A 72,089-nucleotide genomic window follows, 5' to 3' on the forward strand; every position below is an offset into this window, starting at 1 on the left:
GACACTGATTGTCCAGCAGGGCAAGGCTCTTTATTCACCCCTCACCAACCAAGCAACTAAGCAGCTCACCCTACTATTCAGGCATGACCAAAGGGCAACTTCAGGTTCACTCTCCAGTCCAGCTGGTGAATCTGGGTATCCTGAGGCAATGTTACAACTGTCTCATGTACACTGACAACCCTCACCTCCTACCACAAAACACTAACATATGTGAGAGATGCAGTTATACAGCCAAACTGGAAGCTAAGCTGTCTCCACCCAAGACTGGAACAGACAGTCATGAGGAGAAGGTTAACACTTGCACCACACCTACACCCACACACAGACCTACTACAACAGCACTTGAAAAAAAATACACATAAATACACAAAATCATACTCAGAGGCTCTAAATAAAAACCTGCAAAAGCATCAGAGACCTACAAAGCAGACACCCAAACAACCTGCACTTCCTGCCACAAACCAGACAACACATAAAACACAAAATCAGTGTGCCGCACAATCACAGCCCTTAAGGCGAAATAACATACCTAACACACTAGTAATAAGTGACTCTATAGCCAGGCACACTGATGTCCCACTCACTAGGCTGGACAAACAGAAAGTTACTGTTAGCTGCCTGTTGGGAGCCAGAATCCGCCACATAACACAAGCACTCAGGTCACTCCAGAACAAGTACAAATATGACTCTGTCATTGTTCATGTTGGTGTGAATGACCTGAGACATACCTCCCTGGACTACATGAAAAGAGACATGGAAGAGCTCTCTGATCATGCAGCCCAGGCTGGTATGACCCTGACCCTGAGTAGCATCCTGCCCTCACCAAGAATGATACCGCAGTATAAAGAAAAAAATTATCAATTTCAATAATTGGCTAAGCTTCTGGTGTCATTCAAAGGGGATCCAGTGTCTGTCAGCCTGGGACAACATGCTCAACAAGCTGCATTGCTTTGCAAGAGATGGCTTGCACCTGTCACCCCTAGTCTTTCAAATACTGGCCAAGGATCTTGCTGCCCCCATAGTGCCTTTTTTAGGCAAGGCTCAAAAGTCAAACCCACCTCCGTAAACAGCACAATTAACAAAAAACTGAGGGTTATGCTAATCAATGCCAGGAGTTTAAATCTCAAAATGCATGCACTTGAAGCACTCCTCAGTATGGAGGAAGTCGACATCTGTGCAGTAACTGAAACCTGGTTCAAGGCTACAGAGAGCACCACAGCACTACCAGGCTACAACTCATACCACACTTTTCAGCCAGAGAACACAGACCAAATCACAAAAGGAGGGGGTGTATCCATATTCATCAAGGATACCTACACCTCCAGGTTAGTGGCGCAGCACGATACCTCTGAGATCATCCATGTGCAACTAACATCGGGCCAATCTGAAATGCAAATTGTGGGCTGCTACAGATCACCCTCCATGACCCAGGACCACCAATCCACCTTTCTGGAGACACTGGAAAATATGAAGGTCCTGCCGAACAACCTGATATTGGGCAATTTCAATTACCCTACCCTTCACTGGGAAAACTACTCGAGTACAAATTTCCAGTCCCAGCGCTTCGTGGAATTCATCAACTCAAATGCACTGGATCAGCTAGTAAACTCCCCTACCAGAGGTGAAAACATATTGGACCTGGTCATCACCAACATGGACGACAGGTGTTCCACACCGGAGATCAGCCCATCACTGGTTAGATCAGACCATAAACTAATCACTCTGGATGTCCACACCCCACCACCAGCCCCAACTAAGGAAACCACAGTAAAAAACTTTTATAACACAAACTTCACCTTACTTAAGACAGAGGTGGTAAGTTTCACAGCCCCCACGCTAAGGGATAATGCTGCCCAAGATGCAGAAACCTTTGCAAATGCACTCAATACACACCTACGAGGATGCATGGATCATGCCATCCCTAGCAAAACCAAGATTCACTCCTCTAAGAGAAGGAAACCAGTTTGGTGGACCCCTGCAATAAACAGGCTATACAATAGAAGAAGGAAACTAGTTCAGAAAAAAAGCAAATCCCAAGAAGGAAAGACATCCCTGGTCAGTATCAGTAAGAAACTAAGGTCCCTCATGAAATCATCCAAGGCTAACTTTGAAAGAAAAATAGCCAAGGATTCAAAAGCTAACCACAAAGCCTTCTTTAGCTATGTTAAGAATCTAAGTGGCAATTCGCAGATATGCACTGAACTAGTGCAAAATAGAACAAAATATACTGAACCTACTGATATTGCCAACATCCTGGCAGATAGATTCAGTGCAAACTTCACCCCTCACTCACCTCCAAAAGGGCCCACAACAATACCGGAAAAGTGTAGTGTCCCAAAAGTCACAGACGCACAGGTGAAAACAGCCCTTTCAAAAGCCAAAAACACAGCATCAATGGGACCAGATGGTGTCCCAGGCTGCGTCTTGCACGAACTACAGAACAAACTAACCCCCTACCTAAACACACTGTTCAACCTCAGCCTCTCCACAGGCTACATGCCCATAGAATGGCGCACAGCAATGGTTATTCCTCTCCATAAAGGAGGGGCCACAACTGACCCTGGTAACTATCACCCCATAAGCCTGACTAGCCTGGTCTGCAAGGCTATGGAGCGCATCATCATGGAACTCATTAACAAAGACATTGGGAACCTCCAAACACTTGAACCGACCCAGTTTGGCATTGTTAAGGGCAGATCATGCCTACTAAACCTGGTTGACTTCTTCAAGACAGTCACCAAGGCCATAGATGAGGGAAAGGTGGTTCACACAGCCTACCTTGACCTCGCCAAGGCTTTTGACACCATTCCCCACTTGGGTATTACAGAAAAACTCACCAGCCTGAACATAAACCCCTACATCACGAGATGGGTTGCCAACTGGCTTACAGACAGAACTTACACTGTAAGAATAGTGGGCTCCAGGTCCGACTCTAAACCAGTCACAAGTGATGTCCCACAAGGCTCGGTCCTGGGACCCCTACTGTTCGGCATATACTTCTCAGAAGTACAGGCAAACACAGGAGGACTATGGCTAACCAAGTTCGCCAATGACTGCAAACTGGGATCCATAATTGACTCTCCGGCTGACACGGACATCCTCTAAAAGGGCCTTACTGAGACAGACACCTGGTGTCAAAGTCATGGCCTCAAGCTAAATGCCAAAAAATGCATAGTCATCCCATTTGGGAAAAACAAAACACCCATGAATTACCACATAGGTAGCAGCCCCCTTAATGCAGAAGAGGTAATAAGAGATCTGGGGACCCAGGTAGATAGTAATCTCTCCTTGGACAATCATATTGCCAAAGTAGTTAGGAAATCCTTCTATGTGGCCAATCTAATTACTAAAGGGTTTGCATCTAGAAATAAAGAGGTTATAGTGCCCCTCTACTCATCACTCATTAGACCCATCATAGAGTACAATGCCCCATTTGGGTTGTACCTCACAAGACACTTCCAACAGCTGGAAAGACCACAAAAGTACCTCACCAAGAGGACTACTGGCCTCAAACATATGTCCTATGCAGCCCGACTGAAAAAACTCCGGCTGTACTCAGTGGCATTATGCTTACTCAGAGGTGATCCCTGCCTGACTTACAAAGCCATGTCCAACTCAGAATTCATGGATATGCTCCACCTAAAGAAATCCAAGTCACTGCGAGCCACATGCTCTAGTGAGCTAAACCTCACCACAACAATAAATAGAACATGCTGGAGGGATAGAATCCTGTCGCAGAGACTCCCCATGCTTTGGAACAAAATTCCAAATTATATCAGGCAGAGCCCCTCACTAACACTCTTCAAGAGAAACCTTGATGAGTGGATGGGTAACAGAAAATACACCCCTGGGATCACTTCATTGGCTCTGCTTGACGGAGGATCAGTTAATTAATCAATGGTGCAGCGAAAGCCAACACACTCTGGCTAGGCTTATAAATGCCCTCGGGCAGATAGCCTAGTACCTACCTATGAACCTATGTCATGCATGGGCATAGCCAGCAATTCATTAGGTACACTTTGAGAGAGTTTTTGAACAGAGTAGTTGATGGAGCAGAGGTCAGAGTAGGAGGAAGGTTGTTCCAGATTTTGGCTGTACTGTGGGAGAGCAGAGCTTTCCCTACAGAGTTATTGGCTTTGGTGATACAGAGGAGCGATTTTTCAGAAGAGCGGAGGGCGCAACTTGACATGTACTGGGTTAGAAGTTGGTTTAGGGATGGAGTTTTGTTGGGATGATTTATTATATTGTAGGTGAGAATTAATTGGTGGTATTTGATTAGTTGTGGGAGTTCTAGACATTTAATTTCCTGTAATGCCTGACAGTGATGGGTTTTGTAGCTGGAGTTACTAGTAAATTTGGCAATTTTATTATAACACGATTCGAGTCATACAAGGTCTTGTTTTCTTGTATGGGTAAGGATTGAAGCGGCGTACATAAGGTTGGACAGCAGGTCTGTTTGTTGCTGGCATTTCCTCACTGATATGTGCCTGTATCATCAGATTCCCTTCCCCATTTTAGCTTTGGCCTGTATGTTGCACATATACATGGCATACATTTACCTTCTTCTACATTATCATCATTGTCATGTAATTGCACTGTAACAGTGGTATCTTGTGCCAACATGTTGGGCGTCTTGCACATACAAGGCTTTGACATATGGATCACATTTCACCTATGTTTGAGTTGTGTACACTTATTTCAGCAGCCACATGCCTGCTTTGCCATGCTGTTGCTGTTTGGCAATATGCTTGGTTATCTGCCTTTTACATTCAGGGTTGGAGGTTGTAGTCTATCACCTGCTTGTCTTTTCCTGAATTTCCATGACTCTATTTGCTCATCTGTGCTGTTGCAAATTTATACTTACACTGCTTAATCACTGGATCCAATATCCAATGCTAAACATATGACCTTGCTGGGATTTTACACACACCTTGTGCTTACATACAGCTGGAGCCTGTAAGTAGTACTCCGGTGTAGTATTTATAGCCATTTTGTGGTAGGACTCCCTCTGTAACAAGAAAAATAAATTTATAACCTTGCCGTGGTTTTACAATTACCCATGCGCTTATTAACAACAGTAACGTGTTTGGCATTCTGGCATAGCTTTCAGTATCTATTCTAGTCGCTGGATAGCTACCCTGTTAATAGTAAGTTGTAATAATCTACCTATTGGTATTCAGTTTTTCTGTTTTGTGCCTAGTATCTTGAAGGAATTTTCCCTGATGCTATATAAGAGCAAAATGTTTTTTTTCTTTGTTCCCTGAACTCTGGCTATAGTTGTATATGCACTAACTGCTGAATTAGAGCTAAACGTTTTTACTGCTCATAGAACTATGGGCACAATGTTTTAGACTATATTTGTTACATGTTTAGTTAGAAAACTTAATACTAGCTTATGTTATTTTCTTTTAAATTACTAGTTCCATTGTTTACATTTAGCTGCTCTATTCTAGTTTATAGACTGTTATGAAATACAAAACTTTTGAATGCTGTAGTGCTAATGCCTAGTTTCAGATGTTACTATACCTGTTGCTGATATTGTTATGTTGTGAACAAGCTCATGTGTTTCTGTCTGAATTTTACTGTTTAACTTATTTCTCTCCTGTTACAGACCTAATTTCCTTTATAACTTTCTTCTCCCTTTTATTCTTCAGTTGAGCATACTTCTATTGCCTAATTCCTCTACCTTCGGCTGTGTCTTACTGGACTCCAAGACGAACTTTGGCCACTGACCTACCTCTGCTTGTCCAGCTCCTCACCTGGGTAACCAAAGTACCCCCCTGGATCGAAAGCCAAGCTAAACTAAGATTGCATGTCAAATAATAATTATTATATCTTCCCCCAAATGCACTTGTTAGTGTTGTGATACTTGCTAGGTGTCCTTTTTTAACTGCCATAGCAGCCAGAAGCCATACTCCCCCCCTCTGCTTGCCTTTCTTATACTCCATTCACTCTCTTTCTAGTCATCCCAGCCTTCTCAGAATTTCTGTTTTCCTCTAGCCTTTCCCTTCAAACTTACTTTTTCTTTTGTCTACTCCCACTCATCTACTGTAGTCTCCACTCTGTATAATTACAGGTTTGACTACTAGATGGCTGTCCTTACCCACTTTAAATTTCACTCTCTTCTCTACTTTCCTCTCATCATTTACTATTCTACTCCAATTCACTCCTACTGCTCTACCTTCCACTTACTATAGTCTTATAACCCTAGTATCTAGCCCTCTTCCTCTTCTTCTCTAGCCCTATACAAGCCCTTACTCTCCCTCTGCCTTTTAATTTTTCCTTGCCTTCTCTCACTACCATTACTTTTTTTCTTACCTTCCCTTGGTCTTCCTTCTTCTCTACTGATTGTTTTTCTCCCTGCTAGTACCTTCCTGGGACTGCCCCGCTCCGTTCACCCTATGGGCTCACTCTGATCCTTTCCCTACCCCAATTCCCACCCATCCCCAGAGGTCCTAACCATATACCACTATTACCACTCCCCCTCCCATTATCAATCTATCTCTTTATTCCTTAAATTACCAACCACACCCACTAATTTACAACTCTTTAATTAAACCATGTACCTTCCTTTGCCTACTCCCTCTCATCCCTACACCTCATCATTTACTAATTCTTTCCTATAACACTGTCTCTTCCACACTTTCTTGTCCTTCTACCACACCCCCTACATCTCATCCTCTACTAAAATGTTATTTATAAAACTCTCTCTTACAACCAGTTTTATTCTCATAATTAGACACTTACTCCCCACTCTACCTCTTATAACAGTCTCTCCTTTTACTTACAACACTCCCTCCAACAACCTACCCTCACCACTTATCTATACATCCCTATGGCCCCAACACACAAATCTATGCTCACAAACATCCTACTCTTGACTACAACTCTTACTTCCCTTACTATACCATACACTCTAACCTTCTTCAAACATTCTTCTCTTCCTGAACAACTCCACCACTACCACCAAACTCTACCATCTTCTTTCTTCAATCCTCTCAGCCACAGTAATGTAACCTCCACCTCTAGCTATATATTACCAAAATATCATAGAGCTACCCATCTTACTTACTCCCTTATGAAAAAAGCCTCAAACAATTATGACAAATTCCTTAAATTTGTAGAATATCTTCATCTACACCTTCTATTAGATGGTGATATTCACACAAACCTTTGTCCTATTATTGATAATGCCAATAACCTACAAAACCAAACAGTGCCTATCACTACCTTATCTAAATCTCCTAACTCCCTCCTCATAGCTCACCTTAACATTCGTAGCATAAACAACAAAATAACCCACCTACATGCACTCTTAGATGTTCACTCATTTGACATTCTCTGTATTACAGAGACATGGCTAAAGCCCTCAACCCTGGACCAGGAGATTACCCCTCCTGGTTACAACATCCTGAGATGTGACCGTAAAACCAAAAAAGGTGGAGATATAGCAATTCTGTACAAATCTAAACTCCAAGTATCACCCTTCAATATACTCCTACCTCCAGACACCAATTCAGAAACCCTTACTGCCAAACTTCAAATCAACAACTCCAAATCAGTCTATCTAATTTGTGCATATATCCCCCCTGGAAATAATACAAATACTCTTGAAAACATACTTAGTTACCTCTCTACCCATCTACCTCAGGAGATCATAGTATTAGGTGACTTTAATATAGACTGGGTTACCTGCAGTTCCCCTAATCCAACTAACTACATAAATCTCTATGGATTCTCACAAATTATAACCACTCCAACTAGAATCCATAAGCCAAGCAGTAAAGCAACCATCCTAGACTGGATACTTATCAACAACCACCTTGATACCTATAAATCAGGAACCCTTCCTGACGATATCAGTGATCACATGCTAGCCTACATTATAAAACAAAGAGTTCATATCCCAACTAGTAACAACTTTAAAACCTCATGCTCCAAAAAGTTTTTTAATCCAGACAGCTTCCGAAATGAACTGAAAGCATGTGACTGGTCACCAATGTCTCATCTTCAACTTGATGAAGCAGTGACCTTTTTAACACTAAATTTCTTCAAATCCTAGACTTCCACGCCCCCTATTGCTCTTCACATATTAAAACCAAAATTGCCCCCTGGCTCACAAAACAAACTATGCAAAACATCCTCCTTAGAAATAAAATCTGGGCAAAATGGAGAGCCTCCAAATGTCCATCAGATCACCTTTACTTTAAACAGTTAAGAAATGCCACCAAGAAAGCTATTCTTAGATACAAAAAGGAGTATTTCATTCATCTCCAACAAACCCATCCACAAAATCCACAAAAAGTCTTGACAAGTATAAACAAACTTCTTCAGCCAGGACACTCTTCAACTCCTGCCCCAGCAGGATTCAACCATAATAACTCCAACCAGATTCCTGACACCTTTAATACCTACTTTACTGAAGCCATTCAAACCCTAGCCAATACTCTGCCACCTATGACCACTTGCCCATTAAATTCCACTAGGACTCCTTCTCCCACCTTTCAACTACAACCTGTACCTACATCCCTAATCTGTAATCTCCTTCAAAAACTAAAACCTTGCACCCCATCTGCTGACTGTCTGCCAGCTGAATACCTGCAAATTGCTGCAAAAGCCATAGCCTACCCCATCTCCATCCTTATCAATAGAACTATTTTAGAAAGCAAAATTCCTACCATATGGAAAGTATCCCACATCATCCCATTACATAAAGGTGGGTCATCAACTGAACTCACCAACTTTTGGCCTATTGCCTTACTCTCTCCAATAGCTAAGATAATGGAAAAATGCATTCACAGACAACTACTTGACCACCTCCTCCAAAATAACCTACTTGCCAACTGCCAACATGGCTTCAGGCCATTCCATAGCACAACCACTGCCCTGTTGTCCTTTTCTGACTTCATAAACAAAAATCGTAACAATAACACTTTCTCCTCTGCACTATTTATTGACCTTTCAAAAGCCTTTGATATGGTAAACCACAATATACTTATAGACATACTAAAAGCCCAATCACTTGACCCACAAGCATTACAATGGTTTAAGTCCTACCTGGAAAACAGACAGCAAGCAGTACTTTGGGATAACAATCTTTCTACATCCCTCCCAGTGAATATTGGAGTACCCCAAGGCTCCATATTAGGACCCCTACTCTTTTCCTTATTTATTAACGATCTTCATACCCAAATTCTTCAAGCCACCTGCATACAATATGCAGATGACTCTACTTTAATTTGTTCAGCCAAGACTATAGCCTCTCTCCAATCCTTCAATCAAACTGTATTCAACAGTGTTGAAAATTGGTTTACACAACACTGCCTCCTCCTGAACCCCAAAAAAACAAAATTACTGCTCTTTGTTCCAACTCTAAAATCACCTCAACTGTACTTCACAATTACCTCAAACAATGGTACTAACATAACCCGACACAACAACCTGTCTACTAGGAGTAACAATTGATAACAACCTTAGGCTATGATGACCACATTAGTTCTACAATAAAGTCTGTTAACAAAAAACTAGGCAACCTTTACAGAATCAAACCCTTCCTCACCCCATCAGCCAGAATGACTATTGCTCAGACCCATCTAATCTCTACCCTGTTCTATGCTTCTGCAATATACACCAATCTATCTAAGAACAACCTTACCAAACTTTCCACCAGTTATAATAATATAGCCAGATTTGCCACTGGTACCCCATTTAGAACTCATCACTGTCTCAACCTTAAACAACTGGGATGGCTAGAACTGCAAAATAAACTACTCTGTCAGCAACTAGTTATCACCCAAAAGATCCTTTATCACCCTAACAATACCCCTATCCTCACTAATCTGATCACACCATACAAAAATCTTGAAACACTATGCTCAGCAAACAAGCTCCTTGTTGCCACTACTAAGTCAAAAAACAAAGCTGGGGACTCACTTTTCTCCAACACAGTAGGTAAAAACTGGAGCCAGCTTCCTACTGAACTATCCACCCTTGCTTCTACTTTCCAATTTAAAAAACATCTTAAAGAACATCTTAAATCTCACTGACTTTGTCCATGCTCTAACCCTGACTAACATCTTATTTCCCCTTCTTGCTCTCTCTACACTTCTCTTCCATACTATTTCTTTGATGCTTACTTTGTAATCTAAAAAAAAAAATTATATATATTATTGTCTTTGTTTATCTCTCTGTTATTGATATTAACGTCAACCTACTAAATGACTTATTACTATTTTTGTTCTTGCCAACACAGACAATGTACTGTAACTTGACTATTTACTAAATACTGTATTCTATGTCACTGCTAGTGCTTGGAGATTTTCTCCCCGGGCCTCTACTGAAAACGGACATATATCCAGTTAGACTAGCCCGGTCAACAAATGTAAAATCAAAATAAAATAAATAAATAAATAAATAAATAAATCACTGTGTATTACAACCCCCTTTATTTTTGTATAACACACATCTACCACTGATCATATACATTAAGGTATGTCTGCCAGACAATTTGCAACATCTCAACATAGATTTGTACATAAATACATATGTCGTTCTGCATTACTTTATGGCTTGGGTGCATCCCTGCCTTGTTTGCCCATTTTTCTTCATCCATGTTATATAGTCTGAATGTGTGCTGTCTGTGTGCCTTATGTCTCCTTTATTTTTATTTTTAGCCTTTGTTGGTAAAGTATTGTGATATTTGTTATATGTTTATACCTGCTGTTTTGACATCCTCCTCCTCTTTTCTTGTCTTTTCCATTCCTTCTATTCTCCAGAAAAAAAGGACTATACTGACCAAAAAGAAAAAAAAATGCCCTCTGACTCTCCCTCAGACCTTCCTATTTCAGCATATCTCTTATGTGTGCTTCTTCTTCACCCTCACCACAAATCTGCTTATCACCCTATTTCCTTTATATCACCCTATTTCCTTGAGTGAGTGTGTTACTTGTTTTCCCTAGACATGCCCTACATCCATTGTTAGCTATTGTTAGTCATGACAAAATGGCCACAATTGCCCTTGACCTTAATTCATTTTTTCATTAGAAATTTTGTGGATTCTGCCCAATTGCCCAAATTGTGATGAATATATTTATATACATCTATCTACAAATTATGGTGATATCCATAATTGCTTGTGGATATTTGTCACTTTCTAGACAGATTGAGGCACTTTTCTATTCCTTTAGTAATTTTCAGTAAATTGTAATGAGTTTGTATAATTTCTGTTGATGTACATTGGTAATATACATATACATCTCAGTTTATGAAAAAAAAAAAAAACCTTCCAGATAAACACATTTGATGAGGCTGCTTGAGAATATGTAGATATTGCTGGTTACATCTGCTTTATACTGGTTCTCCCTAAACTAAGGCATATTTGCATATTACTTGGTTATCGGCAACTTCTACATGGAACTCAACAAACTGCACCAGATTCTGCAAACTTTATGGAATCTGACACAAAGCGCACTTGCTAGGTTAAAAATTCAGATGCAATTTCCTCCAAAAAATATTTTATGAAGTTACAGTGTAATGTTGAAGTATTTGAAGTAATTGCTCATTAAATTCAGGCTGTATGGTTCATGCAGGTACTAAATCACATAATCGAAATAAATCTGGCATAAAAAGCTTTCAGAATTATCTGAAAAAGTTCATTAATCTTAATGAGTTCAAGACACACTATCTGAACTAAAGTGTAATATAACAAAGTTTAAATACCAAAATGTTTACAGGAAATGATACATTCCTGAATGATCTGTATAACAAATTCTATTAACCTACTTTAGATACCTTGGTCAATTTTTCAGCCTTCATTTTGTAAAAAGTGGTTCTGATACCCACATAAAAATATGTCATTGCCTCTATGATGCTAAATCCAAAGTCAAGCCACACATTTTGGGCTGGATACCATAAAGTTTGTGGATTTGGTGCATTATGCTGATATCAGCACTAAACTTCCAGATAGTATTGTAATATATACCACAATGAACTCTGAATATCTTAGTGCATAAGGGAGTAGAAATGGTACACTAAACAAACCTGCAAGTAATCTGTAAGTAATGAAGACTTGTTAAAGTGTACTACATATTAACAAAGTTATGGAAAGATGATCTCAATTCAAGTATCCTGATAGGTATACAGGCATTTGTATAACAGAATCTATCCAGTAAGGTTAAAGACAACTACGGACTATAACTGACTCTGCTATAATACCAAAAAAAAATGCCATTTATGACAATGCATACTGCATAACATCCGTAATATATATTTTCAGAAATTTGTCCAGAAACATTACAGACAACTATGGATATTTCTGTAATTCATTCACATGCTGTTGTAACATATATCATCAGCAATCTTTCCAGTAACCTCAGAGACAACTACAACTATCTACATAAGGCTTGTACTAATAAAATATGTGTGCTTGAACTTATGGATTCCAACTGAATCTGTAAATTTTCTAATAAACAAATTAATGAGGTGAAAGGCAATCATGGCCACATCACCATAGCTAACATTTGCTAACAATAGGTTTGAGACTTGTGTGGGGAACACAAGTAACACACATACCAAAGGAAAGTGGGAGCTAGAAAAAAAGATGTGAGTATGGATGAAGATGAGGAATGTTGGAAAAGGAAAATCTCAGGGAAAGTCAGAGGGGCATGGACATTCATGGACTTTTTTTTGTGGGAATAGGGCCCATTTTATTTTTGGAATAGATGGAATGATAAAGATAAGGAAAGAGGAGGAGAAGGGCTTCACAGCAGGTTTAACAATAGAATAAATATCACAGCACATAACAGACAAAGGTTGGAAAAAAAGAGTAAGGACAAGTAAGTAACACAGACTGCAGTCTGCACAGTATGGGCAATGGAAAGATGTCAAACAAGGTGAGGATGTATGCCAGCCATGGTGAAATGCAGAAAAATATATCTTCCTAAGCACTATCGTGTTACAAATATTGCAAACTGTTTGACAAGTCATACCTGGATGTGTATGACTAATGGTAGATGTGTGTTAGATGGTAATAAATTAGGATCACGGTGCAAATTGGATAAAAAAAAATATCCAAACAGTTTGTCAGCAGCACATGTATAGGTCAAGTGACATAACAGAAGAGCAAATGCAAGTATAAAAATGTTAAATAACTCCAACGCAGGACAGCACCAAACCTACAACCATGCAGGTGAAAGGCAAACAATCAAGAAGAGTGCCAAACAGAAGTACTTCATAAAAAGCAACAGCATGTATGTTGTATGCACATTAGGTGTACAAAACCCAAACAAACATGTAATGAAATGCATATATGCTATACTCATATGTCATGTCAAAGGCAGCACACAGGTGTAGATGTGTATTTATGACTGTCAGTGACCTAAATGGAATGTACATTAAATCAACATCAACACACATACACACATCAATGACGTAAGAATATTTACAAAAATATAACACTAGAGCTCAATAAATATAGCACGTTGTACATACAGATGTCAACAAAGTACACTGGTTAACATACAAGTGTAATGAGAGCAAGGATGTATTACAGGCAGTAGCCAGCAACTTGTGTGCAGATGTCCCACATCATAAAATGGCCATACATTTGACACATGTTCACTGTGTGAAACCAATAGATGACAATGGTTAGCAATTTCAATCCATCTTGCTGTTTTAAAAATAGTAACACTCCACTAAACCTTAACTTTTTAAGTTACCTACTTTCACATCTAACTTCTCTAGTACACACTGCAGTGTGCAATTTATTCATCTTACCTTTAAGCATCCCTGTGACTAGCACTTGCTCTAATACCTGCTGGAAAACACTAGGAAGTCTTAAACTGATACAAGCACTCAACTCTCCTTGTTAATAAGGATAAATTAATCATAGGCACTAAAATGCCTATAATTTCAAAGCACCCTGCTAAGGTAAGGGAAAACAGCTCCTGTACTTTACAAAAAAAATAAATAAATAAAAAAATAAAAAGCACCAAACCAGGCATGTCCAAGGGTCAGCTTCCGGTGATTTCTCATGTCCACCTGGTGAATCTAGGCATACTGGGGTAATGCAGCAACTGCCTCATGTACACAGACAACCCTCTCCTCCTACCACCCAACACTACAACCTGTGATAGAAGCACTTACATAGCCAAACTGGAAGCAAAGCTCTCTCCACCCAAGATTGTGCTAGACAGTCAAGAGGAGAAGGTCAACACCCACACTACACCTCAAGCAACACATATCCCTTCAAAACCCACACCACCAACACCCACATATAGTAACACTAAATCCACATATGCGGAGGCCCTTAAGTGTAACCTGCCCAAGCAACAAGGACCTCTGAAGCTGAAACGCAAACAAACACCAATCACAACCAAAGTGTCACATAGCTCACAACACCAGTGTGCCACCCAGCAACAGCCCCTAAGGCAAGACAACGTACCTAACACTTTAGTCATAGGTGACTCTATAGTCTGGCACACTGATGCCCCACTCACCAGGTTGAACAAGGAGAAAATTGCAGTCAGCTGCCTGTCGGGTGCCAGGATCTGCCACATAACGCATGCATTCAAGTCACTCCATAACAAGTACAAATATGACTCTGTCATTGTCCATGATGGAGTGAATGACATGAGACGTACCTCCCTGGACTACATGAAAAGAGACATGGAAGAGTTCTCGGATCATTTGGCCCAGGCAGGTATGACCCTAGCCCTGAGAAGCATCCTGCCTTCACCAAGAATGATACCACAATATAAGGACAAAATGATTGACTTCAACAATTGGCTAAGCTTCTGGTTTCATTCAAAGGGGATCCAGTATCTATCTTCCTGGGATGACATGATCGACAGACCACGATGCTTTGCCAGAGATGGTCTGTACCTGTCGCCCCTGGGATTCAGGTTACTAGCTAAGGCTCTTGCCACCCCTATAGTGCCTTTTTTAGGCAAAGTTCAAAGGACAAAACCACCACTGCAACAGGTACAAGCATGCAAAATCTGAAGGTAATGCTACTCAATGCTAGAAGTTTAAACCTCAAAATGCACTCTCTCGAGGCACTCCTAAAAATGGAGAACATCAATATCTGTGCAGTAACTGAGACCTGGTTCAAGGCTCCAGAGAGCACCCCTGCAATACCAGGCTACAACTCTTACCACACTTTTTGGCCACCGAAACACTAAAGGTGGAGGAGTGTCCATATTCACCAAGGATATTCACACCACCAGGGTAGTTGCCCAACACAATGCATCTGAAATTCTCCAGGTGCAACTAACACTAGGTCAGACTGCAATCCAAATTGTAGCTTGCTACAGATCCCCCACCATGCCCCAAGATTCTAACTATACCTTTCTAAACATACTGGAAAATATTAAGATAGAACCAAACACCCTAATACTCATTGATTTTAACTACCCTGCCATTAACTGAGAAAGCTACTCATGTACCAACACCTTTGCCCAACGGTTCTTGGAATTCATAAATTCCAACACCCTGGATCAACTAATCCATTGTCCCACCAGAGGCTCCAATATCCTAGACCTGGTCATTACCAACATGGAAAATCGATGCTCCACACCTATGGTCACCCCTTCGTTAGTCAGGTCTGACCATAAGCTAATCACCCTTAACATCCACATCCCACCCACCCCCCCAGTAAGGAAACCTCCATAAAAAATTTCTCCAAAGCCAACTTCTTGCTACTCAAGTCAGAAGTGACAAACTTCATGACACCCATGCAGACGGGAACTGAAAGTCTAACTGCTGAATCCTACACTAAGGCACTGTATGAGCACATCCACTCATGCATGAATCGTGCCATCCCAAATAGAACCAAGATGCTCTCCTCCATAAAAAGGAAGCCAATCTGGTGGCCCCCTGCCATAAACAAACATTACAACAAAAGGAAGAAACTGTTGCAGAATAGAGGAAAATCCCAGGATGCAAAAAACTCCCTTACCAGCCTCAGTAAGAAACTGAGATCCCTCATAAACTCCTCCAAAGCTGGTTACGAAAATAAAATAGCCAAAGATTCCAAAGACAACCACAAGGCATTTTATAACTATGTCAAGAATCTAAATGGCAATGCTCAGATCTGCTTTGAGCTAAAACAGAATGGCATTAAATGTACTGATCCCAAGGATATTGCCAATATCATGGCAGATCGATTCAGTGCCAACTTCACCCCCCTCTCACCCCCTAAACAGCCCATCTCAATACTGGAAGATTGCCAAATTCCAGTAAAATGGCCACACAGGTAAAAAATGTACTCTCCAAAGCTAAGAATACAGCATCCATGGGACCAGATGACATCCCGGGCTGTGTACTACATGAACTACAATATGAACTTGCACCTCATCAAAGTGTCATGTTTAATCATAGCCTCACCTCAGGTTTCTTGCCCACTGAGTGGGGCAGAGCTACAGTTATCCCACTCCACAAGGGGGGATCCAACTTGGATCCCAGAAACTACTGTCCCATCAGTCTGACAAGCCTTATCTGCAAAGCCCTGGAGCGTATTATCATGGAACTTATAAACAAAGACATTGGCAACCTTCAAACACTGGACACTACCCAGTTTTGACTTGTGAAGGGCCAATCTTGTCTCCTGAACCTGATTGACTTCTTCAAATCAGTTTCCAGAGTCATGGACAAGGGTAAGGTGGTCCACACAGCCTATCTAGACCTCACTAAGGCCTTTGACACCATCCCCCACTCTGGAATCATAGATAAACGTACTAAGCTGGGCATTAATCCCTACGTCACACAATGGGTTGCCAACTGGCTTACTGACAGAACCCATACTGTAAAAGTAGCCGACTCCAAATCCAGCTCCAGACAAGTGACAAGTGGAGTACCTCAGGGTTCAGTCCTGGGACCACTCTTGTTTGGCATCTACTTCTACCCCAAGGTAATGTAACAAAGCACATGGGGGATGTCATATAATGTAAATCATATACACTTAATAATATGTCAATTATGAGTAATTAATGTCCAATTAGTACTTTTATTTAAATGAAAACTGATCAATTCCTAGCAGTGCCTAGCTCTGCTTAGCCAGTTTGAGCATTGCTTAGAAGTTTAATTCTAAGCAGCATTCAGCCCAGCTAAGTGAATTTGTGTACCGCTAAGCACTGCTCAGCATTTCTGAAACAAGCTAGGTACAGCTAAGCAAGGGTGTGTGTCTGACGCTGCTTAGCTATGGATTCAGAAATGCTGAGTGTGTTTGTGTCCAGGGGAGGGCCCTTTCTACTCAGCAATGTTCCCACTAGCTGCAAGTTTTAAAGGCCTAAATTTAGAGGAAATGGGAAAAAAAAGGAAATAGCAGACAAAAGGCAATCAACTATAAAGGACTAATAAGGCCGCTGCCACTCACAGTGGCCCATTCAAACCCCCTCAATAATGTAGCTGACAGGGGTAATGTATCATACTCAGCCAATCACACAGGCAGCATCTGCAGCACACCAGTATAAAGTATACAAACACCCTTCAATCTGATTTTCCCACATACTCAGCACCATTGGAGTACACACTTGGGGATTTTAACAGACAAAATGATAGGGACTGCTGCTGCTTTGATCCATCTCTACATGCTACAGAATGAGGGTGGGGATGATGATGTTGCTGACAACTGGCCCAGACTGAGGAAGAGAAGAGTGTTCAGACACAGGGTAAACTTTCAGGAGTTACATGAGCTGGAGATATTAGAGTGCTACAGGGTGGACAGGGACATACTTCAGCAATTCACCAAGCTCTGCCACCCTCACCTCAGACCCAGAGCCAACAGAGGGGAACCCATACCAGTGGAAACAAAGGTATGTGTAGCCTTAAGAATACTAGCTACAGGTATTTTCCAAAGACCTAATGGGGACATCATATGAGTCTCACAGGCATCCAAATCCAGGGTACTCCACCAGTTCCTGGATGCCATGCTAAGATGTGCCAGTGAGCACATATATTTCCCCAGCACGCCAGAGGAGAGGACCTGAAATATGTGTCTCTTCCACTGTGTATCAAACTACTCAGATGTACTGGGTGCCATAGACTGCACCCATGTCCACATCAAGGCACCACTCAGTGAAGAGGGTAGAGTCTAGGTCAACCCGCAAGGGATATCACTCCATCAACTGTCAGGTCATGTGCAATGCCCAGGCCATTATTAGCAATGTGTGTGCTGGCAGCCCTGGCAGTTATCACGACTCCCACATCTGGCACACCTCATAGCTGTGCCATGCATTTGCCAGGGGAGACATCCCACACAGCCATCTCATGGGGGATGCTGGCTATGCACTGTAACTGTAGATGATGACACCAATCAAAAATGCACACAGACACACACACACACACACACACACACACACACACACACACACACACACACTGAAGAACATCATAATGAGGCACACAAACAAACTAGGAACATCAAAGAGTATGTGTTTGTGATGCTCAAGTCATGGTTACGCTGCCTTGACATATCAGGTGGAGCCATGCAGTACTCTTCAGCCACATGTGCACACCTGTTCATAGTATGTGCCATGCTACACAATATGATCCTATTGAAACAGCTGCAGGAGGAACCTCACAGAGAAGGGATACACAGCCCCCCACCAGTGCCAAGATCACCAAAGGCACAGGGGGACTCAGAAGAGGAACCCCCTCAACATGTCCCTGTAGACAAATGTAGGCATGCCCAGTACACCCTGGCCTTAGCAAAGTGACAATGCATAGCACATACACTGACACCCTAGGGAAACAGGGACTAACACCTCTCTCTGACTTGCACTCACAGTAAAAAGGATGCCACACACATCACACTACCTTTATCTTACCATGTAAAGGCTGTGTACCATGTGCATCCAACAGAGCCAGCCCTGAAGCACTGTTCTTGCAACTGCTACTGCCACAAGGTAAGTCACCCTTCTTAACAATAAATAAATGGCATAGTACACTGTGGTAGTATATGTATGGTATTGCTGCATGTATGCATGGGAATGGAGTGGGTAAGTGGGATAGCAGCAGACAATGGACAGCTATGTGGGAAAACATGCACACACTGCCAGGTTCTGCCCACCACACAGTATGCAGTAGGCCCTGTGCCAGCAAAATCCCCTGCACTATGTGAGGGACCTACAAACAGTGGGGTCATAGGAAAAATGCATGGATGTCAATGTTGGAGTCCCATACATAGGTCCAAACCTCCAACAGCAGGAAAGCTGTACAAAGCCATCAATAAATGTGTGGCAAAGGCTCAAAAACAGGCACATGTCATAAAGATTGCTCTTACAAGCATCAAAAGTTGATGCAATAACAGCTGTTGCAGTAGAATGTAGTGTGGGCAAGAAGTCTGAAACTCAAATGGTTGTCATAACTTTCTAACTTCAGTCTTAAATGATCTCACTAATATTTGCCAAACAACCACATGTGTAATGAAAAATGCAACCAAAATATGAGCCAAACATCTGGATAGTCAGTGAAGATGTGCACAGTTGAGTGGCATGACCCCCCCAACACACTCATGTTCACATAGAGCTGCAGTAACATGTATGTTTGTAAGGTAATAGCAGCAGAAGACCACAGATTCCCAGGCCTATCACAATCACCTTGATACCTTATTCTAGTTCTACAATACGCAGGGGTCAGTGTGCTCTGTATGCTTGTGGTTAATAGTGTCAGGAAGTACACAGCATTTACTGGTGGCTGTTGTGATCTACTGGTCTAACTATAGGACTGTGGTTGTCAGAGTCCATGATTCCAGACTGACCATGGCAACAAATCTGTCTGTCAGCACACCTACAGTAGAAGTTATACAGACTGTCCAGAAGAAATATATGTTACTGCTGGAAAGCTGGACAGTGGAGGGACAGGGGGCCACACATATGGATAGTACACAGCTCTGAGTAACATACATTGTGCCTAGTACAACAGCAGGGTGGGACAGGTCAGTGTGCTGCCATGATATAAAGGCTTCCACATTACTGTGTCAGTACTGACAACAAGTCAGTGGGCACCATCCATACCCCTGGAATTACAGGGATTCACAGAATGTCCACACCTATGCCTCCTTTATCTGTTGTGCTTGCCATAAATTTGTATTTGCCTGACAAACTAACTGTAAACAAAAGTGGTTGATGTAAAAACATCAATGACAGACAGTTGAGATGCAGACATCATACCCATAAGAAAAGGAAAACTAATACAAAAACTTTCTACCAACTGTTTATGTTTGTACAGAAATATTAAAACCTTGTCCCCATGTCTGGGCTTGTGTACAACTGTCATCTATGTGCCTGTCCAGATGTATGTCTGGAAGAGTTTGACAGCTATGGCCAACATGTAGCCTTATAGTAAAAGTGCAACACAAACCATCTGAGGACCACAGCAGATGTATGGGGCGCAATGATGGGCAACCTGCTAAACATGTACAGTCAGAGGTGTGAAGTCCATAACCCTGTGTGTGAGGTTATGACTTCTACCCAAGTCACACCTTAACTACAAATACATAACAGTGGCAAGTGTGGACAAAGCCTGTGACTGCAGTACACAAGGACCAAGAGACACATATAAGGGGGCAGGGAAGCAATGGCCACACAAATGTAGATTGTGCACACTAGAACAACTTGTGCAGCACCATAGGTTCCCTGCACTGTATGGAGTCAGTAAACAAATGTCTGTCAGTGGTTCCTTACATTAATCTAGACCAATCTGCCACTGACATACCAGGAAATCACATTGCTATGTAGAATATACCACACATATTATGGAAACCTTTGCTCATTCCAATGTACTCTGTACCCACCCCAAGGATATGACTCACTTAATAAGGGTAGCAGACAGCCAAGAGATCCCTCAGCCATTATATCACTGAGTTTCTGGACTATGTGACAATGACTCAAGCAATACAGAGGTTCCTAGAGTGTAGGGCAACAAACATACCCTTAACGTTGCCTACTAGTTGTATAAAGCAGTTATTTCACATCAGAAGCACCTGAATGTTATGACAAATAGCATAAGCAAAGGTAATGTGACTCCAAGAAGCTATCATATTAGCAAACCAGGGAAGTGCTGTCAGTTGAACTTCCCATGATTATGGTATGTCCTGTCAACTGTCATGGTACTGCAAGACATGTAACACAGCCCACATTTGATAAGATGGTGAACCCAATCTGTGTTGCATATGTGTGTGCAATATGTAGACCTGTGGAGGTCCTGATATTGGCTGCTGCACCCAATGACCCACATGTATAAATATATATATATATATATATATATATATATATATATATATGGTAACTGCCACCACTCACATATGTGGGTATTGTCCAAGTTTGTGTCCACTGTACATACTGTGCTGTGTGTCATAGACACAAAACTGCCTTTAACACACTGCTATCAGGTCATACAGTGGGTATGGAATGGTGCCAATGTCCTGGACTCAAGCTGAATGCAGACAACAGTACCATCATGCCATATGTCATGGACATGGCCACACTATGTCTCACATCAACGACTATGCCATTAACACACAGACAGTGTTGACAGACCAGGGTACACAGGAGGATAACACTGTCACATTCAGGCAACAAGTAGGGGCAGCATTCAGAAAAGGCTTGCGCATGCTTTACCACATCAGTTAAGGGAATGCATCCAGACAAAAGATGGATGTTACCTCTGTTAAATCCTTGGTCATTACTACAATACATTATTAGCATGGCCATTCTGGAATGTACCTATGCAGGCAGAAGCAGCAAGTGGAAAGGGCAAGTTAACACCCACACATGTTATTTTATTTTATTTTATTTATTTTATTTTACATTTGTTAACCGGGCTGGTCTAGCTGGATACATATCCGTTTTCAGTAGAGGCCCGAGGAGAAAAGCTCCAATACAAAATGGAAGTACATGTTTAAATTACAAAATTCAAAGTATAGTTAATACAAAGAGAATATAGATTACATATGCAGGAATGAAAAATTACATAGATGTTATATAAGACAAGGACAGACAGGAGGTTATACACAAAACATTGATTTTGTTATATTACTGGAAAATAGACTGAAATCGGAGAATCTTCCTAAATTGTTATAAGGAAAGAGAGATTTTAGAGATCTGCAATTGGGGAAATGGGCTAGGGATATGGGACTAGAAGGTATGAGATATGTAGTTAGTCAGGTTCACGACATGGGCATATCCATTGTGTAGAGAGATATTCTTTAAGGTTAAATTTGAACTGATTGAGCAAAGTAGTAAGTCTAAGGTTGTTTGGCAGGGAGTTCCACTGCTTGCCAATGGAATTGATGTAGAGGGCATCCCCACCTAAGTTTTTTGCTTTAATAGTTAGGATCTAGATGCTGTTTGATGATCGGAGACTGTTGAGGTTAGTATATGGAGTCAGAATTCTACAGGTATTTTCCAAAGACCTAATGGGGACATCATGTGAGTCTCACAGGCATCCAAATCCAGGGTACTCCACCAGTTCCTGGATGCCATGCTAAGATGTGCCAGTGAGCACATATATTTCCCCAGCACGCCAGAGGAGAGGACCTGAAATATGTGTCTCTTCCACTGTGTAGCAAACTACTCAGATGTACTGGGTGCCATAGACTGCACCCATGTCCACATCAAGGCACCACTCAGTGAAGAGGGTAGAGTCTAGGTCAACCCGCAAGGGATATCACTCCATCAACTGCCAGGTCATGTGCAATGCCCAGGCCATTATCAGTAATGTGTGTGCTGGCAGCCCTGGCAGTTATCACGACTCCCATATCTGGCACACCTCATAGCTGTGCCATGCATTTGCCAGGGGAGACATCCCACACAGCCATCTCATGGGGGATGCTGGCTATGCACTGTAACTGTAGATGATGACACCAATCAAAAATGCACACAGACACACACACACACACACACTCACACACACACACACTGAAGAACATCATAATGAGGCACACAAACAAACTAGGAACATCAAAGAGTATGTGTTTGTGATGCTCAAGTCATGGTTACGCTGCCTTGACATATCAGGTGGAGCCATGCAGTACTCTTCAGCCACATGTGCACACCTGTTCATAGTATGTGCCATGCTACACAATATGATCCTGTTGAAACAGCTGCAGGAGGAACCTCACAGAGAAGGGATACACAGCCCCCCACCAGCGCCAAGATCACCAAAGGCACAGGGGGACTCAGAAGAGGAACCCCCTCAACATGTCCCTGTAGACAAATGTAGGCATGCCCAGTACACCCTGGCCTTGGCAAAGTGACAATGCATAGCACATACACTGACACCCTAGGGAAACAGGGACTAACACCTCTCTCCGACTTGCACACACAGTAAAAAGGATGCCACACACATCACACTACCTTCATCTTACCATGTAAAGGCTGTGTACCATGTGCATCCAACAGAGTCAGCCCTGAAGAACTGTTCTTGCAACTGCTACTGCCACAAGGTAAGTCACCCTTCTTAATAATAAATAAATGGCATAGTACACTGTGGTAGTATATGTATGGTATTGCTGCACGTATGCATGGGAATGGAGTGGGTTAGTGGGATAGCAGCAGACAATGGACAGCTATGTAGGAAAACATGCACACACTGCCAGGTTCTGCCCACCACACAGTATGCAGTAGGCCCTGTGCCAGCAAAATCCCCTGTACTATGTGAGGGACCTACAAACAGTGGGGTCATAGGAAAAATGCATGGATGTCAATGTTGGAGTCCCACACATAGGTCCAAACCTCCAACAACAGGAAAGCTGTACAAAACCATCAATAAATGTGTGGCAAAGGCTCAAAAACAGGCACATGTCATAAAGATTGCTCTTACAAGCATCAAAAGTTGATGCAATAACAGCTGTTGCAGTAGAATGTAGTGTGGGCAAGAAGTCTGAAACTCAAATGGTTGTCATAACTTTCTAACTTCAGTCTTAAATGATCTCACTAATATTTGCCACACAACCACATGTGTAATGAAAAATGCAACCAAAATATGAGCCAAACATCTGGATAGTCAGTGAAGATGTGCACAGTTGAGTGGCATGACCCCCCCCCACCCAACACACTCATGTTCACATAGAGCTGCAGTAACATGTATGTTTGTAAGGTAATAGCAGCAGAAGACCACAGATTCCCAGGCCTATCACAATCACCTTGATACCTTATTCTAGTTCTACAATACGCAGGGGTCAGTGTGCTCTGTATGCTTGTGGTTAATAGTGTCAGGAAGTACACAGCATTTACTGGTGGCTGTTGTGATCTACTGGTCTAACTATAGGACTGTGGTTGTCAGAGTCCATGATTCCAGACTGACCGTGGCAACAAATCTGTCTGTCAGCACACCTACAGTAGAAGTTATACAGACTGTCCAGAAGAAATATATGTTACTGCTGGAAAGCTGGACAGTGGAGGGACAGGGGGCCACACATATGGATAGTACACAGCTCTGAGTAACATACATTGTGCCTAGTACAACAGCAGGGTGGGACAGGTCAGTGTACTGCCATGATATAAAGGCTTCCACATTACTGTGTCAGTACTGACAACAAGTCAGTGGGCACCATCCATACCCCTGGAATTACAGGGATTCACAGAATGTCCACACCTATGCCTCCTTTATCGGTTGTGCTTTCCATAAATTTGTATTTGCCTGACAAACTAACTGTAAACAAAAGTGGTTGATGTAAAAACATCAATGACAGACAGTTGAGATGCAGACATCATACCCATAAGAAAAGAAAAACTAATACAAAAACTTTCTACCAACTGTTTATGTTTGTACAGAAATATTAAAACCTTGTCCCCATGTCTGGGCTTGTGTACAACTGTCATCTATGTGCCTGTCCAGATGTATGTCTGGAAGAGTTTGACAGCTATGGCCAACATGTAGCCTTATAGTAAAAGTGCAACACAAACCATCTGAGGACCACAGCAGATGTATGGGGCGCAATGATGGGCAACCTGCTAAACATGTACAGTCAGAGGTGTGAAGTCCATAACCCTGTGTGTGAGGTTATGACTTCTACCCAAGTCACACCTTAACTACAAATACATAACAGTGGCAAGTGTGGACAAAGCCTGTGACTGCAGTACACAAGGACCAAGAGACACATATAAGGGGGCAGGGAAGCAATGGCCACACAAATGTAGATTGTGCACACTAGAACAACTTGTGCAGCACCATAGGTTCCCTGCACTGTATGGAGTCAGTAAACAAATGTCTGTCAGTGGTTCCTTACATTAATCTAGACCAATCTGCCACTGACATACCAGGAAATCACATTGCTATGTAGAATATACCACACATATTATGGAAACCTTTGCTCATTCCAATGTACTCTGTACCCACCCCAAGGATATGACTCACTTAATAAGGGTAGCAGACAGCCAAGAGATTCCTCAGCCATTATATCACTGAGTTTCTGGACTATGTGACAATGACTCAAGCAATACAGAGGTTCCTAGAGTGTAGGGCAACAAACATACCCTTAACGTTGCCTACTAGTTGTATAAAGCAGTTATTTCACATCAGAAGCACCTGAATGTTATGACAAATAGCATAAGCAAAGGTAATGTGACTCCAAGAAGCTGTCATATTAGCAAACCAGGGAAGTGCTGTCAGTTGAACTTCCCATGATTATGGTATGTCCTGTCAACTGTCATAGTACTGCAAGACATGTAACACAGCCCACATTTGATAAGATGGTGAACCCAATCTGTGTTGCATATGTGTGTGCAGTATGTAGACCTGTGGAGGTCCTGAGATTGGCTGCTGCACCCAATGACCCACATGTATATATATATATATATATATATATATATACATATACATGAATGGTAACTGCCACCACTCACATATGTGGGTATTGTCCAAGTTTGTGTCCACTGTACATACTGTGCTGTGTGTCATAGACACAAAACTGCCTTTAACACACTGCTATCGGGTCATACAGTGGGTATGGAATGGTGCCAATGTCCTGGACTCAAGCTGAATGCAGACAACAGTACCATCATGCCATATGTCATGGACATGGCCACACTATGTCTCACATCAACGGCTATGCCATTAACACACAGACAGTGTTGACAGACCAGGGTACTCAGGAGGATAACACTGTCACATTCAGGCAACAAGTAGGGGCAGCATTCAGAAAAGGCTTGCGCATGCTTTACCACATCTGTGAAGGGACTGCATCCAGACAAAAGATGGATGTTACCTCTGTTAAATCCTTGGTCATTACTACAATACATTATTAGCATGGCCATTCTGGAATGTACCTATGCAGGCAGAAGCAGCAAGTGGAAAGGGTAAGTTAACACCCACACATGTTATCCGTGGTCTCCAACACCTGTTGCATGCAGACATCAGATTCAGTACCACTCCACTCTGTATCTGACAGGTTTACCACAGGTGGGGCGTGGCATGCCTAGATGGCAATGTTGTGCTCAGCCCTTCAACATCTGTCCCATATGTGATCATGACTCTGTAAGCATTATCAGCACAACAGGCCAGAATCACATATGAGACAGCAAAATTATCTGATGAATAAACATGTTTGTCTACCACAAACTGCCCTTTTTCGGAAAAGCACACTCCATTCATGTCAAACACAGTACCATGCAAACTGTACTCACCAGCATCACGTTTGAGGCAGGTGACACACTCCACCATACTGTATATGCACCACTGTCCATCACAAACAGGTACTATCATGAGTCTTTCACAGTACCTGTAGGTGTTCCTGGCATGACATATACAGTCCTGTACTATATGCAGTGAGACATGAGTGAGCAGACTGATTATCTGTCCTAGGCAAGTATGTGCCTAGCCTTAAACAGCATTCTACTGTCACCCAGACAGATGGCATAATCCAGTCATGAAATGGTTGGCCTTAACATGTGCCTTTTCGTCGTGTGATATTCCCGGTGTACCAGTACCTGTGACTGTGGGATGATATGACCCCTAGAGAGCCCATCTCTACACCGGAAGAATGCAAAGTTCCTGTAATCACAGCTGTACAGGTAAAAAAACACACTCTCCAAAGCCAAGAACACAGCCTCCATGGGACCTGACAATATCCCAGGCTGCATTCTACATGAACTACAGAATGAACTGGCACCCTACCTAAGTACCATGTTCAATCATAGCCTCAGCTCAGGCTTTGTGCCCACTGAATGGTGCACCGCGATAGTTATCCCACTACACAAAGGGGGAGCCATGATGGACCCTGGGAACTACTGCCCCATTAGCCTGACGAGCCTTGTCTGCAAGGCCATGGAACATATCATCATGGAACTCATAAACAAAGACATTGGTAATCTCCAAACTCTGGACCCTACCCAGTTCGGAATTGTAAAAGGCAGATCATGTCTCCTAATCCTGACTGACTTCTTTGAAGCAGTCACCAAAGCCATAGATGAGGGTAAGGTGGTTCACACAGCTTATATAGATCTCGCCAAGGCTTTCGACACCATCCCCCAGGCTGGAATTATAGATAAGCTCACTAAACTAGGTATAAATCCCTATGTCACAAGATGGGCTGCCATCTGGCATATGGACAGAACCCACACTGTGAAAGTAGCAGATTCCAAATCCGACTTCATACCAGTGACAAGTGGCGTATCACCGGGTTCAGTCCTGGGTCCTCTCCTGTTTGATATCTACTTCTCTGAAGTACAGGCTAACACAGAAGGTCTTTGGCTAACAGTTTGCAAATGACTGCAAACTAGGAGCCATAATTGAAACTCCTAATGATGTGGACATCCTACAAAAGGGCCTCACTGAGACAGATGCCTGGAGTCAAAGCCATGGCCTGAAGCTCAATGCCAAAAAGTGTATTGTCATCCCCTTTGGTAAAAACTCTGTACCCATGAACTACCACATAGCTGGCAGTCTACTTAACACTGAAAATGTGATAAGAGACCTTGGGACACAGGTGGACAGTAGTCTCTCCTTTGATAATCACATCGCCACAGTGGTCAGGAAATCCTTCTATGTGGCTCACCTCATCACAAAAGGTTTCTCATCCAGAAAAAAAGAGGTCATTGTTCCCCTCTACTCATCACTCATTAGTCCCTTTTGGTATGTACCTCACAAGACATCTACAACAACTGGAAAGGCCACAGAAATACCTCACAAAGAGGAATACTGGCCATAAACAAATGCCCTATGCAGACCATCTCAAAAAACTCCAGCTTTACTCCATTGCATATCATCTACTCAGAGGCGATCTCTGCCTAACATACAAAGCTATGTCAAACCCAGAGCTGTTGGACATGATCCACTTAAAGAAATCCCAATCCCTCCGAGCTACATGCTCTAGGGACCTAAAACTTGTCACAACAATAAACAGAACATGCTGGAGGGATAGATTCCTGTCCCAGAGATTCCCATATTCTGGAACAGACTATCTATCTATGTCAAACAGAGCTCCTCATTAGCATTCTTCAAGAAAAATCTTGATAATTGGATGGGAGATAGGAAATTCACCCCAGGGATCACTTCTGTGGCTCTGCTCAACAGGGGCACAGGAAAATAATTTTCTTGGGTGGCAAAAGCCAGGGTACATTTTTGGCTAGGCTTATATAGGCCCTAAGGCCAATAGACTAGTACCGACCTATGAGCCTATGAACCTATATGATAAACAGACCACAATGATCTGCAAGTGATGGCCTCCATCTGTTTTCACAAGTCTTCATGGGTCTGGCACTGGTTGATGGTGGCCCCATAGTGACCCCATCAGTAATTATGGTGAGGTAATCAATACCAACATACAACTGTCAGTGCGGCAAACAATGAAGGCCATGCTGCTAGACAGTAGATATGTATACATGACTCAGACCTCATTGCAAGCATTCTTAACCATGGGAACTGCAGACATCTGTGCAGTCACACACACCATGGTTCACAGCTGCAGAGAGCACCCCAGCCTTACCTGGTCAAGCATCCTATCATACATTCAGAACATAAAGGGGAAGCTGGTAATGGCATGGGACATTGTGTTTCAGTAAATATGAGACACATAAACACCTCCACACTGTGCAGACAGTAAAATGCATTGGGGACATTGCATGGGTAGTTCACCACTGACAGCGTCCACCTATGCAGATGACAGCTAGCTGCTGGCTACCACATGTGACCAGTAATCCCATTCTGCCTATATGGACATCATCAACTGTATTAGGAGTTGAGTCTGTACCTTGAATCTGGGTCACTTCAATTACTGTAACATGCATTGTAAGGCATACCCGTGACAGCACACAACTGCCCAGAGAGATGTCATCAGTCCAATTACAAACACCTCATTGCAGCCAGGGGTTACCCCCAGATGAGTTGAAGGTGTAGTGCAGTTTACAATGCATAACAGAGGTTATCACTGCAGCATACGTACAGTGTCATCATCTATGACAACACTAACATCAAGTGGTCACGTTTGCACTCACCACCTCCCACAATACCTGTCTAGCTACTGTTGGCCATACATACACCTCCAAAGTGTAGTACATCCTCCTGGGGGGAATATATACCAAGCCACACAGCCCCCAACACCTCATCAAAGACTAGCAGCAATAGGCACACATACACACAAGTGCTATATGTCCACTTCTATAGATGCATGCAGTATATTATACACTGCAGGCATACATCTTCATCTGATAAGATATGTACACCTGTCTGGTGGGAATCTGCAATACATACTGTCCATAACAGGGAGGACATACCACTATCTGATACAAAGTAGGGGCAGTTGCCCATTCTGGAGCAATGTCTCCATAGCATGTACGTGAAAATGGTATCAGTCCTGCACACCTGCACCAAAAATAATGAGCTTACTTTGTCTATATCCACTACAGACAGTCTTCTCCTCTACTGTACATATGTCTGCAATAGCACAGGGTGCACCTGTATCTGGTCACTTGTGGTGGTCATGGACACCAGCTATACCAGTGCTGTTGGTATGGCATATTGGATGACTGACACAGTCGGTGTAGGTGCCATCCACTCTCTTCACCATCAGTACATTAGGATGTCCACTCAAACTCAAGGGTCTCCTAAATGTGGGGAATGGTTCACCACCGTTAGGTTAGCCAAACATTATGGTTTACATCTGCCATGGGACACAACCACATCACAGGTTGCATCCTACATGGGCTAAACAATAACCTTATAACATCATAGGGTACTGTATTCAAAGGAGGGCTGCCTACTGCCATTGTCCTTGCCGTTTATTGGACGAGTACTGTCACCCCTCCAGAGTATGGTGTGGTGCATATCACTCAGTTGCATGATACACCAAGCAGCCTAAATATGCTGTTCTGCAAGACCATGGCACAGTTTATATTGGAACCCATTAACCATGACATTGGCAACCTACACACATTCCATCATGGACAGTTAGGCATTGTCCAGGAAGGGGTCATGTATGTTACACTTGGTTGACCTGTATGACACAGTCACCATATGCATGGATGAGGGTTGACACTACAAACCACCTACCCTGACTTGGACAAACCCTGTAATGGCATAACTCACCTACCCATTATAGATATAACACTTCCATGTATACATCATGCCATATGTTCCCATAGGGGTATCACAGTGGTGTGCAGACATGACCCACCTATGCCACTTAGGAGAATTCTGCCCAAGCAGTTTACCCATATCTAGCAGAGTAACCTGTTTTTCTGTATACTGACCTCTGGTGTGTGTGTGATGTACACCCCTGAGGGGCAGGGAACATCCATTAACCCAGGTCTAACCATGTCTGCAGTTGACTGCATGCCGTGTGCCATCGCCAGATTCCCTAATTATGTGGACATCTGTCTCGGAGGGTTTCACACAGATAGATGACTGTTAACAGACACATGGACTCAGGCCGCATACTGCAACATCCATTGTCAACCCCTTTGAGGACAATGACATCCACACATATTATCACAGTACTAAATACATCCTAGGGATGCAATCAGTCATGAGGGATCTGTGAACACAGGTATTTGGCACCAAGACCTATCACTACAAGGTTGCATCTGTTGTAAGGTAATGCTGCTACATGGTCCAAGACATACATATGGGCATACCATCAGGAGACATGGGGTGTAAACATCCCTGTATTCCCCCAGTAAGGCCCTGTTTTGTCTTTGATTCCCTGTTCATCTATCACATTACACAGCACAATCAGCAGCTGGGGACATCAATGAGTTTCCCCACCAGAAAATACCAGGGTCTCAAACATCTACCCTAGAATAATAACCTATAAGGCCCACAGTCTACCCAGTGTCATACATAATCCACAGGGGTGAGGTCCGTGTGGCATGCAAGGCAATCACGGAAACCACAGTTATGGGAATATTGCACAGGTGTAACTCATGCCCCAGTGTGTTAAGACACAGACGCATGCCATCAACCCAGTGTGTGACAGCAACCATGCTTGTTGGCAGCTCAAATGTGTGTACCACACACTCACCCTGCTGTGGAATGTCAACCTGTCCATATCAGGCAGGTTAGCTATTAACACCATTGCAGGCGGAACCTGCCTTAATGGATGGTTAACTCCACATACACCCTTGGGATAACACCTGTGTCCCTTTTGGACTTGGGTAGCAGGTGCTAGCATGCATGCACATGGGCTAACAGCTAGCCTAGGCATATGGGTGCTCATGGCCCATATGCTACATAACCTCAGATGGGACCAGGAATACCAGTTATGGCCTGGTGCTGTTACAGAATGTGTTGGTTTGTATCCACACCCATCACTGCCATCAATTGTTGTGTGCCCCCTTTGAGCAACATTACAGTACCATGTCGGCTGGACTACTTCCAACAAATAGTTGAGCTCTACTACATGTGCACAAGGACATACCAGCAACATCTGTGCTACACAATACAGAGGGCACTACATATCTAGTGTGGGGTGTCCTCTTGGTAGTTGTCCAACACATGCTGTACCCATATGTCTGCGAAACGTGTCCATGTGCCTGATAGATGTAGACCCCCTGCCTGACAAATGTGTACCTCTACACAGCAGTTGGACAACACATGACAGCTGTCCCCAGTGTTCGGGGATTGTGTGTGTGACATGCCACACCCCCAGAACATATCACTGGTACATTAATATCTGCTACTTTAATCATTCCCTTACACTATGTGCCCACTGCTGCTGAGGCTGAGTCAGTGTCTCCCCAATACTACTGCTTATTTTATTTATTTATTTTATTTTATTTTATTATACATTTGTTGACCGGGATAGTCTAACTGGATTTATGTCAAATTTCAGTAGAGTCCCGGGGAGATAAGTTCCATGAGATTACTACACTACTAAAATACAGGTACTAGTTGTTATACAGAAAAATACTACAAATTTTAAACTGTTCAGAAATCTTCACAGTTTACACAAAAAAAATGTTATAAGCATTAGATAAGATATTTTAGACTTTATCTACAAGACTTTATTAGTAACTAGAAAGTAATTGTTAATCAAATGTATACTTCAAGTTTCAACAGTTCAGCAATGCTCACAGTTTAAACAATGCTTGTTGCCTGCCTTAGGTAGGATGCTTTAGAATTATATGCAGAAGAATTTAACTAGGTATTTAAATTATCTCTATTAGGATAAGATATGTTTTTGCCAAGGATAGGCCTTGATCTAAAAAGACATAGGGCCGGATTCACGATGGCTTTCACGGAGTCTAAGAGTAGAGTAAAACTCCATGCAGCCATCATGTCCGACGAGCGATCCAGGAACATCCTGCAGGGGTGTGCAAGAGAGCTCCTAAAACGGCTTTTGCATGGACAGGGCCGGGTTATGCAAATTACCTCAATAGCAGGCGAAAGGTATGCAAATGTGGTAGATTTGTGATTCAGGAAACCCAAACCTGTCTGAGTAAGAGCAGTGTTATCTGCAGAAATGTACTCAGTTGACAACTGAGTACCATTCTGCAAATAGCAAAACGGAGCCATGACAGCTCCAAATAAAGGTTGCATCCAGTGCAGGAAGCATGCCAATGGCCAAATATACCGCCAATGGCAATGTTTCCTGATGCAATATGAAAAAAAAAATAATTTATTTATTTTCTCCGATTTCCAATGTTTAAGCTTAACGCAGCACCACGCAAACGGGCTGCGCTCTAAAAACCAGAAAAATAAAAATTAAAACCCACAAATGTGGATTTTATGTAAAATGTTAATTTACAATGCAAGGGAAGGGCAGGCTGAAGACAACATGGCCACTGAGTAGAGGTTGCTAAGGGGGGAAGCACAGTCTAAGAGATGTAACTAAGCATTAGTAGGCAATCCTATGCAAAGTAGGGTTAGGATAGTGAATCACAGGTTTACATAGCAAATGAGCACAGTCAGTGGAGTGTAGGAGTAGGATAAGGGGAGTAACAGAGTAGAAGATAGGTGACATCACGGGTGGGGTATGTATGAAAGAAGGGAAGCTCATTGGAGCAGAGTGGCATGTGTCAGCTGTCATTTACACATCATTGAAAGAGGTGTGTCAAAGGTAGGCTAGGTAAAGTCAAGAAATGGAAGATGTATGCCATGAATAACACCAAAGTTTCTTGCTGAGTGGGTATGCATGCGTGTGCACGCCTGTAAACCAGAGTAAGACAGTGTGCGCGCATGTAAGCGTGAGTGTGCTCTTTTAAGCCTGAGTAAGCATGTATAAGGCAGTTTAAAGTGTTGTAAGCCCGTTTGCGCTGGTGTGCACGCGTTTTAACCTGAATAAGCAAGTTGTAGACAGTGTAAGCATGTGTGCGCGCGTGTGAGCTGCTGTAAGCGTGTTTGCGCTTGTGTGCACGGCGCTGCCCCCCCCGAGGAAACTGAAAGGAAATAGGAAGCACAACAAATAATAGGAAGCTACCAGGGAGTACTATTAGAGCTTGCAGGTGAAAACAATCAGAATAAGGCAATTACACAGGCAGTACACTAGCCCAGCCCAGCCTAGCACTTAAAACTCTGCAAACAACAGTCAATAATGTTTCTCACAAGAGACACTGCAGTATGCTAATAGAAGTGAAAACACTGAGACAAAGAAATGTTAGGGGCTGCCATTGCTGTTATAAGGCGACATATGCAACATGCTGAGAGTGGTGGCAATGGAAATGCTGCTGGACAACCCACAGTAAGGAGATGGAGAAGAGTGTACAGGCCCAGGGTAATTTACCAGGGGCTACATGAGCTGGAGATAGTGGAAAGCTATAGAGTGGACAGAGACCTCCTGCAGCAAATTGTTGAGCTGTGCAGGCCATGCCTCACACACAGAACCAACAGAGTGGTACCTATCCCAGTGGAAACCAAGGTATGTGTTGGCCTAAGAATATTAGCAACAGGTACCTTCCAGAGACCAACTGGTGATATGATGGGGATATCACAGGCATCAGCATCCAGGGTACTGCACCAGTTCCTGGATGCCATGTCAGCACATGTTAATCATGTATATTTCCCCAATTCCCATGAGGTATTGGCCAGCAATATGCATCTCTTCCAGCAAATAGCGGAATACCCTGAGGTAGTGGGTGCAATAGACTGCACGCACATACGCATCAAAGCACCAGCCGGTGAGCGGGGTAGGGTCTACTTCAACCGCAAGGGCTTCCCCTCCATCAACTGCCAGGTCAAGTGTGATGCCCAGGGCATAATACTGAATGTGTATGCTGGCTGCCCTGGAAGCTACCATGATTCCCATATCTGGCATCTGACGCAGCTGTACCAGACATTTGCCAATGGGGGCATCCCACACGGTCACCTAGTGGGGGATGCTGGCTATGCACTGGAGCCGTGGCTGATGACACCCATCAGAAATGCACACACACCTGAACAGGAACGCCATAATGAGACACACGCACAAACACGAAATGTAATCGAGCATGTGTTTGGGCTGCTCAAGTCATGGTTCTGGTGCCTGGACACATCTGGTGGAGCCTTGCAGTACTCACCAACTACATGTACCCAAATTTTCATGGTATGTGCTATGCTACATAATATGATCCTGCGAAAACAGCTGCAGCAGGACCAGCATGGGGCAGGGCCAAACAGCCCCCCACCTTTGCCAAGGCCTGCACAGGCACAGGGTGACTCAGAGGAACAACCTGAGCCTGCCCCAGTAGGCAGAAGGAGGCGTTCCCAGTATGCTTTGGCCTTGGCAAAGAGGCAACGCATAGCACATACACTGGCTCAGTAAGAACTCTGGAAATGATACCTCTCTCTGACTCACACATATAGTAAAAGGGATGCCTAAGTTGAAACGACCTGCATTCAAACATGTACAGGGAGTGTAGTATGTGCATCCGACATAGACAGCCCTGCAGCACCACCTGATGCATGATTGCCATGTGTTAAGCAATGTAAAGCAGTGCTAAACAGCATTCACCACCATGTAGTTTCTGCAAACAGAATCGTACACACCAACTAGTGCAACTGTGGTCAATGTTGAGTAATATTGGGCAACGTCCAGCAAAGTTGGTGAATATTCAGCAATGTTGGACAAGCCTGGTCTAAGTAGGGCATAACTGAACAAAAGACAACATGCTCATATTTGCTTAACTGACCCTTAAGCAGTCTGGTCTGCTCAGTATGAAAACATAAAGCAGTGATGGGCCTCGAACCCAGGATACTGTGCACTATAGTTAAAGTACTGAGCCACTAAACCATGACAGTATTGCACTGAAGGAATGTTGATAGGTCTATGCAAAGTATCTCATGAAAACCCTGCAGGCACAGCATAATCCCTGTTGAGTTATGACACAAAGGTGAGTCCTGCAGTAAGAAGAGAACTTGACTTCAAACACACACACACAGTATAAATGTTAATATTGGTCATGTTCACACACATCCACAAATGTAGTGGACCTCAGATCGCAACATACTGAAAGGTCACACTGAGCATGCTCACACACTTGAATAAATGAGACAAATGTCAGGCAACAAAACATGGAAAACCTGAACTGGGCATGCTCACACACTTAGGCCATGTCTGAGTAGAGCAGTGGGCAACACATATCTGGCAGTTGCATGTGTAATCCCAGGAACCTCTCACTATCCAGCAATCCACCCTGTGCACACAGTTACATGACAACAGACACATATATAATATAGTGGAACCCTGTCATAATCAATATGTTCTGCAGATACCTAAGTTGTTCATAGAAACTGGGAAAGCAAAGTTGATAAAGACCTGCAAACAGTATCAGCAATAAATAGTGTGCATCCTGAACATAAGCATAGGTTCAGAGGTCGATACTAGGCTATCCGCCCTAGCGCATGTAAAAGCCTAGCCAGTGTGTGTTTGGCTTTTGCAACCCTGTCAGATTACTACACTCTGCCAGTGAATAGTAGGTCACACAAGATAGTCCATGTACTTCTAGTCTAGTGTGCCTCTGTGTAGCAGGGACACAGAAGATATCCCAGGGGTAAACATACGATCACCCATACAGCCGTCAAGATGTCCCCTGTAGGTGGCCAGTGGGTGGCTCTGCCTATGTGAAACTGTGATCACAATCCGGAGTGAGTGGAGGCCCCGGGATAAGAATCTGTCACTCCAGCATGTCCAATTAACATCTGTGCTGAGGTATATGTCCCTATGTCCCTGGAGTGTGTAGCTCCAAGGGAGTCGGATATCCTGAAGTGGATCATGTCCAGTAATTCTGTGTTGGATATTCCTGTAAACAACAGGCACACATCATATCCGAGTAGCTGGTAAGCGACTGAGTATAGCTGGAATTACTGCATCTGAACTGTGCAGGTCATCCGTGTGAGTCCCTACATCTGCCTAGTGAGGAACATCTGTGGCCAGTACAGTTTCTGCAGGTGTTGGGTAAGGAACACCCCAAATGTAGCATTGTAACCAAGCATGGTTGTGATGAGCATAGGGGCACAGTGACCACACCCGATCTACGTGTGAAACCATATGGGATAAGGTGGCTTATATAGAAGGTCTGTCCAACCACTTTGGCAATGTGAACGTCAAAGGCGACAGTACAAACAAGTCATGTCCCCAATCACCTAACAACTCCTACCATATCTAATGGAGAACTACCTATGTGGTAATGTGTGGGCATGTTGCTATTCCCAAAGGGGATGACTATGCAACTAATGGCATTTAGCTGTAGGCCATGGCTCAAGCACCAGTCATCCATCTCTGTGAGACCCTGTTTAAGTATCCATGTGGCAGCCAGAGAGTTGATTATGGCACCCAGTTTGCAGTCAAGTGAGAACAAGGTCAGCCATATTCCCCTTGTGGTAGCCTGTACGTCAGACAAATATATACTGAACAAGAGAGGTCCCAGGACTGAGCCATGTGGGATGCCACGTGTAAGTGGTGTATAGTCAGACATGGCACCTGCAATTCTGACCATGTGGGTGCCAACCCTGATCCAGATAGCAATCCACCATGTGAGATATGTGTCCATATCGACGCTGGTGAGCCTATGCATAAGGGCCCAGTGGGTTATTGTGTGGAAGGGGTTTGCAAGTATCATGTAGGCTGTGTGGACAACTGTCCCTATGTCGATGGACCTGTTAACCATGTAAAGAATACAAACATGTTCAAGAGGCAAGATCTGCCCACAACAACGCTGAAATGTGTAGGACACAGTGTCTGTAGGTTCCCGATGTGTATGTGTAAGAGACCAGACCCATGACAATACGCTCCATAGCATTGCAGAACAGGCTAGTTAGGCTTATAGGGCAATATTGCCTGTGGTCCATTGTGGCACCAACTCTGTGTAGTGGGACCACTGTCGCTATATGCCATTCCGTGGGTACATATCCTGTAGTAACTCCGATATTGCACAGTGATGTAATGTGAGGGTTACGTCTGTCATGAAGCTCGTGTAAGATGCATGTCGGGACACCATCTGGTCCCATTCATGCTGTGATGTATGCTTTGGGGAGGGCAGCACTCACCTGTTACTGTGTGATGTCAGGGAGGTTACACTCTGTTGGGATGGATAGTTGCTCCCTAGGGGGGATGGGGGGGAGACATCTTCACTGAACCTGTTTGCCAGAATGTTGGCAATGCCAGTGGGTTCAGGGTAAGTTTAGTCAGTATGCAGTAACACACAGCATATCAGTGAGTGTCCACCCAGGTTCCTGACATAACTGAAGAAGGCCTTGTGATAGTCCTATGTGTCTGGTGCAATTGTCCGTGAGAAGCAGCCCTTGGATATGTTCATGAGTGATCGTAGCTGTCTGCTAGTACAGATCACAGAAGCTTTCCCTTTCTGGGATTGTGCTCTATCATGTAGTAGCTTCCTCCTGACGTTGTACAGCTTAATAATGGCTGGGGTCTACCAGACAGGTCCACTGCCATTGGAGGAGTGAGTCCTGTTGTTATTTGGGATAGCACAATCCATGCAGTTCACTAGGTGTCCATAGAATGTGTATGTAAAGGATTCAGCAGTCGGAGCCGTATTTGCCACTGTCTCAGGGTCTCTGAAGGATACCACCTTGCTTTGGTGAAGTGAGACGTTGGCTCATGAGAAGTTCACCAAGATTACCCAGGATGGGTGTGTGGAGGGTATATGTATGTCCAGTGAGATATATGTATGTTCTGACCTTACCAATAAGGGCTATATCACTGGTGTAGAACATAGAGTCCCCATGTTAGTGATGATCAGGTCCAATATGTATTGCCCCTTGTGGCTGCGGTGACTGGTTGTGCCATAGCATATGAATTAACAAATTGTAGCAACTGTAGGGTGAGGGTGTTGGGGCTTGAGTAGTATCCCCAGTCAATATTTGTATATTTGAAGTCACCCAATATAATGGTGTTTGGGGAGACCTTCATATTCTCCACTGTTCCCAGGAATGCCGAGTGTGGTTCCTGAGTATGGGAGGGTGGTCAGTAGCAGGCAACAAACTGAAAGGCAGTTTTGCACAATGGTAGCTGTATCTGTATGGTCTGTGATGCTTTGTGCAGTGCTACTAACCCGGAGGTGTGTGTATCTGTGATGTATATGGATACTCCCCCTAGTTGTGTTGTCCGTTCCAAGTCCTGTGGTCAGAAAGCATGGTATGAAACATAACCTGGTAGTGCTGGTATGCATATGTGAGCCTGAACTAGGCATCTGTTAGTGCACAGATATCGCTATACTCCATACTGAGAAGAGTCCTGAGTGGCTGCAATAGGAGGCTAACACATCTGATGTTGAGCAGCATTACCCTTAGTGTCATTTAATCTGTAATGTCTATGGAGGTGGGTTTGTCTTTTGAGCCCTGCTCAACAAATTAATGCATTATGGTTGTAGCAAGAGCCTTAGCCAGCAATCGAAGGTCCAAGGGTGACAGGTGCAAGCTGTCCATAGTGAAGCTACATGGCATGTCGAGCATGTCACCACAGGCTGACAGACACTGTAGCCTCTATGAATTACACCAATTTGTTAGCCAACTATTAAACGTGATATGTTTGTCTGTATACTGTGACATCATAATTGGTGGGTGTAAGATGCTAGACAAGGTCAGGGTCATACTGGCCTGGGCTACATGATCAGAGTGTTCCTCCATGTTCCATGTCATGTGGTCCAGGGAGTAACGTCTGAGGTTTGACACACCAGCATGGACAATGATGGTGCCAGTCCTGTACTTGTTTTGGAGTGACCTGACTGCATGTGTTATGTGGCAGATCCTGGCACCCGACAGACAGCCCAAAGTGACTATTCCCTTGTTTGGGCTGGTGAGTTGTACGACAGTGTGTCTGACAATAAGTGTCGCCTATTACAAGTGTATTAGGTGTGTTGTATAACCCGAAGGGCAGTGACTGTGTGGCACACTGACATTGTGAACTATGTGATATGTGGGTATTGTAGTGAGGTAGCAGTTGTGTGTGTGCCTGCTGTGGAGGTCTCTGCTGCTTAGGCAGAGTTAATTCACAGCATCTGAGTATGTCTATGTGTGATAATGTGGTTTGACTGCTATTGCCAGAGGATATGTGAGACTGATATGTGGTGTGTGTGGTTACCTTCACCACCTGATTGACTGTGCCAGTCATGGGTCGAGAGAGTTCAGCACCCTGTATGTCTCTATAGGTGCATCTCACACATATATCTGAGTTTGTCTGGAGGAGGAGGGGGTTGTCTGTGTACATGAGGCAGATGTGACATTGTGTCAATATCACAATATTCACCAGCTGGACTGGAGAGTACACATGAAACCGACCCCTGGACATGCCGGGATATTATGATAACATACACTGTAGCCAGATCACAAAGGATCAGTAGGGTGTTAAGTGTGTAAAAGAGTATAACAGGGATTTGTGCTCAGGTTCGTTGGTGTTCTCTAAAGAGTAGCTGAGAAGGAGTCCAGACTGTATCATGACACCTCCGACAGCTATGTCATATATAACAATGTACACCCATATATGTCCTGAGTCAGGGCCAACTGTATCTGACTGACAATGCCGATATCCTGACAGACAGGCCCATATATACAGACCCACCTCCCACTGACGATAGTCCATATCATCATAGCAGGAGATATCACATGTTGAATGGATGAACAGCTACCCCCAATGGCAAAAGCATGGCAGCAACTGGAATACATTGATTCCCAATGTGTGTCCTGCATAAACTACAGAACAAACAGATCCTGCGCCTGAACAGTCAGCTGAGCCTCCCCCCTACACAGGATGTGGAACCGTTGAATGTGTTACAGCAACATATGGCACTCCACACAAGAGTTGGTGCACAACACACCATGGGAAGTACAGTCCAGTACGCCTATGAAGTCTGATCCGCAAGGCCATGGAGTCCATCATGGTTGAAGTCATAAACAGAGCTATTGGAAGCTGACATACACACAACCCTACTAACTGTGGTATGTTCATGTGCGGATCATGGTTCCCAAACATGCTAGACTGTTTGCAAGGCAGCCACCCAGGACATACATCATTGAACACAGCTACACATGTCTCACATAGACTTTGAATAGCCCTTTATCAACATCCCAGACACATGTAGTACCCACAAAACCAACAAGCTGTGCATAAATATGTGTTGACATTTGAAGGAATGTCAATGTGTCCACAGATAGATCACACAAGGCAAGGATTATGAGTTCCTGTTCAAGCTGTTGACACCCAACGACCCACATGGACCAGTCCTGGAATGGCATAAAACAAAGTGTACACACATTACCATGTGCAGTCTGATGATGTTACCATCCTATAAATACAGCAGGAGAAGAGAAACCACCCAGTAAAGCAAATAGCGTGCCATGTTAATGCGTCTCTCTCTCTCTCTCTCTAGTATCATAGCATAGTTAAGCAGGGATTTGAATCCTGCAAACACTGTGTGTGTGTGTGTGGGGGTTGTGTGTATGTGTGCAATTGTCTTTGAAAGAAGTGGCCTTTTTGGAGACTGGCAAAACACACTAAAAGAGGTACATTCCTCTTTGGAAAGACTGATGATGTCACCATCCTACAAATACAGACGGAGAAGGGAAACCACCCAGTAAAGCAAATAGCACGCTGTGTTAATGTGTCTCTCTTGAGTATCATAGCATAGTTAGGTAGGGGTTTGAATCTTGCAAACACTGTGTGTATGTGTGCAATTTCCTTTGAAAGGAGTGGCCTTTTTGGAGACTGGCAAAACACACTAAAAGAGGTACATTCCTCTTTGGAAAGACTGATGATGTCACCATCCTACAAATACAGACGGAGAAGGGACACCACCCAGTGAAGCAAATTGTGCTCCGTGTTAATGAATCTCTTTCTAGTGTCATAACATAGTTAGGCAGGAGTTTGAATCCTGCAAAAGCTGAGTGTGTGTGTGTGGGGGGGTGTGTGTATGTGTGCAATTGTCTTTGAAAGGAGTGGCCTTTTTGGAGACTGGCAAAACACACTAAAAGAGCTACATTCCTCTTTGGAAAGACTGATGATGTCACCATCCTACAAAAGAAACCACCCAGTGAAGCAAATAGCACGCCGTATTAATGTGTCTCTCTCTAATATCATAACATAGTTAGGTAGGGGATTGAATCCTGCAAATACTGAATATGTGTGTGTCACTGTTGGTCAATGCAGTGTGGGTTTTGCTTTTACTATGATATGACATATTATGATTGCAACAGTAAGTGCATTGCACACATCAGGTATCTGCGTGGCAAATATATATGTGTACATGTCCTCTCAATCAGTACATAGGTGTGAAGCCTGCATACTACATGAATACATTTGTTTCCATTGACAGGTTGTGCCGCTTCTCAGATCGTAGGTCACATATGTATGTATGTGACAAGGCCGTCCACTGTCGTGATCTGTGGCCAAGGTCATCTGTTCCACGCACACCCATGACAGTTACCTAAGAGTAGTGTGAGTGAGGGTATATGCCTGGGGTATATGTCAGACATGTTCATACACAACAACGACTGTCAATTATGGACAGTATTTATAGGTGTACAACTGCCTTGTGGATATGCATTAAGTCCTCTAATGTCTTATGTGATACACGTTGGGACTCCACAATACCTATGGATATGTGGATACCAAGGGACACATGACATAACATGATGCCGTATGTACACATTGGTACCCAACATACCTGTTGAGGGCTACCACCTGTGTGGTACTGTCGGGATAGTATGTATAGTACATGTGGATGACTATGCCATAGTCGGCTTACTGCTATACAGCATGTATCAGACAACAGGTATCTGTCTGTATGATACCCTTGTGTAGGATATGCGTCCCATCCAGGGAATGCATTGTAGGCCAATGCATGCATTTCCAGATTTGGATTGACACATCCCTAGTGTGTTTGCATGTATCTAAGGGGGCTATATGCCAAACAGGTGTGGTCACAGGAATGGGTGGCATTCATTACCACTGGTCAGTGTTATAGTGTAGCACCGGAAGGATCCAACTGTTACTAAGTTCCCATGACTGTGTGTCATTTGTCAGGACATCATCCAATGATTGCTTATAGTCATGCTGTTGAGGTTGTGTATACTACCAGACTGCAAATCATTGACAGATATTAACGGTATCACCCACAGCATAGTGTCAACCCATGTCATACACACATGTCTACCCATGTTAGTACATAACTGTAGTAGAATGCATACTGGCCATTGAAAGATACTATGAGATGTTAACAATGTGTACAACAGGGTATGCCACACGTCCCATATGTCCACTATGCACGTACATGCAGACAGTGCGCACCCACCATGTTCAGAGATGTACACTTGCTAATCTGTACTGCACACATCACACATGTACTGTCCACTCTCTAACATATGCTGGCAACACATTACACTTCAGCCAAGTGGCACATGGGTGGACAATACATACTCAGACCTAACAGTGGTGTAAACAATGCTACATTGACAATCACAGCTTTGATGCATAATGTCTGCTCAGGTATACCTACAAGGATGTCATTACACTTTCCTGTTGACAACCTGCTAATATTGCTACACTGCTATAGTGTCACCCTGTGCATCAGCACCATGTTAGCCTGTTCCTCCATCAATGTAACAGATGACAGGAGGCAACACAGGTATCATCATATGCACAGGGCGTTTTGTTGTTTGCCAGCGCCTGACATTGACCCATCCAATCGACATGTCTGTGTGTGTGTGTGTGTGTGTGTGTGTGTGTGTGTGTGTGTGTGTGTGTGTGTGAGGGACAACAGTACAGCATGTGCCAATGTTGATGTTATGTGTGTGTGTATGTGTGAGCTCTAGTTGTTTGGTTAATGTGTGTGTGTCTGCATGCACACAGCTCCACCATGTGGCTGCCATATACGGTAGTTCATGGGCAGCCGCAGACTGTACCTGCTAGGCTGTACAGATCACTGTCTCTGGCCATGGACACAGTACCTGTGCCTGGCAGGGGTGATATGGACAGTATCGGGTACCAACCCTGACTGGGTACTATCATCAGAGGCAGAGGTATGATGACTGGACCCAAGTCCCTGCTGGGACTGGCCAGAGCCATGTGCACGTGGTCTACTGGGACGGTCAATGGACAGGCCAGCCCCAGCATTGCTGGGGCTGGTACTGTCACTACGGGAGCAGCTGTGAACTGTGGGTCATCTGCGACCACTGCCAGCTGTTGCTTTTGCTGGCATGCATCCGCGTCGACATCGCAACCATCCCGCACGGTCCTGGCTCTTGGAAGACATATTGTGGAGGGCATCTAATGTCTCCCCCCAACGTCTATCAATGACCTCGGTGTAAGTCCGGATGGCACCAGCAAGGTCACGGATGCTGTCATTGATAGCACTGTAATGTGCCCTCTGCGCCCTATGTCCCTGCCTGGTGTACCGTTCCATACATGCCTGAGCCTGCATTACAGCCCGGAACATATTGGACGTTGTAAGACCTGTGAGGGCACGCCTGCCAGGGGCAATACGACCAGTGGTGCTCCCCCGAGAACCCCTTGCCCTCTGCTTTTGTGGTACCATTCCAGAAATATGGCTATGGCTGCTGTGAGGGCATGCAAGTGCCATGGGTACCACACTCTCCTGGTCAATGCCAACTGTATGCTGTCCCTCACCTATGGCCATTGGTGGTGAGGGATGTATTGACAGTATGAGTGTGTGCATAGATGGGGTTGAACGCTGTGTACTGTCAATTGGAGGACCAACGACAGACCCTGTCAAACCATCCTGTGCCAAAATACATGTGTCATCATCACCACTATTCGTGGCAGTGGCTTCAGGTTCCCTGCTGCTTGTGGCCACCCCTAACTCAGCACCTGTGAGAGGAAGACAGGAAACACACTTTACGGTCTGCACATGAACACATGCACACATGAGCACATGAACACATGAACACATGAACACATGCACACATGAACACATGCACACATGAACTCAAGAACACATGAACACATGCACACATGAACACATGAACACATGCACACATGCACACAAGAACACATGAACACATGAACATATGCACACATGCACACATGTACACAGGAACACATGAACACATGCACACATGCACACATGCACACATACACACGTGCACATGAACACATGAACACTAATATACTCCTCAATACAGCACATACACACACATACCAGCAATCCAACACATACTCTATAGTGGGTGAAGGTGGGTGTCAGTATCACAAGGTAAACAGCCACCACACACATGTCAGCATGCAGAATATGTGTTGCAGAAGACCATGCAGTGCAAGTGTAGACTCCCCTATTTAATGGCAGTATACATAGCTTTGATGCAACTGTGTAGTTCAGTGATTGGCTACACCCTGGAACACAATGTGTACATGGACACAACATTGCTGTGCAGGTATTATCAGCTCTGCACTGCCTTGTGCACCATCACTCACAAGTATACATGCCATGCTGCATGTGCTATCTGTGTGACACATAGATATCCATGTCTGAGTATAGTGTCTGTGTCCATAGCAGATAATAGTGGGCACGGGTGTAGCACATGCATGCTATGTACACACACGGGATGAGTGGTGCATGTTGGAGTGAAGGAATCCCAATGCTCGACATGGCCAGTGTACAGTGGTTATGGTGAGTGTGGGACATATTGCAGATATGTTGGTGCCAGACATGGCATGGCATGCTACATGACTGCAACATCAAACAACACACATACCCAATGTGTGTCAGGTGACCTATACACCCACTAGCATTCCAGGACATATACGTGACACTTTGTTTGGATGGCGACTGCTGTGCATATTGTGTATACTGGCATTTGTAAGCACACACCCAACATGCTATGCATGTTGTGTATAGGTGCATATGTTTGCACACACACAACATTGAGGTGCAAAACAATGACTGCTATGAGTAGTACTGTGGTCACTGTAACTGGATGGGGTGTAGTACCCTGTGCCATCATCAACATGCATCTTGTGGTCACTCACAGCTACTAATGTGTGCAAGACCACCGCGTAGCATGTTGTACCTGAACTGCAGTGCTATGGCTACGTTCACAATTACACAGCCACCTTGTACATGGGTTTGTGAGGTGCCCAATAGGGAGCATTGCCTAACATGACTGTGTTATGTGTTGCAGAGTGTTGCACAGCCCCATGATAGGCCTCCACCCCTGAGGTACATCATGTGTGTGTGCATGACATGTGGGATACTGAAGTGTGACCTTACAGCAGGTGTGTGGTAATGCCAAATGTAGCATGTTTTCGTGTACTGTGTATGATAGACATGTTCTGTTGTGTACAGCTGTAGCAACTATGCATCTCCAATGTGCAGTACAGTGTTGCCACAATTGTGTCTGCTGCACTGTGCATTGCATGTGATTGAGTCAGCTACTGACTTTACTGAGATGATTGATGTCTCACAACAAACATGCACAGCCTGCATTATGCGTAGGTGTGTTACGTGCACATGGCTTACACCTCACCTATGACATGCACATTTCATTACCAATAATAAAGTGTTAACACACTCACCAGCATATATCATCTGCCCTGCTGTCACACCAGAGGGACCTACAAGAATATGACACAGTTTGTCAGTGGCCACAACTGTGGCATTGCTACTGTGAGTGTACTAAACTATAGTGGAACAACAGTCAACAGTCACAGGTGTACAGATGCTATTCCAAATATCAACACTGCACATGATAGGCAGCCCAACTGCTAAACACACAGTACAAATCTCACATATGCATATGCTAACTATACAGGTAACGGTAGTCTACAGCTAGGGCATACTACCTGCACGTTCCATGTCATCCCACTGTGTGGCTCCGGCCTCCATGATGACACATGTGTGATGCTGTTGCTGCTGTAGGCCAAGAGCCGCCATGCTTAGGAGCAGCTCCTCCACTCTGGTGAGGGGGGGATGTATGGCTGACCCACCACCTGTGGCAAGCTGTTGCCTATGGATATCAGACGCACGCCGCCGGACATGTCTAATTAAATCACTGCAGTGATGGTGTACCTACTTATATGTCCGGTTATGCATGCCTATGTCATTTACCCGGCGAACAAGTTCTTGCCACAGAGCAGTACGCTCATGGTGGTGCTGGCTGGCCCTGGAAAAAAGCAGGTTATAGTGCTGCACCAGGCTGTTCTAGATTTCCTGTTCCTCTGCAGCTGTGTAGGACAGATTGTGTTGATGAGCCATATCCCTGGAAGACAATTAAACGATGTGTGTGAGCAAGTCATGTGGCACACTTAACATTATAAAGTACAGATATCACTTAACTGCCATATATAGCATCTATCTGTCTATCAGAGGATACACACATTCATTACCACATATCAGTGCTCAACCCACAACTGGCTGACAGTGCCTGCCACACTCCATTTAAGAAACCAGTATACACCAGTAGTCGGCACACTGTTTGGGATATGATGCACAACCTCGCCCCGGGGGTACATATCAAGCTAATGCATGAAGACATATGTCATCCAATGCAATGAACGCAATGTACATTTACAGTATTACCAGTAAACCACCCTAGTCTTTGATGCCATACCCTTAACTAACATATGTGCACGGTCGTTAATATAGCTGGCATATTGCTGTAACAGAGTATACATGTTGCTAGGTACACACACATACCCTGTAACACACATGTGATTGTGGGCATGGTACAGGCATCATTATACACACATCAGACATACATACAACATACAAATGCATGCCGACACAGATGAGCTTTACCTGTGGACCTTATAGTACTGTGTGCTCCTACTTACAGATACCTATGCCTGAGGTATGTAATCTGTGCAGACTACAGGAAACACACAAGACAGTGTTACCAGGGAATGTGAACATACACCATACTTTGCTATTTAGGCCTACAGCTTCAGGTAGTACAACAGTTCATATGTGAGCTGGATTCACCAGCAGTACCACTTACTGAGCAAACATGTATTGCTTCAGACTACAATGGGACACCACAGTCATACACAAGGAACTACGTCACAGCATATGCCATCCTACTATGTCTGCATCCCAATAACTGACACATCTTTCTCTGGCCTCACACCTAGGGCACACACTACCATGACAGACACAACCTCACACTAAGCTAACACACCTTTACAAACCTTGCACACAGTCACTGTCACACTCATTCCACCTCACATAGCAGGTATTGCACTGAGTACATGTGCGTGTGCATTGTGTCATAGGTAGGTGATACACTATTGGCCCTAGGGCTTAGAGCAGCCTAGCCATATGCCACCCTGCCCTTTGACACACATGTAATGTGATTTCACTTGCTCCTGTCAACTGGATACAGAGAGGTGACTCCCAGGGCATATTACCAATCTCCAAAACAATCATCAGGGGTATGTATGACATCTGCTAATGAGGAGCCTTGTTTGTTAATGCTGAGTGGTTCAGTCCAGAGTATGGCATATTTGTGGATAGGAACCTGTACCTCCATCATGTGCTGTTTAGTGAGGTGACAAGGATTAGGGCCCTAGGTCATGTAGCCTAGAGGGATTTGGAGGTGTTGTCATGGTAGTTGGCCAACTGCTATGGGTGTGACATACCTCTGTATGTCTGGCAGTGGTAACCTCTGGGTGTGAGCTATGCAATGCACTCTAGCTGTGATTTTGTGAGTCAGTCTGCATAGGGCATGTTTTTGAGGGCAGTATTACTCTTTGTTAGGTATGTCTGTGGCCTTTCTACTTGCTGTATTTGTCATGTGAGGTACATACCACATGGGGCATTGTGATGAGTAGAGGGGAACACCGACCTATATTTCCCTAGATGACACACCTTTTGTGATGAAACGTACCATGTAGACAGATCACAGGACTACTGTGGCACTGTGATTATCAAAGGGGAGCCTACTATCCACCTGTGTCCCATGTTCCCTTCTGACACCTTCAGTGTTAAGCAGGCTAGCACCTATGTGGCAGTTACTGCGTAAGGTGCTTTGGAATGGGGTATGGCACTGCAGTTTCAACACTGGTGTTCAGTTCATGCCTTGGACAACAGGCACCTGTTACAGTACATAACACCCCGTGTCTCCCTCTCTCTCTCTCTCTCTCGCTAGATATATATATATATATATATATATATATATATATATATATATATATATATATATATATATATATATATATAGATACATATATATATATATATATATATATATATATACTTACATACATATCTATCCATATCTATCCATATCTATCCATATCTATACATATCCATACATATCCATACATATCCATACATATCCATGCATATCTATCTATATCTATATATATATATATATATCAATATATATCCATATATATCTATATATATCTACATATCTCCACATATATCGATATATATCTATATTCATCCATATATAGATATATATATATATATATATATATATATATATATATATATATATATATATATATATATATATATATATATATGTATATATATATATATATATATATATATATATATATGTATATATATATATATATATATATCTACATATCTATAGCTATCTATATATGTATCTATATCTATGTATATATAGATCTATATATCTATAATTCTATATATCTATACACATATATATATATATATATATATATATATATATATATATATATATATATATATATATATATGTATATATATATTATACATATATATATATATATATATATATATATATATATATATATATACACACATACATCTAAACTTCCATTGCTGTACAAATAGCTGCACATATGGGCACATATACTGGCCACCTTTCATGGTGGAGATGTCAATTATGTAACAGTTGTGAGACATACGGTTATGTAATACTATTGCACAATGTTGTGCAGAATGCATTCTGCTGCCCTCAGGCCGTATATCTCTAGCAGGCCTCACTGCCGGTAGCTCAGTCCCACAGTGTTTAATCACCACATGACATATACCTGCACTGCTTGCTGTCTGCAATGCCACACACTGCCACCTACCTACATATGTGCACATAGCAGCCTTCAACAACATACATATGTCCAGCCTTCACTAACAGTTGCAGTATGTCCCTTGCCCTATGCAAATGTGCATGTACATATAGATACGGACTGCTGCCACATATGGATGATTCACAGTATGTAGAGTACCCTTCAGACACATAATTCGGATGTCAGCAAATACATATCTGTTACATACCTTACCTTTGCATTCCACACCTCCATCTGTTGTAGGTGTATTTTTTTTTTTTTTTGGTTTTCTCTGTGTGTTGGTCTTTCTTTTCAGTGTCTGTCTCCTACTGCCTGTTTGTATCCATCTGTCTGTCTGTCTGTCTCTGTCTGTCTCTCTCGCTTGCGCTGTCTCTCTCTCTCTCTCTCTCCCAGTTGGTGCAATGATATTATTGCATGTGTGGACAGCAGATACAGGCTGCTTTTCTAGGTATCTGCACATGTGCATGTGATGGCCTCTGCACCAATTGGTGCCCCCCATTTAGTAATTGCATGCAGCCTGCCGTGTGGTAATTGCAGTTCTCACTGTGATTTCAAGTCATTGCTATAAAATGTTAGGTTAGGTAGGTGTAGCCCTTTCAGTTTTGCAAGGTGGGGACCATGCTTGTTTGCTGTGGACACTGTTGTCTCAGTCAGAAGGTTGGTATATGTCTCATATCTGCAGCTGGGTTGTAGCCATTGGAATGCATGTTGTACTGACACCTGACTGTTGCTTCTTCCAGTACACTGTTCTCAGTGTGTAGGTTTACTCACACCTCCTAATGCTAACACTGGAGACATGGGAGTATGTACTTTCTTTTTGAATTAGAGAATTAACTGGCATACAACAGTAGTTATTGCAATGTATTCCTATGGCTTTCCTATTTTCCCTTTACATTCACTCATTGTAATGCATGTTATATTTCTTTCAGCACCAAGTTATTGTATATCTGCTGTGGCTTAGTGGTACGTCATGCAGACTGGTGAGTCCAAGGTCTGGGGTTTGAGAGTGACAAGGGTATTTTATTTTGCTGCTGAGCAGTACAAGGGCCCTGTCATACAGAGTGAATAAGGCACTTTTAAGCAGTTGTAAGTGGGTTTGCGCGGGTTTGCGTGACACTTAGCTATGCTAAGCTAAGCTTAACTTAGCTTATTTTATTTTAGCTTTACTAAGCTAAGCTTGGCTTAGCTTATCATATCTTAGCAATGCTAAGCTAAGCGCACACATGCGCACACTGGTGCAAACCCACTTACTACTGTTTACAAGTGCACACTCCCGCTAACACCTGCGCTCATTTCTTCGACAGAAAAGTAAATGGGGAGATAGGACTGTGGTGATAAAGGGTGCACAAAGAGGGGAAGACAGTAGGGAAACCAGCTCAGGATGTACAGGATGTGTGTGGAGAAGGTCCATAGTTGCCCATTTCTTTATCAGCAACAGCTGTGCATATGCAATACATTAGGAGGGATATTTGAAAACTTCCACCCCTGAGAGAGGGGTGAGGAAACTAAGTATGCTGTACTACCAATTCTGAATATCAGGCAGATGCACTGTTTGTGAACTGCTATACTGTCATTAGTACGTTACTCACATCTGAACAGTTTGTGGTTTGTTTGTGTTGACACTGGCACAGTCTGCTCAGGACAACTGGACATAATTCACTACTGTGTATGCCTACCTACACCCTTGGTTGTGCCTGACTACACGGGTATATAGTACCTTTGTGTAGGGTTACAGAACTGCAGAGTGCATTATTTATTATCGTGTGATGTTTATCTTGCTGAACATGCAGAGTTGCTGTGTACCTGTAAGTCTATAAAGGCTAGTAATCTGTCTGAGTAGCTCCCACCTGTGGACATATCCAGATGGTAGTCAGAGGTAAGCCTAGTATTCATTGACTGTGCACCACACCAGTCTTTTCAGCACCTGAACAATGGCATTGTCACAGGTGGTTGCTAGCAGTACATGGCTACATCCTTTGAAATTTCTGTGTTGTACTCCTACATAAGGGCATGCTTGTGGAATTCATTCTACAGCTATTCGCAGAGTGTGTAACAGCAGACAGGCTGATATGCCTGTGTGTTTCTGACTCTTCCAGGCCTCAGATACTCTCAGGTATATGTTTGAACAGCCTCAGGGAAAGGTACATATCAGTGGGATACACCTGTGATATATTTCAGATGTTTTGCAGTTGCAACTTTGGGGGATTCTGAGCATATGTATTACTACACCTTTTCTGACGTGCAAGCATTGCCTACTCTCACTTATTAACATTTATCATTAAGTGGGATTCCCCACATTTCTGCCTACTGTTACTACATTTCACAGGGAGTCTGAGGGGCACAGCTAACATCTGTTTGCAAATCAGGGACATCCCTGTAAACCAGTCACATTTGGGAGGTCTGGCCTCTGACCTATTCAAATATGCCAGTGTTTATCCTGCTCTGATACTGTGTGGGGTTTGTAAGGTGCTACTGTAACATTATTCCCTACTAGCATGGCTGGTTCTCTTTTCACAGTCATGTCATGCAATTCCACAACACTTGCTGGTTAAGGGCCACAGAACATGATTTGTGTTATGCCATTCCTATTCTACCTTTACATTCACTCATTGTAATGCATGATATATTGCTTTCAGCACCAAGTTATTGTATATCTGCTGTGGTGTAGTGGTACTTCATGCAGACTGGTGAGCCCAAGGTCTGGGGTTCGAGACTAACAAGTGTATTTTATTTTGCTGCTGAGCAATACAAGGGCCCTGTCATACAGAGTGACTAAGGCACTTTTAAGCAGTTGTAAGAGGGTTTGCATGATGCTTAGCTAAGCGCACACATGCGCACACTAGATTAATCCCGCTTACTACTGCTTAAAAGTGCTTACTCCCGCTAACCCCCACGCTACTTTCTTTTAAAGAAAAGAAAATGGGGAGATAGGAAAGTGGTGAAAAAGGGGGCACTGAGAGGGAAGGACAGTAGGGAAACAAGCTCAGGATGTGCAGGAAGGGTGTAGGGAAGGCCCATAGCTGCCCATTTCTTTAACAGCAACAGCTGATCATATGTTGAAAATTTGGAGTGAGATTTGAAACCTTCCACCCCTGAGAGAGGGGTGAGGGCAACATAGTTTGTTGCACTGCCAATTAGAATTATCAGTGTACATGTACAATGGACATGTGTGCGAAATGGGAAGCTATGTATGGGGCATAATTTTATTTCGGGTACAGATTGCCCTTTTTTTTTTTTTTTTTTTTTTTCAGGTGAGAGTGGTATGTGAGGTAGAGGAAGTAGGTATATGTGGGGAGGTAGGTTGGGGAGGTAAACAGACAAGACAAACAAGATGCATACAGGGGCGGAATTTGACACATGGGGTGGGTGAACACAATTGACGGGGAAGGTTATTTGGAAATCGCAAGCCCATGAGCCCACAGATGGTAACAGTGGAACTGAGATCCCCACCCATGGGCAGTCACCACTGCACCTTCACAGCCCCGAGGGTGGCTGTGCTGGGGGCTGAGTAGGACAGGCAGGCTCACCCAAGAGACCCGCCACTCTCGCCTCAAGCTGGCATAGGGGATCAGCGACTGAACGCTGGATCTCCCTATGCACCACAGCCTGGACCCTTCGAAGGGTGACAGGTGGCCCTTCTCCACCCACGCTTGCATGGTGGGATGAGCCCCATCCCCTGCAGCGCTTCCACCCGAAGGTAGCACAGGAACAACGGAGGAGGGGAGCCTGGGCTGGGCACCAGAGCTGCTGGTGCCAGGTGCACTCGCCAACTGAGGAGGGACAGTTGGGTCCGCTGGGACTGGCCTTCCCATACATTCTGTGATTAGGTGTGTTTAATTACAACATAAACAACAGCATTCCAGGTTAGTTGTAACAGCATGCAGTAATATTCTCATTAACCCAACACACCAAGGTTCCAACAGATGAACAGCAAGCATAACACATGCATATATTGAATGACAGTGGATATTCCAACAGCATGCAGGGATGTTTGGTAGCAACAGGCCACCATGAACATGGTGTATGAACAGGGCACATGCATCAACATGAATGCAATTACACATACTCATTGAGGTGTGGACTTGCATGGTTTATGCACAAACAGTAGGGTGCAGAAAAAACCTCCGTTAACATCTTTTAAACACTTTTACTCTACACTACATTCCTATTGACTGCAGGTGTATATTCCCTACATGTATTATTACACTTGCCACCATACATTAGGCTGTGTAGTGGGTTTGGCTAGTTCAATATATCTACTTGACCTATACCTGACATACTAGCTGTCCAAGATGCAGATGTTACTGCTACATATTTCATGGTTGCATTTATATTTCTTTATCTACATATCTGGATGTTTTTGCATGACATTTTCACTTCAATTTGTACAGAACCCTGCATTTATTGAAGCACACTCACTTTTCTGGGAAACATTTTAGCATGCTACTCGTGTGCCAGATTTACTTATGCATGCCAGCCAGTAACTGACTGTTGAGGACTGTATATATCTTTCACAGCTACTAGCACTTCCATCACCCACTTTATATGGGCTGCACAACTCTGGGTTGCCAGTACCTTTTCAAACAGTACTGTTTGTATAATGCAAGGGTACAACAACATTTCAGACTCTGTGACACAGACACACTCTGGATTTTAGACCTTTATTAATGACATTACACACTTTTCCACAGGCTCACCCCTTTATTTGTTTTAACGGTGTATATGGCAGACATGTTCAAGACATATTATACCTTTATCAATAGGTTAGCACACTCTTTTTTCAGGCTCACTTACTTATTTTATATGACAGTGCCTGCAGAGATATAATTCCAGACATATATTACCTTTCTTAATGGGTTACTACACTCTTTTTCTGCCTCTCTGATGTTTTTATCTGACAGTACATGCAGAGGACTTACTCAGGCAATTTTATGGCTGTATTATTGGACTACAACACTTTCTTTCATGCTCTCTCCCATATTTTATATAACAATACATGCAGAATAATCACTAACTGTCCTGGTGGCGCAGCCTTAGCAGCCTATCAGCATAGGCTTGCTGATTCGTAGCACTGTCACATGCAGCTGTAAAGTAAAGGAAGGGATATTGAGACATACCTATCCGTTATACATACTCCATTATCAGTTCTTACATACTGCATTCCATGGCTACATACTCATTTGTGGGGCATCACTCATCCCATGGGCCTCCTGTATCCATTGGTTCAGGCGGTCCTGCTTTCGTCTCTTCAGGTCTGCATGGTGGTGACGGTCCTGCTCACCAGTCCGAGGAATGCCTGTGGCACTGGTGATGTCACGAGCTAACCGGTTCCAAGCCTCTGCCATGTACTCCATCCCTTGGAACTGGCCCTGCAAGAGTCTTGACTCGTAATGCTGGACAAGGAGCCAAACCATGTATTTGGACTCCTCGAGGCCCCAACGTTGTGCTCGGAAGCATGTTCCCTCTCTGACACCAGACATTCTAACTGCAGATGTGAGCTACAATCAGTTATGGCATGTATTCCCGCCTGTGGGTCTTAAATATGCCGCATTTCTCGCACTTTTTTGTGATTGGCCATTTTGTAAAATTCTCGGCTGACTGCAGACCTGCTTTGTAATGTTTAAACTATCATTCATAAGTATATGAATGTTAACACTGGATGTTTCCCCTATGCTGTCATGGATTAGTGGTTCTGTACTTTGCTATTCATGCACAGAGTTCTGGGTTCGAACCTTGCCATTCATTTTATTTTCATACTGTCCAGACAGGCTAGGGGGTGTGGCTGCATTTAAGCAACTTTGCTCTACGTTGCTCCTCGGTGCCCTATGGTGCCCTGGTTGGCACGGCACACACATCCGCACAAACACATTGCGCTAGGTAAAGCGCCATTGAACTATTGGCAACTCTATTGCGCTGGGTAAAGCGCTATTAAACTACAGGCGACTCTATTGCGCTGGGGAAGCACTGCTTAACTGCACGCAATTTTATATCAGGATCCTTTAAAATATTTATTTTCTTCACTGATACATTGGCCATTTCATTGCTTTTTAGTAAAGTTTAAACATATTTGTCAGGTATTATTTCATATACTGAATTAAAACATAAACACGAAGGGGACTGGTGGGACTCGAACCGTGAACGCCTCTTCTTTGTGCGAACGCTATACCATTATGTTATTGCTGTTTGGTGTGATTTGCATAAACATTCTTTCTTATGCTCTTCCATGTCTGAATTGCTAACTGCAGCTAAGCAATGGGCATACCCGTGCACACATGCGCAAATACGGGCAGCTATTTTGGGAATTTAAATAAATATATTTAATATTTTGCGTTTTAGAACTATTATAGGGGTTTACAATATCAGGGTGGGTAGTGTGTGTTGGATGCAGGGACATTTGAGCGGACTCGCTCTTGTGTGTGTGCTTTTTTTACTTTTGAAACACTTGCAGGGGTGTGGACATTTAGACTGCTCGGCAGTCCGACACGCCCCCTGCTTTCTTACAAGGTCCGTGTAAGACTTACGGTTGAGTCAGCATGCCCTCATGAATATTCATGGCACGCTGATGTCATACCGTTCAACTGCAGCCTCCAAGTAAGACTTATTAAGTGTTACATGGAGGATTCGTGAATCCGGGGGATAGATAGAGCAGGAATTGGGTCTTAATAGAGGGTATTTAGAATATAAGCGCCTCGGCATAATAGCCTTCAATGAACACAAGTTACAAACACACACCCACTCCAATATATATCACAATTAATTAAGTAATTAAATTTGAGTTAGAGTATGTATATACTAATAAATTTTATAAAAATTATGTTTTGTGTTACTACCGCTACATAGATGATTTGATTTTTCTTTGTAGAGGTGGTAGAGAATATATTTATGAGTTTTTTTCAGATCTTAATAATAACAGATATAACTTACATTTTGATGGTTTACAGTTTGGCAGTGAAATCCATTATTTAGATATTATGTTATCTGGAGTGGTAGGTGATCAGGTCCACACTACAGTATACCGTAAGTTTACGGATGGTTATCAGTTTCTTTATGGAACTAGTTGTCATCCCCCACATACATTATCTGCTATTCCTTATGGAGAAATTATCAGATTATCTAGACTATGCAATAATGAATTAGATTTAGAAAAGAACATTTATGACAGTATTATTATGTTCTTGAAAAGAGGATATAGTATTGATATATTAGATTTTTGTATCAATAAATTAATGGATAAAATAAATTTTAGAAAGGGTAATAAATTGGTGATTAGTAATAATAGAGAAGAAAGTGGTTTTTTACCTTTTATGAAAAAGGTTAGCTCTGCTAGTGGGAATAATATTTGTTCAACGATTTCTACTCAGGAAATATTAGATGTTTATTTTGTCACTGTTTACAATGTACATAGTGACAAAATTTGGGATATTATTAAATACTTTTGGAAATTTTTGATTTCAGATAAAAATCTTTGTAAGATCTTTCCAATTATTCCTAAAATTTCTTTTAAAAGAGGTCAAAATTTATCTGATAAGTTGATTAATTCTTATTATATTTCTCCTTTAGATAAGGTATATAATAATTTTTCTATAGTAGGTACTAATGTTTGCGGCCAGTGCAATATATGTAAATATGTAAAACCATATTTTGACAATATTAATGGAATTTCATTCAGACCTAATAATAACTTTTCATGTAATTCTGTAGGGGTTATTTATTGTGTTAGATGCCCTTGTAAATTATATTATATTGGTGAGACAAAAAGAAAATTTAAAACTAGAATGCAAGAACATATTAGAGATATTAAAAAAAGAGTATTAACTAGCCCCATTGCTTTACATTTTATGGAATGTCACAATAGTAATGTTGAATTGTTTGAATGTTGTATTTTAGAAAATATTTTTATTAAGAAAGGTGATGACAGATTAATTAAAAACATTCTGTTATTTAAAGAAACTATTGATATTTTGAAATATAATACCTTGTCACCTAATGGTTTAAACTTAGAAGTAAACTGGAAAAGTTTATTATAATTTTTGTATAACTAGTACTGTTAGTTCTTTTTTATATTGGAAGTTCTCTCTTTAAATGATATAGTGTTTCTTGATTGATTAATTCATGTAATTACTTAATTAATTGTGATATATATTGGAGTGGGTGTGTGTTTGTAACTTGTGTTCATTGAAGGCTATTATGCTGGATTAAATTCATTTGTGAACTGGCGTTGTTTCTTAGGCTGTTGCCTTCTTTTTCCTTTGTTGTTTTTGGTATTTAGGATATAGTATGAGATTAGTCTGGATTTGTACAGGGACATAACCAATGGGTTTTAAGATAGAGTCTCAGGTTGTGTTTAAAAAGTGTAAATGAAGACAGTGATGTAAGTTCATGGAGTAGTTGGTTCCAATACTTTCCAACTGCATTTGAGAACAGAGCATCTCCTGCCATGTTATTAGATTTACATGTTGATGCAAGTAGTTTATTAGATGAACGTAATGTTGAAAGGTTCTTATACTGGGTAATGAGACTAGCAAGTATTGGGGTATTGGTAGTTTGGAAAATGGTTTTGTGCGCAATGGTGAGTTGTTTAAAGTGAATCTGATTCAGAAGCTCTAACCAGCCTAATTGTTTCAGATTATGGCAGTGATGGGTCCTAAAGGAGGAAGCAGTACAAAATCTGGCAATGCTATTGTAAGCATTGGCTAGCTTGTTAAGGTTATTTTTTGACAAGTTAGTATATATGGAAGAAGCATAAAGAAGTGTGGAGATAAGGTGGGAATAGGCAATAGTGGTTCTGGCTAGTGGGGAGAGAAAAGGTTTTATCCTATAGAGGGAGCCTTGTTTCCTGTTGACAGTTTTTATGGTATTGTTGATATGGGTTTCAAAGTTCTGGTTGTTATCAATGGTTACCCCTAGAAGCTTAGTTGTTGGATCGGGAGATATGAGTGTACCATTATTGGATAAGACTGAAAAGTTCATTGGGAGTGATTTACGGGTAGGAGTGCAAAGGAGGAGTTCATTTTTTGGGGGGTTCAAGAGGAGGCAGCATTGCAGAAACCAAGTTTCTGTTTTATTAAACATTGTCTGAATTAGAGTCTTCAATTGGGATTGAGATTTAGCTGAGCAGATTATTGTTGAATCATCTGCGTATTGTACACAGTTAGGTAAAGGAATAGCTAGGTTAAGGTCATTGATAAATATTGAGAAAAGGAGGGGTCCCAATATAGACCCGTGTGGAACACCTAGGGTAACTGGGAGATGGGATGAGAGTTTGTTGTCCCATAGCACTGCCTGCTGTCTATTATCAAGGTAGGACTGGAACCATTTTATAGTCTTTGTGTCCAGAGAGAAGGATTTTAGACTATTGAGAAGTAAGTGGTGGTTGACCGTGTTGAATGCTTTGGAAAGGTTGATGAAAAGTGCTGAAGAGAGAAGATCATTATTACGGTTATTATTGATGCTGTCAGTGAAGGATAAGAGTGCAGTTGTTGTACTGTGGAAAGGCTTGAAGCCATGTTGAGATTTGGCCAGTAAATTGTTCGAAGTAGGTGGTCTAGTAACTGTCTGTGGATGCACGTTTCCATTATTTTAGCTAATGGGGAAAGTAGAGCTATGGGACGATAGTTAAAATATTCTCTGGAGTTTCCACCCTTGTGTAGGGGGATAATGTAGGAGATTTTCCAGATGGTAGGAATAGTGCTTTCTTATAGGGTTCTATTTATCAGCAATGATACAGGATAAGCTATGACTTTGGCTGCCTTTTGCAGGTATTCAGCAGGTAGCTGTTCAGCTGAGGGGGTAGTATGTTTTAGTTTACTTAAGAGGTTGCAGATGAGGGAAGTTGGGGCAGGTTGCAGGTTTAGAGTTGGGAGACAGTTAGTAGTATTGGTTGGAAGGGCAGAGCTATCGGCTGTTAGTTGATTAGCAAGTCTCTGGATGGTCTCAGTGAAGAAGGCATTAAAAGCATTAGCAGTTTGCTTTGGAATGTCGGAATTTGATCCTATAGGGGGTGGTGTTGTGGATTGGCCTGGTTGAAGTAGTCTGTTTATGCTAGCCCAGAACTTTTGTGGATTATTTTGGTTGGTCTGTTGGAGGTGGAAGTAAAAGTTTTTTTTTTTATCTTCGAGGATAGCTTTCTTAGTCTCATTTCTTTTTTGCCTGAATTGTTGTTGGTCTACGGGGTTTTTAGTTGTTCTCCATAGTGCCCAAACTTTATTTCTCTGTTGAATTTTCTGCCTGGTTTTCTTTGTAAGCCATGGGGCGAGTTTAGATTTAATTTTTATGGAACGCTTTAGTGCATGGTGGTTAAGGATTGTTAAGAATTTTGAGTTAAATTAGTTTGTTGCTTCATCAAGTGGGAGGTATTTTATAGGTGACCAATCACATTATTTTAGTTCAGCTTGGAAGTTACTGGGGTTAAAGTTTCTGTTGCTTCTTATTGTTTTATATATGTTTGGGTTGTGCGAGCTCGACCTTTGCATGATTATGTAAGTGATAGAATGGTCACTTACCTCGTCAGGGAGGGTCCCTACATTATAGAGTTGTTGGTGATTATTTATTAGAATCCAGTCTAGAATGGATTCTTTGTTATCGGGTTTATTAATTCTGGCTGGGGAGTTAATTGTTTGTGAGAAGCCATTAAGGTTAATATGGGAGGTTGGTGATTCAGTAGAGCAGTCCTTCCAGTCGATATTAAAGTCTCCAAGAATTATTGTCTTTTGGGGAATTTTTGTGGAGAGTTCAGCAAGGATACCTTCTAGAGCGGTGATGTTGTTACCGGGGGGCAAGTATATACATATTATATTTAGGGATTTGCTGGGATTAAGTTGAAGTTTGGTGCTAATGATTTCTGCATTGTTTTCAGAAGAGGAGCCAAGATCTAGTAAAGATATTTGTAGCCCTTCTTTATAGAAGATAGCAACATCTGTGCTACACAGTACAGAGGTCTGACCTGCTGTCCTGCAGCAGGGAGTCAACAGGTATGCTAGCCATATGTGTCAGGTAATGAGATACAGCTGTGGAGTTTACAGGGGCCTAGGAAGACTACATTAGGAATGTTCATGGACATCAGGACAATCCTTGAACTAAGCCTGTATGACATTCAGACACTGAGAGGGGCTTAATGACAATACATGATGTGATATGCCAGCTGTATCGGCCACTACTTATTGTCACTATTGTACAACAGACATTCCAGTATCAGTGATATGTGAGCTGACCATTGCTGTGGTGACTCAAGGGCCAGAGGTGTGATATTTGTCAGTGCTGACAGAGCCATTCATTATGGCCATAAGTGCTGGAAAGCAGAATAACAGCAACATGTCATTACATTAAATGTTGTTGAAACCTACTTTTGAGATTCCTATATCCCATGTCTGCATCCCCCCAACTGCATTCAATTTCATGTGTAATTGTGTGACATACCTGGTATACTGCTGTACTCCTTTGTGGAAGAAATAAAGTGGTGGTCTCCTAGCAAATGACAATATGCCTTCAAGAAGAAGGTGTCAGAGCTGTTTACCATAAGTAGCTGCTTGCCTTCTGTAGGTAATACTCAGGAACAGGTGATTCCCGGTGCAGCAATCAGTGACTCCCACTTGCTACTAGCATCCCAAACAGCTGGGTTGCATTATAATTAGCCAATGGCATGGCAACACAGTGCTACAATTAAGGGCTTCATGTAGGCCTCCCCCTTTTCCTGGCCTGTGAGTAGGATATTACGGAAGTGTGGGAGCTACAGCATCATAAAGGGTGTATAGAGATGCTGTCCAATGTATGGATTGATGTGTTATTTCCACAGTGCTTCATGCTATGTGTGCCCATTGTTAACAGACCTTCAGATTCTGGAGCAGTGTACTGTTTAACAGTGTTTTGGGGTCAGTGAGCTGACAAGCACATGTGTGTGTCATACATCTTTTCTATCTGGATATGCATGCTGCTGCAGTTAATGCTGGTGTATCAGCTGTATATATTTGTATGGGGAGAGTGCGACACTTGTCCCTGTCACTTGAGAATTCCCTCACCAACATTTTATGTATGGTTGTGTTGTGGATGCCCTGCTGTAGGTGGTTGGGAGGTATGTTAGATCTGTAGCAGTTAGCCGGACAGACTGCTGCATGTGTAGCAGACCACAGCTTCTGGATTCTGGCCAAGACTCCTAATGGGGAGTGTGGTGACATTGGGGTACTGCATGCTTTATATGTCAGTGAGGGGACAGTGTCAGCTCTTGTGTCACAGCATGGCCAGGGTGTGTGTACCCATAACAGTCCAGGTGTGTTATGAGCCTTTGAAATGTATGTTAAGTAGTAGTAACATCCAGTAAGTGGCAGTGGACATTTAGGACACATGTACATATTTGTGACATGTATCCTACGTTCATGGCCTTTGATATGCTCATGTGGGTGGCAGTGACTGTGTTATCAGCAACTATTTCTGCTGGACATTGCAGGGTTCATTTATTTCTATGTTGCACTGACACGCATGTAAATGTGCAACACACTGGACTGTGGGACTGTACTGGGGTGCCCTGATGTGAGACATGCTAGGAATGTAACAGATAGAGCTTCTAAGTCATTATTATGGGAGGTGTATTTGCAGGATATATGTACATGCATAGTGTGTGTTACACAGGACTGGATGGACAGGTGTGTTTGGATATCTATGGCGTGTGACACTGACCTGTCTGTAATGAGTTTGTAAGGTCAATCTGTACTGACCTGTCAGTACTTCAGCACACAGAATAGATTTGACGACAACCATGCCATAAGTAGGTGTGGGCATTTTGCAACAGTCTGTGCAGTTGTCAGGTGTACCTGATATCGTAGGCATCCCATACATCCATCAGCATTTATTCGACTTTGTACCAGGTCAGTGTCTGCATCACTGGATCAAGTAAGCTGTCATTTATGCCATTATTTGTGGAAGATGTGTCACTGGAAATTGGGTTGTCTTGGTACAAACACTGGTATTTCCCCATAGGTGTGATGTCCTACTGGTGTATTGCACTGAGCTTTGGTTCAGATGTTTCAGGTTTCTATATTTGGTGGAGGTATATGTCATCTCTATTGTTACATCACTGTGACTTATGATATATGTACAAGAACGGGGGTAATTTCCTACAGCTTAGTCATCATAGTGTTGTGTTGCCCCGACTCTGCTTCAGAGGGTCCTGGAGTTAATACCTGGTAGGGGTGTAGTTGTTCCCCTAATGCTACATCATTGTACTGCAAATAATAATGAACACTGAATATGTACAGCTTTTTTTGGCCTAGGGGTATGTTGCTTTGACTTTGATGCTGAGGGTCCTGGGTTCCATACTTGATAGGGGCACAGATTTTCCCTAATGTTACATCACTGCATTGCATGATATATCTTAAAATAAACACTAATTCCCCACAGCTGATTTGGCATAATGGTGCAATGATCTGTTGTTGTTGCAGAGGGTCATGGGTTCAATAATTGTCTGGGGGATATTTTTTCCCTGATGTTACATCACTGCACTGCATGATATATTTTAAAATAAACACTTGATGCCCACAGCTGGTTTGGCAAAATGGTGCAATGTTTTGACGTTGTTGCAGAGGGTCATGGGTTCAATACTTGGCAGGGGGATAATTTTCCCTAATGTTACATCACTGCACTGCATGATATATTTTCAAATAAACACTAGAAACCCACACATCATTTGTCATATTGGTGCAATGCTCTGACTTTGTTGCAGAGGGCCCTGGGTTTGAGGCTTGCCAGCTCTTGTTATTTTGTTGCTGCCCATCACTGCACTGCATGATATATTTTAAAATAAATGCTAAACACACTCAGCTCATTTGCCATACTGGTGCAATGCTCTGAACTTTTTACAGAGGGTCCTGAGTTTGAGGCTTGCCAGATCTGGTTATTTTGTTGCTGCCCTTAGCTTCGCATAGCAAGCTGATTACTGCTTAGATATATACAACAGCATGTAACTTATTGTTCAGTAATGTTACTTCATTTTTAGGTGCATCTATTTTATTATATCCCCTAAACGTATGCATTTATCTACGTTATCTGTTCCTGTAACAGTAATAGTTTTGGACACATGTGTAACAGAGGCTTTTATACTCAGGTCTACACTGCAAATGGACTTCTGGTCAAGCTGGACCACCACAGTTAACATACTGTAATATATACAAAACAAATGAAACATTTACAGCATTTCCATATAAAGTGTAAAAAGCCGAATGGTCACAATTCGACCCTTGCACCTAAAGTACAAGTGCCAGTGCCCTAATCATTCAGCCAGTGAGGATCTGCTGTTAGACTGCTGTATATAACTTATATTTCATTTAAGCATTGCTGAAAACCATACCACGCTGTGCAAAAACTGCTCAGCTATACTTAAACTTGACCTTTTTGATGAACATTAAATGCATCCGGTTAATATTTTTTGATGTCTGGCACGTGTTCCTTGCAAATGTCAGTAACTACATCAGTAAATAAAAGTAACATTAACATAAAAATGTAAAATTAACATTAATATAAACATGCTTTCCAATGAAGACTCTGAATGGCCTGTCTTGGTATTAGGCTACAATGCCAACCCTCTACCCGGTGTCATACATACTCCTCAAGGGTTACGTCACTGTGGCATGCATGGCAATCACAGACCCCACATTCCTGTCATTGCTGCACAACTGCAAGCCATGCTCCACTGTGGTAACACACACACACACACACACACACACACACACACACACACACACACACACACACACACACACACACACACACACACACACACACACACACATTCAACCCGGTGAGTGACCTGTTCTGCTTTGGGGACAGCTCACATGTGTGTTGCACACAAGCTACCTGCAGTGGAATGGGCACCCTGTCCACATCAGGCAGGGCAGCTACCTAAACATTTGCAGGTGTAACCTGGTGAACTGGATGTTTAACAGCACATGCACCCTTGGGATATCACCTGTGTCCCTGTTGGATGGGGATATCAGCTGCTGCCTTGCATACGCATGTGCTAACATGTGGGCTAGGCATATGTATGCTCACGGCCCATAGCCTAGTAACCTCAGAAGGTACCTGGACTAACAGACATGGCCTGACTGTTGTGACAGACTGTGTTGTTATGTATCCACAGACATCACTGCCATCAATCGCTGTGTGTCTCCTATGGGCAACTTTACTATAACATGCCATCCAGCCTACATCTGACAAATAGGTGAGTGTTACTACAGGTGCATGTGGACATTCCATGAACATCTCGGGTACACAATAACAGAGAGCGGTGCATATGTGGTGTAGGGTGACCTCCTCATAGGTGTCTGACATCTGCAGTACCCAGATGTTTGCAAAATGGGTATATGTGCCTGATAGATGAAGACCCCCCATGCTAGACAAATGTATATTCCTGCACACCAGGAGGACAATACATGATGGCTGTCCACAGAGTTTGGGGAATGTGTCTGTGATGTGCTAAACCCCTGGGGACACAGTAGTGGTACATGAATATCTGGTACTGTATCCATTTCCTTACATTGCATGCTCAGTATGTATGCACTGCTGCTGAGCCAGAGCCAGCATCCCCCACTACTAGTACCTATAACCTGCTGCCCTGCTGCAGGGGCTCACCAGGTATGCTAACCATAAGTGTCAGGCATTCATATACAGGTGTGGGGTACACACTGACTTAGCCAGAATATGTCAGAAATGGTCAGGGAGACCTGGACAATGTGTGAAATAATCCTGTATGACACTGGCAGAATGAGACAAGCTCAAGGATGGTAGATGAAGTGATATGCCAGCTGTAGCCACCAGTACGTACTGTCAGGGTGATGCCCCTGCACTGTCCCAGTAATCAAGGAGCCTCAGTCATCACTACTACCACCAGTGAGGGATGTACACAATAGCAGGATGACAAATACACACAAAGTAAAGTACAATTACCCTTCAGAGCACACAGAGATCACAGTCAGTCTGGGGCTGGTTTCTCCCTCTCTCTCCAGATTCCCAATAAGACTCCCCAATGGCACAGCTATATGTTTAACATCTCAGCACAGCACCCAAGCCAAAACATCCATCACCCTCTCTGTCTGATCTGTACTTTGTGTCCCTGCTCAAGTAGCTGACACACGCACTTTGAGATTTGATTTATGAATCACACACTCACACACACACACACACACACACACACACACACACACACACACACACACACACACACACACACACACACACACACACGCACACTCCTGGGAAAGGCTGGCACAGGTTTACCAGCTATGGCCCCTTTTGTCCATATTTAAAGGAAGTTCCAACTGTCACAATCCAGCTCTTTATCAGCTACTGTAAGGCCCTTAGCAAAGGGTGATGAATCCTACTGTGTGATGTGCCTATTAACCTAATGGTAAGTGTGACTAAGGCCGAGTCTATTGGTGTATGCTATACATTGTCACCGAATACACATGCAAGTACTCTAACAGTTTACTTAGTTCTCTACAGACCAGGCACAATTACAAGGTTTACCTATATTTAATAATAACTAATAAAGAAACAAGACAATAATCAACACAGTAACTACAGAGTTCAGACTCACAGGGAATAATTTCAGGCAACATTGCAGGACAGTCTGAAATAATTACAGCAAACATCTACAGTAATAGGTTCATAGGTTCATAGGATGATACTAGGCTATTTGTCTGGAAGCCTTTCTTGGCCTAGCCAAGACTTTTGCTCATGTTCCTTCAAAGTCAGCAGCTGTTTCTCCTGTCCAGCAGGAACACAAGTGGGATCCAAGGGATGTATGTTGTGTTTCCATCCAGTTGTCCAGGATCCTCTTAAAGAAGCCTAGAGAGGTACTCTGCATGACATGGAGAGGGACTCTACTTCACAGTCAGCTGCATCTTTGGGACACAAATCTATCCTGCAAACAAGTTCTATTCATGCCACAGACCAGGTTAAGGACTTGCGTGCAGGTTGCACAAGTTTAGTCAGTCTTACAGATATGCAGCAACTCCATTAGGGCTGGGTCGGACATGATGCCAGACAGAGGTCACCTCTGAGGAGTCTGTATGTCACAGAGTGGTGGGATAGGGCTTTACCCTATCTGTGTATGGTACATTTTTGAAGGTCTGGATTCTGCTGGTGAGGAACCTCTGTGGTCTCTCCAGCGGCTGCATGTGCTTTAGGAGCTACATGCCGAATGGGGCATTGTACTCAATAATGAAACTTATAAGGGAAGAATACAGGGATGTTATGACCTCCTTTCCCCTGGATGAAATACCCTTACTTCTGAGGTGGGCCATGTAGGAAGCTTTCCATACAATGGAAGCAACATGGTGGTCAAAAGTAAGGTTGCTTTCAATCTGGGTGTCCAAATCCCTTACAACTGACTGCATGCTTAGGACATTGATATTAATGTGATGATTTCTGGGGATATCACTCTCCCCAAAGGGATGATGATGCATTCTTTTGTATTCAGCTTGAGGTCATGTTTCTGGCACCAGACATTTGTCTGGTAAGAGCCTATTGGGGGATGTCCACATCACTAGGGGAATTGATGACTGCTCCCAGCTTGCAGTTATATGCAAACTTGGTCAGCCATAGCCCACTGGTTTTGGCCTGCACTTCAGACAAGTATATCCAAAATAATAGATGCCCCAAGAACAAACCATGGGGTATGCCACTCGGTACAGGTCTCCTGCTTTATGTGGCTTCCCCTGTTTTGACTAGGTGTGTTCTATCAGTGAGTCAGTTAGCTACCCATCTGGTAACATATAGAGTTATGCCTAGTTGAGAGACTTTATCTATTATGCCCAAGTGGGGAATAGTGTCAAAGACTTTGGCCAGGTCAAGATAGGCAGTGTGCAGTGTCTTCCACTCATCTGTGGTTTTGGTGACTGTCTGAAAAACATCGACCAAATGTAACAGACATGACCTCCCCTTCACAAGGCCAAACTGTGCGGGATCGAGTGTTTGGAGATTGTCAATGTCCTTGTTAATGAGGTCCATGATAATCCATTCCATGGCCTTGCAGATCAAGCTAGTTAGGCTGATGGGTCTATAATTTCCCAGATTGGTGGATGCTCCACCTTTGTGTAAAGAGATGACAGTGGCTGTCCTCCACTCAGCTGGGACAAAGCCAGTAGTCAGGCTTTGGTTGAATAGGGTGCCTAATGCTGCTGCAAGTTCCTGCCTGAGTTCATGTAGAACACAGCCTGGGATGTTATCATGTCCCATGGAGGCTGTATATTGGCATGGCACTCCTAAGCTAGATTTCGTGGCTTATACCAGTGCTGCTGGCTGCAAAACCTTGTCAGTGAACACATATATCACTTCTGTGTAAAGGAGAGCACATACAGTCAGTGGATTTGTGCATTTTCGCAAAATGCCACTTGATCACCAGAGCTGTACACATACTTTTGAAATGAGCTAGAAATATGGATCTTTTTCTTCTCCCATTTAGGGGTTGCCACAGCGGATCACCTGTCTGCTCATGATTGGCAGTGGAGTTTTACAGTGTTGAGTTGCCAGCCCAGCCTTCCACAGAAGGCACACACTCACACCTAGGGCCAATTTAGAGTGTCCAATCTACCTACTGCATGTCTTTGCGATGTGGGAGGAAACCAGAGCACCCGGAGAAAACCCACACGACCACAGGGAGGACATGCAAACTCCACACAGAATGCACCCCAGCCGAGAATTGAATCAGAGACCCTCTTGCTGTGAGGCACCAACACTAACCACTGCACCACCGTGGCTGCCCAGCTAGAAATATGGATAAAAGACATAAATAATGTATGGACAAAGGCTGCAAACTAGGGAGACACATATTAAATATTGCTCTTACAAACTAAGAAAGCTGACAGAGACAGGTTTGCTTGCACAAGACTTTTCTGAGGGGTATGAAGTCTGACACTCAAATGTTTGCCACAGTTGTCTGACTTCAACCCTCAATAATTAACCAATGATTTGCCAGTAAACTACAGTTGTATGAAAAATAGTCCAAAAACATGAGGCAAAATCTGGACCTTCTGAAATAATCTGTACAGTTGAGGGGCATGGCTGTACAAATAGCTGTAATTCTGTTAGTGCAACATATCTACACAGAGGCCAACTTAATGACAGGACAAATAAACAGTCATAGAGACATATTTGACTATAGATATCACATGGGAATGTGTTAGAATGCAACACTCTCAACCTCTTACAATGAGAAATATTGACAAAGCCTTGAAAATAGGGGGACAAAGGGCCAGAAATAGGGACAGATTGTTAATGTTCCATTTCCAAAATTATGAAGATGATAGAATATATTGGTTGTACATTAGCAGGAACTTTTTGAAGAGCATGGAGTTTCAAAATCAGATGTCAGTCATCAGTTATTGACTGCACTCTGCAATGGCATCCCAATGATTTGGCAAGAAAGCAACATATTATGAGGAAAAGGTCACAAATATGAGACACAAACTGGATATTCTGCACAGATCAGGACAGTTGAGAGGTATGCATCCAAATGTTTGTAATATTGAGTCACAGAAATACAGACATCACCCCAGTGATATGCAGAAAGCCACATGTTTCATTAGGAAAACATCTTGACATCCTGGGAATATCTGGACAGTTGAGAGGTATGAATGTGAAGTATATGGACCAAACACAGTACAGAACAGTGTACCTACAGTGCAGAGTATTGTGCTATCCCATTCCTGGCATTCTGTACTGAAGCTGTGTTAATGATCTGTAACAGGACATCGAACTGCCATGCAAAATGATCACTAAGGGGAAGTGTGTGTATTGAATAGGGACACGCAGATGAATTGTACAATGAACACTAGGAAAAAGTACAGCAACACCAAGCACATATCTATGTGATGCAGTACAGACTGTACAGTGAAAATGTGTTGTCTGTGACTGACACACAAGGTGACAAAACAATGAGGAGGACGTCTGTGTGAGATAAGCATTCTCACATGAATAATGCAGAGTACATCTATCAGGGATCTGACACACAATCGAGGTGGGATGCATATTGTGAAACTGTGCAAACTGATATGCCTGAATATGAGTGCACTCTCACCGGAGGTCTCCAGCAAGGTGGCCTCAGGTAAAAGCTTATGGTAAACATTACAAGAACCAACCACAATTGTGGATAATATCTGAATAATACCACCACTAATGCCATGCCTCTGACAAAACATATGTGATATGGAGTGATAAAAGATGAGCCTGTACACACACTGGACAACTAGTATGATACATCTGCACTCTGATGGTAACTGCCCACTCTTCTGGTACTGTCATATCTGCAGGAGGTGTTAGGAGGGACACTGGCATACGTGTCTGTGGCAGTATGTTTACTACAGACTTGTTGCCTTGTGTGCTTGTATACATATCAATGACATAATTCACATTGTCACAAATGATATACATGCCATCAATGTTGCAAAACACGTTTACGCAGTATGTCCATAAGGTGAACACGTAGCATACACGCATGTGGTGTAACAAGTTGATTGTTGTTCCTTACCATTAGGCAGTCATGTGTATTCCACAGAAAGAATACCTAGGTATGGCCAATAAGCTGTGTGAAAGAGCACTGTGACAAAGGTGGTACACTTCAGTTACATATCACTGGAACATGTGTAGGGAGGTACATGGAGAAGCATGCATTGTACTCAGTTGCTGGTGTAATGAAGGCTGGGAACCTAGATGTTAGTATGTCCTCTGATGTGCATGTTCTTCACATACCCAGTAAGATCAGCAGCTAAAGATCGAAAGAGCGAAATTGCAAACTGCCAGCTAAGCAAATTTTTTCTCAGGGAAAGAATTTGCTTGGCCGTTAATGGGAATTTGCCATTTTCCCGATGTGGAGTGATTTTATAGTTAGTATATTTAGTTGGGGGGGGGTTGGGTGTGTGGGGGCCAAAGCCCCCGACTTAATTCAGGTTGAAAGGTTTTTGTTTTGTGTAACACTCAAGTGAATTATTTCCATGGGAAAACATTTGTTTAGATGATCATTCGTGCTTTGGACATTTCAATCTTTAGCTGTAGATCTCTTGTAGTTCAGGTCCATTATGACATGCTGATCTATCTTATGGTTGAGGAGAGTCAGGATGTCTCTAAACATACATGCATCGGGTGCTTTTCCCCAATGCAGGTCGATGCATGTTGATGTACACCGTTGTACAAACACATAAGCCATGTGGAAAATCTAAAGATGCCCACATTTGTGACTGTTTATCCAGATTTGCTCATTAAATGGCAGAAGCTTAATTTAGAAACCAGCTTCGGCTATATGCGTCTCCTCATAGAACAACCTGCTCATAGAGAACGATTTGACCACAGAAACAGTTGCCATTCAGGAGAAATTGTGTTCAATAGTAGAAGCTGAGGAATATAATGTACTCTTGAATAAAATGGATATGAATCTATCAATCCTAGAAGGTAAACTCCTACAAAATAAAAGAAAGAGACTCGAACAAGGCTGTCAAGACTTTCATAAAGGGAATATTTTTTCCTGGCCCAGGGAATAAACTCGAATGAATAGACATGATCAGCTCACAAGTACTAATCTATCAGAAATGGAATCTGTCTTGGTCACTCCCATGCCGATGAAGGAGAGAATAGAGGAAGTAGACACTCATTCAGAGCAAACAGTTGTGACCGCCATAGAAAAACGGGTGGTTCAACATGAAAATTAAGATGTCAGACTGAAAGAAAAAGAACCCATTAGATCTGATAAGAATGAAGCCTCTACTTCTACTTCTTTTTCTCTCCCTTTACCTATAAGGGAACAAAGGAGGCATTATCAGACCCCGAATCGAGGGGTAAAGAAACAGAAACTTTCAGAAGAGAAGACGAACAGTTACACAAGGACAGTAAGGACAGTAAGTCAGACTTAGTGAAAAATATTTCATGATATACACTTACAGATGCTGAGAAATCGATTTTGTGCAAAGGATTATCGTTTATACCCGCATTAAATACAGACATTGCTGAATTTGTTATAGATGTAAGAATGTTCACTAGAAATGTTAGTATAAAACTCTTGTATGGTAATAGAATGTGTTTAGAAAACCCTCCAGTTTTGTACCGCCTTCTCATTCGCCCTTAGAAGCATTTGAGAAGGCTTGTGAGAGAGATTTACTGGAGTTGACTAATGATAATGGAAGAAAAAGTTTTTATAATTTGAAGAAACAAGAATATGAAGTGCTTAATAGTCTAC

This window comes from Protopterus annectens, chromosome 6.part0, assembly GCF_019279795.1.
Source record: "Protopterus annectens isolate FY-2018-M chromosome 6.part0, PAN1.0, whole genome shotgun sequence".
NCBI lineage: Eukaryota > Metazoa > Chordata > Ceratodontiformes > Protopteridae > Protopterus > Protopterus annectens.